This window comes from Amborella trichopoda, chromosome 13 (genome assembly GCF_054954075.1).
Source record: "Amborella trichopoda isolate Santa Cruz 75 chromosome 13, AtrichopodaSantaCruz75HAP2 v2.0, whole genome shotgun sequence".
Taxonomy (NCBI): domain Eukaryota; kingdom Viridiplantae; phylum Streptophyta; class Magnoliopsida; order Amborellales; family Amborellaceae; genus Amborella; species Amborella trichopoda.
In genome coordinates this window covers 3238474-3299756 of record NC_142348.1, presented here as the reverse complement: position 1 = coordinate 3299756, position 61283 = coordinate 3238474, and the positions used below count along the sequence as shown (strand labels likewise).

The 61283-nt window shown below is 35.4% G+C and overlaps 2 protein-coding genes across 2 annotated transcripts; both read right to left on the bottom strand.

Moving 5' to 3' along the window:
* Window positions 1-5355: 5355 nt before the first annotated feature.
* Window positions 5356-26466, bottom strand: ATG3 (autophagy 3 (APG3)). The gene is made up of 10 exons (XM_006837238.4): window positions 26077-26466; window positions 24571-24641; window positions 24056-24178; window positions 23244-23401; window positions 22863-22948; window positions 18952-19003; window positions 18093-18158; window positions 14049-14176; window positions 12245-12347; window positions 5356-5609 (listed from the first exon to the last, which is right to left on the bottom strand). The coding sequence occupies exons 1-9, from the start codon at window positions 26235-26237 to the stop codon at window positions 12251-12253; spliced, it is 942 nt and encodes a 313-aa protein (XP_006837301.2). The 5' UTR covers window positions 26238-26466; the 3' UTR covers window positions 5356-5609; window positions 12245-12250.
* Window positions 26467-31764: 5298 nt separating this feature from the next.
* On the bottom strand, window positions 31765-50582 carry EIF3A (eukaryotic translation initiation factor 3A). The gene is made up of 13 exons (XM_006837239.4): window positions 50272-50582; window positions 44548-45029; window positions 43889-44104; window positions 43155-43523; window positions 42998-43027; window positions 36771-36998; window positions 36446-36607; window positions 35759-35980; window positions 35357-35563; window positions 34350-34556; window positions 34024-34104; window positions 33022-33223; window positions 31765-32519 (listed from the first exon to the last, which is right to left on the bottom strand). Exons 1-13 carry the CDS (start codon window positions 50315-50317, stop codon window positions 32101-32103), a joined length of 2871 nt encoding a protein of 956 aa, XP_006837302.1. The 5' UTR covers window positions 50318-50582; the 3' UTR covers window positions 31765-32100.
* Window positions 50583-61283: the final 10701 nt, after the last annotated feature.

Below are 61283 nucleotides of genomic sequence, written 5' to 3'. Positions count from 1 at the left end.
AGAAATCCAATAAAAAATTAGGGAACTACATTATTAACTTTCATTTTTTTCATCAATATGCAGATATTGAGATGTTATTTCCAAGTACGAACTTATGTTAACCATTAAATTTACATCACACAAAAAAAAAATCATATAATTATCATGGATGAAGTATATAATCATACATTGACTACAGTAAAGAATTAGATTCAATCGATGAAAAAACGGCCACCAAAATCTCAAACTGGCGGAAAACCCTAATCTGCTGAAAAACAAATCATTACAACCTAACTATAATCCAAAATTATTACCACCAAACTAATTATAATATTATATATTGAAATTGAATTTTTGGTTTACATTTTATAATTATTTTATTATATAAATAATAACAAATCCAAAATATCTTAAATATAATCTAATTTAAAATATATTATTGACAACTCTAAGATAAAAATAGTACATTACATAATTTACAATCCAAATAAATTAATAAATAAAATAGAAGATTTGGTTATCAATATAAAAATTATTAGAATGCGTACCAAATTTTGAAATAACACTTTAATTTTTCAAAAATCTATTTTTTCAGGTTCTAGAATAAATTTAGTGAAAGAGATTGCTAGTAGAGAGAGAGATTTCAAATGGCCTCCTTGTATGAACCCTATCTTTAAATTAATATTCCTAAATTTATGTTAAAAGATACCATGTTATAAAAATAAAAAATATAATTAGACCATTTACTCCTAGGTAAAAAAAAATCTAACAATAGATATTCATAAATGAGAGAGAGAAAAAGAGCTAACATGCTCCAAGCCTATATTGTATTACCTTTACATATCTAATTTAAACTTATAATAATCGTAGTTTAAATGCATGCTTGAAAAGCATGATACTTGTTGTATTATTTTTTTCTCTTTTTTTTTGACAAGAAATACTTATTTTATTACCTTTGATTTTTTTTTTGACAAGAAAAATATGGTACTTGTTGTATTGTTTTTTTTTTTTAAAAAAAGAAATACTTGTTGTATTACTTTTTTTTTTTTGAAGAGAAAAATAAAAAAATAACTAGAAATATTTGTTGTATTAAGAAATGCATTTTTTTTTTTTTACAATAAATACTTGTTGTATTACCTTTTATTTGTTTTTGACAAGAAAAATATGATACTTGTTATATTAGCTTTTATTTTATTTTTGACAAGAGACAAGAAAAATAGGAAAATAACAAGAAATACTTGTTTATACATGATACTTGTTGTATTATCATGTTTTTTTTTTATAAGTAATACTTGTTGTATTACCTTTATTTTTTTTTTGACAATAAAAATATGATACTTGTTGTATTACCTTTTTCTTTTTTTTTGACAAGAAATACTTATATATATATATATTTTTTAACTAGAAAAATAGGAAAATAACAAGAAATACTCGTTGTATTACTTCTTGTTTTTTTATACCAGAAAAATATGATACTTGTTATATTATCTTTTATTTTATTTTTGACAACGTAGAATTAAACTAGAACCGAGTGATTCAACGTAGGCGAGTCGGTTACGACTCGCCGTTTTTTAAAACACTGATATAAATATATTAAATAGATGGTGCACTACAAAAAGATCAAATTTAATGAAAAAACCTTACGTCTTTATATATATATATATATATATATATATATAGAGAAAGAGGGTTTTCTTAGGCTACACCACTTGGTGGTGTAGACCGTTAAAGTGTTAAACATTTTTAGACACTAAAATGCCATTGAATCGTAAAACAAAAATTTTCAAGTAAAAGGCATTTTTTGTCATTTAGAAAGTTAGAATGGATATTTTTATAAGAAAATAATGGCATTTTATTAGTATTTAAAAACAATTAATACATCTTGTAGGTGATGCCACACACCATATCGGTGATATCATTGCCCACTATTGTTAATAAATACTTTTGTTTCTATTAAAAATTTCTAGTTTACCCTTGACTAATTTCTTAAAATTTTCCTAAACAAAAAGTTAGTGTACTATAGGATAAAGGTATCAAAATGTTTAAAAATGTTAAGCACTTTAAGGGTCTACACCACAAGTGGTATACCCTAATAAAACCCACACACACACACACACATATATATATATATATATATATATATATATATATATATGGAAATGCTACTTATATACTAGTTGATAGAACAGTGTGAGCCAAATAGGTTAGATTGAATCTAGGCTGATTCACGGACACGAATGTATTTGTATTTTAATTTTAATTTTTTTTCTACAAATCCAAATGAAATTTGGAGCGTCAACTCTTCTCATCGATGCTCATCTAATTAAAATAGTAAAAAAAATATTCACAATATTTAAATTAATCAAAATACCCCTAAATTTTTTCGTGGGTATTTTGATCCATTTAAATTTTGTAAATAATGTTTTTAATATTTTAATATATTCACCTATTTTTTAATAAGACGCTTCAAATTTCAAAATCATTTAGATTTATAAAATTAAAATTAAAATATAAAATATAGTCGTGATCATTGAACCATCCCGGACTGTACCATTAACTAGTGGACTTATGCCTACCTTTCTCACACGTGTATGGATTTTAGGCCCGACTGTTCCACTAACTAATGGACTTATGCCTACCTTTCTCACACGTGTGGATTTTAGGGCCAGCCCAAATTCCATGTTCACGGAGAGTGGTGACAACTTTGTTCATTTTTTGAGCATATGATTTTTAAAATATTTTTTATGGCCCATACTCCAATGCATCTCTCTACAATTTCTGGCAAATTTGATTAATAAAAATATTAAACAGAAACAACAACGACACATGCTGGACGTTCATCATGATAGGATTGAATATGAGCCATCCGATATAGGCCAAAAACTCAGCACTCATAAACACTAAACATAATTATGTTAAAAAAAATTAGATTCCTAGATCAAAATAGACAAATGTCTTTTTGTTTTGACAAAAGAATTACTCAAGAGGCCCACTTTCAGTAAAAAGAGAAAACCCATAACTTGGTTGACTGCTAATTCAAGCTAGAGATTGTTATAATAAGTTTCATAAATGCAGTTCATGATCTAAAACGAAACTAGAACTGTACCTCTAAGCTAGTGCCTTCATATATATATATATATATATATATCGGTGTGGTTTCTATAAGGTTGCAACCTTAAACAATCCAATTAAAGTGCACCTCCAAATTTTATCATAACATGTAATTTTGGTATAAAAAATTCTTAGGATTATCTCAAAATCTATTTTCTTATCTAATTATAAAATTTTAAACTCCAAAAATGGTTAAAATCAAGTAGATCTATAAATATATGAAAATCTTGAAAATAGATAGTCTAGATAATGCGTTGCAAGATGCACTATTTCTCGGACTCAAAATTATTATTTTTTCATATTCATTCTTCTCGTTGTCGAGATGCATTAAAACAACCTTTTCCGATGGATTTTTGAGGTGCATTTATAATTCTACATTTTAAAGTTGCAACCTTATATAAACTTTTTCATATATATATTTATATGAAAATACTATGCAATAGGTGAAAATGAACAGTGATTTTGTCTATACTCATCACCGTCTAAAGTTCATCGCACGATCACAATTGTTCGGTAGTGTTTCATTTTTCATTTTTTTTTTTACAAATCGTAATGATCTGAAATTTGAAGCGCGTATTCATCAAAAATAAGATAATCTAATAAAAATATAAAAAAATAATTCACAAAATATAAATTGACCAAAATACCTCTAAAAATTTTGTGAAATATTTTTTTTAGGTGTGTATCACTAAGATGTACATACGCTCCAAATTTCAGATCATTCCGATTTATAAAAAAAAAATTAAAAATTAAAACACTATCAAACAATCGTGATCGTACGATGAACTTTGAACGGTGAAAAATCATTATTCATTTTCACCTATAAACATTGGGAAGTCTTTTCTTTTATATATATATATATATATATATATATATATAAACACCTACAAAAATAGTGAATTTATTTGATTTACTTTCATCATACACATCTTCTTAACCAAAGGTAGAGGACAGTAAAGGTGAGCACCCGAAACGCATGGCAATAATGAGGAAGTAAGGATCATCGGGAAACTGGGACTCCCAATTATTCTTAAAGAGTGGTGGTGTGTTAGCTGCTTTTGGACGCTTTAAAGTATCCACGTTACACTTTTCATTTGTTTAAACATTACCAATCAAGGATATGAAATCCTGAACAAAGATGGTTACTTTGATAATTTAACTCTACAAACATTACCAATCGATCTAAAATCTTGAACAAATATAGGTATTTTAATAATTTAACTCTACAAAAATAACTTGAATTGAATAACATAGATAAGCCTTTGTCAAAACTTGGAACGTATTTTTACTAAAATCTGTTGTTCCAAGTTCTATACTTGCAACCAATGTTTTAAAAAAACATATTGGTGACCTAGATCGACTACTTCAAAAATCATGTAGGATCGATGGATTGGTGATCCGGATCGGCAAGAGCCAACACTAAAAAATTTCAAAAAATCACTGGAAGTGCCTAAAAATCTATTGTTTAGGTTTTAAAAAAAAACCAATGTTATTGCACTATATAATATTGCTATTATTTTACTAATTCTAAATAAATGCTGATAATCTGTCCCATATCTGAGTGCAAAAAAGCAATAAATTTTATTCTTTTACTAAAAGCAATTTTTTAAAAAAATATATCAAGGTAGAGGACCACAAAGGTGAAAGTCCCAAAGGGGGAAAGTCCTAAATGCAGGGCGATAATGAGGAAGTAGGGATCATAGGGAAACTGCGTCTTAGTAATTCCTGCAGTGTCTCAAAACTCAACATCTGGTGGTGTATAAGCTGCTTGTGGATGCTTAAAAGTGTCCACGTTACACTTGTTTGTTTAAAATTAGCAAAGAAGGATTTGAACTCCTGCACAAGCAATGGTTATTTTGATAATTTAACTCCACAAAAAATATCTAGAATTGAATGACATAAATAAGCTCGTTCCCAAACTTGGAACATTTTTTCATTAGAATATCTTGTTCAACGTTCCATACCCGAAACATATATTTCTTCATTAAAATCTCATGTTTCAGGTACGTAACATATGACCCAGGATATTTTGATAACTTGGTCCGGTGTACCATAGGCTCAAAATACCTCTATTTGTTCAAATAGCAAATAAGGTCATTTTGGCAGTTTTTTTTCAACAAAATAGCTGACGAGGTACTTCAATAATTTTGTGAAGTCACCACTTCGTTCATAAATTGATCGGATTTTACCGCCTCAAGGGGGTTTGATATTTCCCTCTCTTTGTATTTGACAATTAACAGGTTGCCATTGATCAGAGACAAAGGATAAATAGCAAGAGCGACCACTGATCCACTCTTTTGTATTTTCCACAAATATATTAACAGGATGGTGATGATGATGATGTTAATAGGATGCTGCACATTGCAAAGTAAAACCACATGAGAGAGAGAGAATCAGAATTATGTACAGACTTCTATGAACAGGGGTTGAGAATCAAGGGCAAGGAATTGTATTGCATGGGAGTGCAGGTGGACACATTATTTCTTCTTCTGACTAGAGATGCAAGCCGAGGCTTGAACCTGCAAAAACAATTAACAGAACATAATCACAGAACAGAAATCTACTTTTTTTAGTATAAAAATGCCATGACAGATCTAGTTTCTGTAGCTGACCAGCATAGATCCAGGTTTAGTAGCCGACCTTCACATAGCAATCGCATTTTTTAAGAAAGAATCAAAGACACAGAATGATCAAAGTCACAGAAAACTATCATTGCAGGTATCATTTACCCATGTTCTTGAGTATTTTCTTATTTGGAATGTCAAATATAGAGCATTTAATTTCATATTATCAATGAATTAACTGATGCAGGCCAAGATAGGGAATTCAACAACAGTTGAGATACATGCAAGCCATCAGAGAGAGTTGGAACACATCCAAACCAATATCCTAAATCCTTTTCTTGTTTCTCAAATGAAAATCTTTTAGTTCCTAACCCCAAAACACTCATCCCATTTTAGAAGGAAATTATATATATATATATATATATATATATATATATATATATATATATATATATATATAAAGAGAGAGAGAGAGAGCAATGATTTCATGCAACCGTTGTATAGTAATATGATGCAACAACTTTAAAATACCATCTTATGGCCATTTGTTTGATCCAAATTTTAAAATATACACTATTTTCTTTCTAATGAACAATCACAAAAAAGAAAAAATTGAAAACACAACCTAAAAAGTATTTTTTTAGCCCAATTAACATAGGCCGTTCATTTTGGTGAGATGCTTAGATCTAGGCCTTAAAAGGATTTTTTCATTTTCAATTTTTTTGGATGGTTTTATTAACATTAGATGAACAATGTAAAAAAAGAATAAAAAAATGATTTTGAATTTATAAAGGCTAAGATCTTGAAATTCAAAAAATGAATGGTCTAGATTCGTTTTTGGAAGGGACTCATTTTGACCATATCTAGGGTTCAAATTGAACTTTTTTTTGGGGCGGGATTGATTATTGAGATAAAGAGAGTGTGTGTGCATAATTTGAGGTCATACAAATACCACAAACATGGTTTTCTAGAAGTGTCGTTGCATTATATACAACCGATGCATTGGATCATTGCTCATATATATATATATATATATATATATATATATATGGGTTTGGCTAGAGTTAAAAACCCCTGAAAATACAAAGGTTCAAGTTAAAAAGGGGTTGTGATGGGTGTATTTATCAAAACAATCATTATTTTTTATTAAAAATTTATTAAATAGGTAACTTTATCATCAAGCAAGGGAAAATTTGAAATTTTCACAAAAGTACAATGGCATTTTGGAAGTTAGTATCCTCGAACTATATTTGTAAAGTGCCCTTGTCCTTTAGTTAAAATTTCAATTTTACCCCTTATGGAGATGACAAAAGTACCATTTGTCTTGTAGTAATATTTACAAAATTGACCCACAAAAGTAACTTTTTTGAAAAAATAGACAACAAAATTAATAAATCCACCCTTCACAACTCTCTCTATCTTGAGCCTTTGTAATTTGAAGGGTTGTGAAGTTTAGAATATATATATATATAGGCAATCGTGGATCCTGTCGGTCCATGGGCTAATAGCTACAATGTCAGCCAACGGTCAAGATTGAATCTGGGCCCGATCCAATGGTCACGACCTCATTTCATATTTGAATTTCCATTTTTTTTTCTCTAAATCTAAATCTCTTGAAATTTTGAGTGTCTGTTTTTTAAAAATAGGATAATCTAATAAAAATATACAAAAAATAATATGCAAAAAATAAATTGATCAAAATACCCGCAAAACGTTTTAGGGGTATTTTAATCAATTTATATTTTACGAATTATTTTTTTAATATTTTTATTAGATACGCCTTGATGAGAAGAAAGAATGCCTAAAATTTCAAGTAATTTGGATTTGTAGAAAAAAAATGAAAATTCAAATACGAAATGCGATCGTAACCGTCAGATCGGCCCAGATTCAATCTAGGCCGTTGGCTGACATTGTAGCTGTTAGCCCTGGGCTAACAGGATCCAGTCCGATATATATATATATATATATATATATATGGTTTTATAGTAACATAATGAGACAAGCTTAAAAATCATACTAGGGCCATTTGTTTGATCCTAATTTTTAGACATACCCCTTTCCATTCTAATGAACAATTAAAAAATTTTAAATGCACCCCGGAAAGTATTTTTTTTAACCCAATTAACATAGGTTATCTTTTTGGTGAGACGTTTAGATCTAGGCCAAGTTTTTTTTCCTTTCCAAATTTTGTAGATGGAGTTACTATCATTAAATGAATAATGTTAAAAAAAATAATAATTGATTTTGAGTTCATAAAGGTCTAGATCTTAAAGTTCAGCAAATGAAAGGTCTGGATTCATTGCTTGAGAGGGACTCATATTGACCACATCTAAGGTACAAACTATATTTTTCTAGGCTTGAATATTGGGATGAAAAGAGCGGATAAGCAAAATTTTGTTGTTTTATTATATTTACAATAACACAGTAGCATGAAATCACTCCCTCCAGCCAAATCCTCGCATTTAACATTATGAGCATTGCTTTGTAAGTTTCATTTTACTTAGTTACCTCTTAAGAACATATACTACACTATAACCAACTGCCCCGTTTAGGAGAGGAAACCTTGAACAAACAAAAGCATTTGGGTAATTTAGTACACCTAAGTGGCCACAGCAACTGACAAGAAAATCCCTTCTTGTCCAGGGCTAGCAACATGCAACTCATTATTTTCATTGAAAAACCTCAATCCATTTTACTAACTTTGAGCAATTGGGGTATTTTGTCATTTTATCAGGCCCCCCAAGTGGGCTGAATTACCAAAATGCCCTGCTCATTCAGGATTCCCAACACTGAACTTGGGCAATTTGATTATTTTTTACCATAATTTTTAAGAAGCACTTGAGTGAATGAAACTTAAAAAGCAAGACTCCCAATATTAAATGGGATAATTTGACACAATTTTTTATTTTGTAGGCTAAGTTCCTTTAATACACACACCCCTAGCCTCCTAAAACAACCTCCCCTTCTAATCAAATTACCAAATTCAAGAATATATAATTAAAAATAAAAATAAAAAAGAAAAAGGTCTCAAAGCTCCACAGCATCTAGAATCCAATCTCTCTCTCTCTCTCTCTCTCTCTCTCTCACATTGGCCTGTTGTGTATTTACAAACCCCTGCCGAGTTCCTCTATTATTTCTTATCGGCCTACTACATATTTACAAATAATCCCCACCCCCTTTCGTCCAATCATTTGAAATTCTGTGACAGTTCAGCTCAACGCAGTTTCTGATTAATATAAAGGATTTGTTTTCATATGGTTTATGAAAAGCGGATACAAAATTTAGAATGCTTCCTAAGACTTTTTCTCAAATGCTTTGAGATGGGAACAGGTTCCAGGGTTACCATGGCTAAAACTAAGATGAAGGAGGTTGCACTTCAGCCCCAGGTCCTCTCTTCTCTAGATGACTGAATGTGTTGCACAGTGGAAGACTTGCCCCTCCACTTACTTGGGTTTGGCACTTTGTACTGGGAAACAGCCAATGGAGCCACATTGTTGACAAATTTGATCGCAGACTGGCCGGCTTGAAGAGCAGATATCTCTCCCCTGCAAGTCGCTTCACTCTAATTAAGGCTACCCTCACAAATAATCCTATTTTTCAGATGTCCCTCTTCCTCATGGGTGGTGGACCACCTAAAACAACTCATGAGGAACTTGCTCTGGGATGGGGGGGGGGGGGAGGGGGGACACCTAGAACAACTCATGAGGAATTTGCTCGTGAGCCAGGGGCTTAGGCATCCACAATGTGAGATCCAATAACCTAAGCCTACTCGGCAAATGGTGGTGGACCACCTAGAACAACTCATGAGGAATTTGCTAAGCCTACTTGGCAAATGGTGGCGGTGCTTTACTACGCAGGAAAACCACCTCTGACAGGAGGTAGTTCGCCATAAATACTGTTGTGGTGACGATACTTGGCTCCCAGTTGGCAGGGTTGGTCCCAACATTTCGGGGGTATGGAAGTCTTGACTTCACACTCTCCCTCACTTATGCAATATACGCTTCCATCCTCGTTCTGGCCACAAGGTCCTTTTCTGGTCCCACCTATGGTTAGGCCAAGCGCCCCTTAAGGACAGGTTCCCCCATCTCTTTCTAGTCAAACAGTACGTTGGAACCCGAGGCCACTGTAACTGAAAGCTTCCAAACCTTGAGGCACAGAAGAGTCCGGCTTCCTAGATTCCTAAGACCCCTTTTGAACCTAGAGATCCCCGAATTTCTGGCCCTATCCTCCATCCTCCAGTCAACTTGTCTCACTCTCGAGGGGACCGACAAGATTATTTGGCCCCCTGCCACTTCGGGTACCTTCTCTATTTCCTCCTTTTAAGGGCTCCCCAAGGGCCTCCCTCCCCAACCACCCCCACCCCTCTAGTGTGGCCAGAGCCTGGTTTTCCCTCATAGCCCTCCAAGATCCAAATGTTCAACTGGGGCACCTTTTCCAAACGAGCCCTGACACTTGACCAGCTCCAAAGAAGGGGTCTAGAGTTTCCTAATAGATGCACTATGTGTATGGAAGAGGGTGAGACCAACGCCCACCTCTTCATCCACTGCAGCCTGGCAAGCTCTGTGTGGACATTACTTCAACTTCTCGTCTGGATTTAGCTGACCCCGCACTCTATATCCCAAATTATACAGGCTTTCCTCTCCCCACCTTGGTCTAGATATGGCATTTGCCTGTGGTGCGCCTCAGTTGCAATCGTTCTCTGGGTCATTTGGCTGGAGCGCAATAGCCGGATCTTCAAAGGGGAGAATACAACCTTAACAGCCCTACTCGAGAAAGCCAAATTATTGGTTACCTTCTGGGTTAAGAACAATAAACTATTCCAGCACTGCCTCTCTTGGACTTCCACCTTAATTGGAAGAACCTGCTGTACCTTCCGCTCTTCCCTATGGAAACCACCTGATCAAGCTCAACTTCGACGGTTGCTCCCTCGGCAACCCTGGCTCTGCTGGAATAGGGGGCATCTTCAGAGACTCCTGTGGCACCACCCTCCTCTCCTTTTCCCAATTCATTGGCCAAACCAACTCTACAGTGGCCGAAGTTTTAGCCCTTCTCATGGAACTCCACAATCTCAACCCATCTTGGAGTGCAACTCTGATAATAGAGGGTTACTCCAAAAATGTCATTGTCATGGACATCTAAATCGTCCCCCTGCTCTTGGAGATTGGAGAGCAACTTTGATGAAAATTGCCACCTTTGCAGGGATAGGCACTTGGTCTGGCAGCATACCTGGAGGGAAGCCAACACCACAGCCGACGCCCTCTCAGAAGACTTTTGAGCACCTTTTTGAGCTGTAGACCTCACCTTTTCTCCTACCTATGCTTGTAGAGCATTTTTTTTGGACCTCATAAGGGGTTTTTGTATACAAACAGCGAGTCTGTGGATGCCTCAATTTTTGTACATCCATTTCAGCAATGCAACAGTAAACAATTTTGAAAAGAAAAACTTTAAATGCACAAAAACAATGTTATATATGGACAATTAGGTAATTTCCCTAATGAGAAAATCTTCAATGATATGAAAGAGAACTCCAGATCGCTTTTTTTTTAGAAATCTAGTTGACCGCCAAGGCAACAAAATTCCAACAAATATGTTTATGCGAATTAAAGAAGGTATTCCAAAAAAATTTAGAAACAATCAATTGCCATGTGTCATGCTAGTTGCCATGATATGCTCGCTACTCACTAGTAATAAGACATGGCCTAATATCACTCTAATCCAAAGAACAAAGAGTAAAGAAATCCTACAATACCTGCCAAAGTTCCATAGTATATGATCAAAGAAAGGATAGCTAAAGAATAAAGATTAGCTCAAACAATCAATCAACGGTAGGAACCCTAAGGCTTCTCAATTTTCTCTAACAACCTTCTTTCCAACGACAGGTAGGGCATCTCAATCTCCTCTAACAACTTTGTCTCCTAGGAAAACATAATGGGGCTAGGCAGGTCTGGGTATTAGAATACCAGTTACTCTCAAAATATCTGAACCCTCAACACACCTGGCCAGCCAACCCACCCAAGAAAAAACACTTGACTAAGCATTGGGCCAAGACGCCAAGTATGAACTTGGACCATATGTATTACCTGAGCTAAGGAGACCCTCTATCAAGAGACATGGCCCATAATGTTGCCTCTCACCCAGTTCTGTAACAGTATTATAGAAGTCATCAAATATACAGTTTTGAACATCAAGGTGAACGTCGCATTAATAAGTTTTTTGTTTCTTTCCCTTTTCTTTTGGGTGTTTCAGTAAGGGTGGGGGTGGGGGTGGGGGTGAGGCGGTTAAGTCGGCTCGGCTTGCATGATGAAGGTCTTTAACACATCCCAACAAATGGATGTACATTGTTAGAACTCATGGACATGCAGATAAGGTCATTCCTGATCATGGTCATTCATAATAATAACAGTACAGAGATTCACTGGAACTCCAAAATCCAATTCAGAATGAACATAGGATTTCTCCAATAACAAAAATCTATCCCAAAGAGTACAACATAAATAGATATCAATATAGTTATACAAAATGACAAATAGATAAAGCTTTTGCCAAAAGTTAGTGCATAAAAGAGAAGTTGAGCAGTCATCCAAACATACCTTGGATTAGTGGTTAGATGTCCCAAGATCAAAGTCCATAGTATAGTCATATTCAATTGTTGGAATTACAGAAGCCATAAATTTTAAGAACAAAAAAAGGTACCTGCTTAAAAGGAACTATTCATCAGTAATTAATCAATATCACCAGATTATAGAACAGATATTGGATGAACTAAGAAACAGTTTAAAATAAACTCCAATAGAAAATCTTCTAATTCGTTGCCCATTTCTTAGCATCAATCCTTAAGGTGAAAATGACAAGAAAATAGCTAAGACAAACAGAGAAAAACAATTGAAAAGAGAAAGAGAGGGAGAAGGAGAGAGAGTGAGGGAAATAACTGACAAGACTCAATAAGTGAATGAATATACAACCAAAAGAAATTAACCAAATATATTAAAAAAAAATCACTGCAGACAATGCCAAGTTTGGTTCTTGCAAGATTCCAAGATATGTGGAGGCCCAACATCTTCAAGTATTGCACAGTTAAAGAGAAACAAAAGAAATGACAAGACTCAATAAGTGAATGAATATACAACCAAAAAAAATGAACCAAATATATTTAGGAAAAAAAAAACTCACTGCAGACCATGCCAAGTTTGGTTCTTGCATGATTCCAAGTTATGTGAAGGCCAAATATCTTCAAGTATTGTACAGTTAAAGAGAAACAAAAGAAATTACATTAACAGTCCATGCAATTGTGTCTTTCATAGCTTGTAGACTCATTTTCTGCAAAGAAGTGGTCGGGCTATCCTCCCTGCTCACTACCACTTATAATAACTCTCTATTTTGCACTTTTTCTCTCACAAAACATGTTGGAACATTCTAACATGTCATTAAGCCTCTTTCGATAGAGGTTTCAATGAAGGGGCATTTTATCTAGCTTCTTCCCATCTCACAAACTTTTATCCATGTTTCATGGAATCATAGATTTCCATATTTCTAGTTATCAAGTACAAAATTTCAAAACATGTGTTTTTTATGTCATACAGTAATATCTTATATAAGTAAATTAGTTTCCTAATTACAAAATCATGCCCTTCACAATTTGCAAAACTTGTTAAATTGCCATGGTAACCAGATGAAATGCAATTATGCTACTAGAGGTTTTGCTAGAATGTGACTGAAGACTTTGCTCATCCTAGATTGCTTACAGTTCATGTGTTTGGGGCTGAAATAAACCTTCGGATAGAAAATTCAATATCAAAGAAATCAAACTCTAAAACATTCAGAGATACATCTTATTGCATCAGGCATCACAGATTTATCACCATTATAGCTAGCTAATAGCAACATCCATCTAATGTGAATCTCAAGGCCCGGCAGTTATGCTTAGTTATTACTACTAGATAGACATTTTGCAAGTTTTTACTTTTTTCATATTTGGTAAATCAGATTGTAATGTTTTTTGTGCATTAAAATGTCCTACAGCAGGAAGAAAACAGGTATATAAAGAAGAATATAGAACATCTAGGAATCGGGCTTGGGCTTGACAGGTTAACAGTTGATCTATTAGCACTGCTAAATCTCAAGTTCGATTCCTACAGCTGAATTATTCAAAAAAAAAAAGAACATAGAACAGCCACATAACACCTCCCCATGACAAGAGTGTTTCAATAAGTCATTCATCTTTGTATTAGATGATTCCGAAATTTGATTCCCAATTGTTTCTTAGAATTTTCCATAACACACATGATGTGCATAGCATATTGTTTGCATTTCCATGGCATGAGTAGGGTTGAAGAACCAATTCAGCAACCAAAGAAAACGTATTTTAGTGCAAACTAGCAAGGAGAAAGTGATTACTTGTCTACTTCAGGCTCAACTCCACGTGACATTAGAACATCAATGATTTTTTTCATCACAGCTGCATGCTGGCATGGATGTACAGTAACATGGTCCCCAGACATATGAGGATGATTTCCAGGTGTTACCTGAATGAGGAAAAGAAAACACAAAGTAAAAAATAGACCTTGGGAGTGTGCAAGAAATAAATAATCCACAATCCAACATTAGATTTTCGTTCTTTTTTTACCTTAAGTGTTTAACGGTGGGAATGGAGCCCAAGACGTTATGTTGAGGCACCTGCCCCCCCAAACCACCAATGCCCCGACCCCATTCTCTAGCATAATTTTTTTTTATTATGTCATCATATAAAGTATAGAATCCTTATTAAAAAAACGAACTACATTCACAAATTTAGATCAACAAAACAATACACTAGAACCAAAAATTACTTGCAAATATGAACCCATTTTGTAAGTTCTTATCATTGCTTTGAAAAAGGGCCAACCAAGTGCCTAGTTTCCCAAGGGGCCCTAGGCCATTTCCCATAGGCCTGGAGGGGGTCTTTGGCGCTAGTTTGTAGCCTCCCACCCGGCAGGCTATGTGGGCACCCAGGAATTGGGCTCGTATAGCGGGGAGAAGAAAAGAGAAAGCATGTGAGGCATTTTGGGTCTCTTTGACCCATAAAATACAGGAAAAGGGGTTCATTGGGGGTATTCTAAAGTCTAAACCTCAAAATTAGCGAAAACATTGTTTTTACAAAAAAAATTCGAATCAAGAAAACTTGTAGAGTTTGAAGAATCAAACCTCACCCTATCTTATTGGGGTCATTTCCAGGGTGCTAGTGAGGGTATTAGAAGACTTTTAGGATGAGGTCAAGCTGATCGACAACCAAAAAATCAAAGAATAAAGATAGTGGAAAAATGTTAGTTTATAATCTATATTTAAAATTTCTATCTTAGATTTGAAATGTCTTCTTTGGGGTCGAATAGGAGTGGAGGTCCAAGATGAAAATATTGTATTAAACCCAGATAAAAATGATAAAAACAAAGTAACGTGCAACTTTGGTAGTCATGTTTCAAATGCTAGGATAAATAGGTTCAAGAAACATCTTACCAATATAAGGGGCAATGCTGCCCAAGTATAAAAGTTCCCAAGCTTGTGAAGAAAGAGATATTTTAGTACATACGAGCCCAAAAAATAAAAAAAGTAACAACGGAGGATGATGATGGAGGGCATGAGGAGGTGGGCCAGGTCACAATCTCTCAAAGTTCTAAGAGAGGTTTTGGGTAAGAGGCCTCGTATGAAAGGGCCCATTGACGCTTTTTTTACACCTAGCTCCAAGTCCACAATTGAGAAAGTGAAAGGCCAAACGGATACAAGAAGGAAGACCTAGGCATGGTAATTCAATACATTGCTCAGTGGTTTTATCAGGCGGGCATTTCTTTAATATTGTTCGCTTAAGTAGCTTCTAGACAACATTGGAAGCAATTGGCCAACTTGGGCAGGGGTTGAAAGGCCCAACCTCAAATGAGCTTTCAGAGCCACTATTGAAGAAAGCGACCTTTTAGTTCTTTTCTTGTTTACAAGTATAGTTTTTCTAGTATAAAAGATATAGACTTTTATACTTAATACAGTTTTTCTTTAGTCTCTCCAAGTCGAATTTTAAAAATCTTGATGTGTCACGTAGTACTCATGCATTTTTTCGTATAGATGCATGCAACGAGAAGGACTAGGCTTGAGCAAAGGAAGCTCACTGATTTAATATTCATTAAAGGGCATCAGAGGCTTAAGGAGAACTTCAATCAACATGAGAAGAGGGATCCTATCACTTCCAATAACGTGGAGAATGCTACGTAGCGATTGGTTGGAGACTCTGGGACTGAAGAGGTCTTCCCTAGGGAGGGTTTTGACTAGGGATATGGTTGAGGAGGCTCCACGCCCAGCTTCTGATCCTAGAAGGACCACTTGAGCAACAATTGTAGTTGGTAATGCACACAAGATGAGAGGGATAGCAGAGGAGGAAGTAGATTCAAAAGAAACTAAGGAAGATGACCAATATGTTGACGAGGGAGGGTGATGATTCTAATGATGATAGCCTTGATTCAGATGGAGGTGAAAATGACAATGAAGATTATGATAATGAATGAAGATGATTCAAATGGCAGTGCAAGTGATGAAGTATCTGACGATGATTAAATTGTTGATTTGAAGAGTCAAAGATCTCCTCTTTCTTTTCTTTAGTATTTCACAATGTTCGAAAAGTCGGCCGCCTAGGCAGACTTTTTCAAAAAACAACTAGGCGTGGGTAAGGTGGGCAGTATTAGGTGGAAAACTCTACGTATCCGCCTAGGTGGTGTAAAAGGCGGGCGCCTAGGTGTCACCTTGAAAATGTAATAATTAATTTGTGATTATTAATTATTAATTCGTATTTATTAATTTATTGGTAATTATTGATTATTAATTTATCAAAAATACTTTTTGCATGTAATAGTAGTTATTAATTGATTAGTAAACTAAAAGATAGTATTGATTTGTAATTATTAATTTCTCGTAAATGCTTTTCGCATGTGATAATAATTAATTGAATGGTAAACCAAAAAGATAGTATTAATTGGTAGTTATTATATATAATATATACAATAAAATAGGGGGAGGTGTGGGGATCCAACTTTAAGAAAAAGACAATGAAACCACCTTTGGGTCTAAGTGCCTGCCTAGGCAGCCCAGAGCCCTCACCGCCTAGGCAGCCGCCTACGTCTTCTTGCATTGGTATTTCCTATTATCTTTTATTTTACATCATTTTTTATTGGTCTTATTGGACGCTTGAAGTCTATGTGTATGATGATTGTATGCCACTATCGAGTATGGAGAGTTGGAGATTAATACACTATGGATTTGTTTATGCATTTCACTAAAATTTCAATGATTTGAAGTTTTGATCATGTTTCAACATTCATGCACACATGTTTGCATAAAAAAGGTTTTAGTAGATATGAATACAAAAATTATAAAATTGACACAACCATCTGCATATTGGACAGCATATATATGCGTATTTTTTAAAATTTGTCACCTCAGAGCACCTGAGGTTCTGGGTGCTCTCCTACGCACTGGACACACTATGCCAGGCTGCCTAGTTTCTTGAAACATTGGTTCTTACCTAATTACTTTCTTTCAAATAGTGTCTTGAGGCAGTCTAAGCCTGTTTCTTTTCCTGTTTATCAGTACTGGAGGTGTGGAGAGACCCATTGAAGAAACCAAGTATTTCTTTTAAAGATAGTGAATATCAACATAAATAGCAAACAAAAAGTTCACTTCTTTTTTCACGTAAGTGTAACAGATCTGACCTGTGTGTCTACATTGATTTTGACAACTTTTTCAAAATTTCTGGTCTTTACTAAGATCAGATCATTGTTATGTCCAGACTGGCCACTCCAATCTGGTCTTCATAACAGTGGTAAAAAACGGATGGGGAATTTGGGGGCTTTCAAGATTTTCACTTGTTTTATCCTTTTTTCTTTTTTTTTCTAGTTGAGAGTTGAAACCTTTCAAGATTCAAGGCCTCAAGATTGAAAAGCTTGTACAACATGCTAGGGTAGATAGTCATTGGAAAATGGAGCAAGTGATGGATTTCAAGAATGCAAAAATGAACTCTAAAAGGTTGGAGAGCACTGTTGGGGCAGAGTTGAAAAAGCCAAAATGATAATTTTGAAAGTGTTCAGGATGGACCAGCAAGGTGGGGAAACCCTCAAAGGTCAATAAGGTATCTTCATGCGAAGGTTTTTCTCTTTTATCCCAAGAAAATGGAGCCTTGAAAGAATGTTCAGAAGGTGAAGAATACAAGAGAAACCAGGCAAAGATGGGATCCATACATTCAAGGCTTCAAGAAAAAAAAAAATTGTGGTGTTTATGTATTTAAGATGTGAGCATGGTTCTCCAGATCCATTGCATGATTATTAAAATGAACAGATCCAAGGGGGGCTAATTTTTCAATATGAAACAAATCATCATGCCTAATTTAGAAATGAGATAAGGGGGGGGGGGGGGGGGGAGCGAGCTTACTGTTTTGCGAGCGTGGTCTTGACTAACATCATCCATAACCGACTTCAGATCCAGAACCCTTCTTGACTGTAGTACGAAAACCCACAAGGTCCTTAGCCCCAGATGATTCAAAATAAAAAATAAAAAATAAAAAATAAAAATATAGCAATTGGAAAAGAAAGTGTCAGTAACCATAACGTCTTTAAACAATACCTGAACAATGACTTAAATAAACACATGAATATATAGTTACATGAATACATATATCCTCCGTACACATGCACGCTTGTGTGTAGTTATGGATATACACAAAATACAATTCATCTTCCAAAAGTAAAACATTTAACTGAAGGAGCCATGTACATGTAGCATGCGCATGTATCTGTATGAATAATTATATATATTAAAGGAGATGCACATGGATATATATTGTGTATACATGCATCCATAAAAGCACAGGCATACATAACCATGCCATCGCACCTACCCACACAGCCACACACACACACAAAGAAAGTTTTATCCAAGCAGAATATGGTTACCCATATTCCTACATTTGAAAATAACATGAATCTAATCTATGCCCAAAAGAGATTAAGATATTACATTCATGAAATGATTTTCCTATTTCACGAAGTAGTATGGCATTGCATACGTAAAGTCAACTACGCCAGCTCAGACCTAAGTCGGCATAAGAAGAGTTCACAAAAGCCTTTCCTATTGCAAATCTGAGCAAGAATGATTATATAGAATCCAAAGGACATATTCCTCACTGGCACTAATATACTTACAGAAAGATATAAACACAAGAGAAAATAGAGACAAGTAATCCAAAGGAACTACATGAAAAGGTATGCTATCAAGAAGCAGTTAAATTGACCTCATCATATCCAGTTAGCCACACCCGAGGAGTTTGATAATATTTGTCATACCTGGAAAAAAACAATAATGGAATTAGAACCATTTGAGACTGCAATAAAATATGTAATAAAAATCCCAGATGATGTAATGAGAATATTATGAACAGGGATTCTGAACAATCAAGAAAGCTCAGTTGCTAGGCAGAAAAATTCTTGACAACATCTTCCAGAGCATCTCAGCCAAATTATGCAAATCCAACATGGACAGAATCAATTTGCACTGATCCAGTTTGAATCAACATGTCAACAACAATCAAGCCGATGTGATGGTACACTACTTTTGAATTACCAACCAAATCGTATGAGCAAGATTCACTACATCAATTCATAATCCAAATCTGAACGTAAATCTCTCATATTTTCCATCCCTAATATTGATAAGAGGCTAACAATTGTATATACTGATGCATATTTTCTATCTAAATATAGTAAACATAGCTCAACCATCCATTGTCGATAATGGAAGGTTTTTTAAGCTTTCCGCTGCCATACACTCAGCAGAGGAGTGGTTCACATCAATTGATTGTCAAGAACATTAGGTGATGTCGGTTCACTATTTGTAAACTGCAATATATCATGATATATTTTTCAAAACTTCAAAGCAACTAAGAATTATCTAAATATTGACAGTTGTTGCTCATTTAAATTCAAATGAAGGTTTGAAAAATTGTTGATCTGGATCGGAATTGCCTAATCCGCATCGGAATCATCCTGAGCAACCCGGATCCTGCAATATATTGAGATTCGGCCGTGTCCCCCCAGAACTGGCCTGGGTGAGCCGGACTGTACTGGTTCTTTGCCAAAGAACCGGATAGTTCCTAATGAACCGGATTTTTTTGACATTTTTTCAATTAAAAAATGTTGTGCCGCCCACCAACTTCACTTACTTTTACAGCTATCATCACGCTTACCTCATGAGCAATAGGCTTTCACACCTATCATCACGCTTACCTCATGAGCAATAGGCTTTTACACATATCATCACACTTACCTCATGAGCAATAGTCTTTTACACTTATCATCATTCTTACCTCATGAGCAATAGGCTTTTATTAGTGACGTGGGGTTCATACTTTTTATGGTGCCATTTTCTCCCACAATCCTCCAACGTGTGACATTGTTTGCTAGCCTTCCAACCTCTACCTCAAAGTTAGACATTTAACACTTTCCATTACATCTCTACATTTCCATTAACATCACTCTCTCTCTTGCTTCTATGTTTCCATTAACATCTCTCTCTCTCTCTCTCTCTCTCTCTCTTCTACATTACCATTAACATCTCTCTCTCTTACATATACAAGGGCAAGTTCATCTACAAAAATGAAATCATCTATTAAATAAAATTTATTTTTCTTTCTTGGATTAATAATATCTAGTTCTTTTTTTATAATTTATAATAAATAAAAGTAAACATATTTTAGTTTTAATTACATATAATTACAAAAATAAATTTCATATAATTAATTTACAAAAATAGTATAATTATATTGAAATTATTATTGTTTATTTATCTTAATATAATTATGTTAAACTTATGTTAGTATAATTATGTGAATATGATTACATTACAATTATGATAATATTATTATGTTGAATAAATATAATTATGCAAAAATTGTTAACTTATTTACTATAATTATGTTAAAATTGTTATTGCTATATTGAAATTTTTATTGTTATAAATACATTAAAACATCACATAATTTAATGTATAAAATTGCCACGTTATTAATAAATTGTTATTGTTATATAGATTATGTTATTATCATATTTAATATAGACTCTAATTTTAAATTAATATATATATATATATATATATATATTACACATATATTAACAAATAACTTATTGTTAACTTGTTATTGTTATAATAACTTATTTTATAGAGCAATAAAAATTCAATATATTTTTAAATGGTATTAAGTTGTTATTGTTCTATAGAATATATCACAAATTGTTCAGACAATTTTGAGGTGTACATGGAACAACTCAATGAATTGTCAAGACATTGTTCATCAAAAAAATTGTCAAGACATTTCAATGAGTAGCATCAACACAATGAAGAGGAAGAACGACGACATGTTTCATCTTGGTACCATGTTGTATTTTAATTGTTGCATGTTCTATTTTAGACCATGTATTTATATCTATGTTGATGTAATGGTCAACAAACCTCCAGACTTGGAAACGTCTCAATATTCACAAAGGTTTACAAAATAATGGAAGTACATAATGCACCACCCCTATTTTTCTTTTTTTTTAAAACCCAAAAAACACTATTTTTATGTATTTTAAGTGATTTTTTGAAAAAGTTTTGAAACCAAAACCAGCCGATTCTCCTATCCGGATTGCTAATCCAACGATCTGACTTGTTTTTTGGGGTCACCAATCGGGGTCACCGATCCGTTATTTTAACCTTGATGATTCAAATAAATGATTCATTTCAAAATACAGTATGAAACCGCTTACCAAAGGTCATGAATACAAAAACTATATATGAAATTAAAAATGCACCTTGTTTGGAAAAAAAAAAAATGATTGAAATGTAATTCCAAGTTGACAACACAAACAGACATCCTTACTAGCATAACTCACAGAGTTTTATGAAAATAAACAGTTCACAATTTCTTATCAGAACATTAATAGTTCAAGATTGAAACTAATGTCTAAGTAAAATACTACATCACTTTCTCAAAAAAAAAATTACAGCATTAATATATATAAAAATTCAATATAATTTTAACATGAAAGTTAAAATAATAGCCCTGTATCGCATTATTTGATAAGGGTTCAAGTCAATCAGATCAAAAGAAGAGGTTTTAGGAATAAATAAATTCAGCTTAGGAGTACTGGCCAAGTGATATCTAGGATATCTAGTGAAAGTCTGCAAATGAATTTTTGTAGCACTCAGAGTTATATGGACTCAAGGTTCAAAAACTCAGCCACTGGGCTGCCTAGGCTGCCAGGGAAGCCTGGGAGGGCCTATTATGCAGCCATGGGCCTAGGTGGTGCCTCGACAGTCCCTGAATCCATCTAATTAAATTAATTTTGGCATGTTGCCATCTTCTCTATGGGTGAATTAAGAATATCACAGGTCGTCAAACTACTCCCCTGAAGAAATAAAGAGGTACCCAATTTTGAGATATTCGAGTTTGAAATAAATTATAGATGATAAAAATATTCAAAGATTTCTATTGTTAATTATTAAAATATTACAGCAGTGCAGATATCCTCAAATTTGCCAAAAACCAATATATAATTCAATAATTATCTATTGACACAATAGGCATTGAGGGGTCTAATGTCAATACTTGGGTAAACCAAAATTTGGTGAGGTTGTGGCGATAGGAAAGGGAGGTTATTTCAAATTTTGAAATGATTGAGAATATCCTACAGCAGTCTCAATTTGAGAGAGCTGTAAAAGAGGCTTATGTAGCACTTTATATGTAGACAGCCGGTTGTTTCTTTTTGGATTGAATAATTTTGGGGGGTTTTGCCCAGAGATCCTTCTTTGCAGTTGGTAGTCCCTGCTCTCCCCAATCCCCACCACTACATGTCCCCTCAAACATCCCTTACTCCTAATGGGTTGTCAAGGAAATTACACACCCGCATCGGCCAGGACCCCTGAGTCTCTGACCATCTAGGCAGCCAAATCCACGTTTTTGCACAGCATATAGACTAATTATTTGATGGTTCCAAAATAAATTAAAAGAATACCTCAAGATTGCAGGGAAGTTATAAATGATAGTCAATTTTTTGAGTCATCCATAAATCACCAAACTCTATTAATCGATATCAATTTTGAAAACTATATAGAGATGCAAGAAGACATTAAACATGCACAAGATAAATGAGAGGAAATGGACCATACGTGATGCTAACATCATATGTCCGAGTTCGTAAAATGGCATCCTCATCAGGTTCGCAAGCAACCATATATGTAGTAGGCAATGTCGCCTGCAAATGAAACAAGCCAAGAAGGAAAACAATAAGAATTTAATATGCAGCAAAATAGGGTCAGCATCTGTTTTTGTGTATATTTAGACAGGATAGCATATCTCTAGTGGAAGTGGAAGCAGAAGCAAAAACCAGGAGAACCTAAGATAAAAAGAGAACATGAAAACAAATATATCTTTTTTTAGAAACTGCATATCACCTTACAGAGGTGAGATACTGCAAATCAGGTTACAAAGGCTAGAAACTGCAAATCAAGTTACAGAGGATCAATGGCAACAAGAAAAAAGCATCTTACAGGATCTGTAACACCTTCAAAGTCTTCATACTCTGCCATGTCTGGAATATCTTCTTCCTCCTCACCACCAAAATGTGAAGAGATTGATTGAATTGTCTTCCTGTTGCTGATTTCCAAGGCATCCAGGGACGGCAAAATTTCCTCATCGGCCTTTGCCTCTAGAATATGGAAAAAATAATTAAGATTACAAAATATGTCAAATCATTTCCCTTCGCTAGTCAAAAGCCTTGATGACAGAATATATACAAAACACCCATACAGACTTTTATTCACCCCCCAAGGCATTGCAATTGAGAACTCCAAATCTCTATCATGTTAGTAAGGTGCTCACATGTGAGCAATGGTCAAAAGCTCGTCTCAGGCTCAGGACTCTGCCACTCCCCCAATTGAGTAACTTGGACAAGTTCCAGTGGACTCTGCCAAGTCATGTACGAGCCCATGAAGGGCTCAAAATTGCGAAATAAATTACAAAAAAAATTCTTTAAAAAAAGTAAAAATTTGAAAGAAGTTATAAACAGCACCAAAAGTCTACAAAAAATGGAAAATATACATGGAAGATGGAATATGGAAAAACATTGGTTTTAGCTTGAAACAATCAAGAAAATCCAAAAAATGGGAAAACTGGAAAAATAGAGCATATAATAAGAGAAACTCATGAATAATCATAAAAAATAAAAATTAAATAAGACCATATTTACACATCATTTATTATCTATTGGTAGGTTGCCGAGGCCGAGGAACTCAGCCAAGCCAAGTCAAGTCGGCCGAGTTTTCGATCAATGCATGTGAGAAACCAAGGTAAGAGAAATAACCTTTTTCCTTGGGCTTCCCATGTGTTGCTAGCCAACCATCATCATCATCATTATCAAGAAGAACTTCTCCTCCTGCCGCCTCATATTCTTCTTCAATTGCACTAGCCCTTCTCAAACAAGGCACTGAAAGTAAACTCAACCATGAATACTATTGAATTGTGCAAACAATTGATGAATAAATGGACGGCCCTAAGCAAGCAAACACATGTGGCCATGCACATGCGCATGTCAAAGTCTAAGCCCATGGACATGGGCTCATGAATATGCATACTCACAAGTTAAAGAGTACAACATGCATATGCTCTGTGTGTGTGTGTGTGCACGTGACCTATTTTACATAAAACACATTTTTTACACAGTTGATTAGGTATATAAATGTCTTATTCAAACTGACAACTCAAATAAACATATTCAAGGTGCAAAAAGCATCCTTACATTCAAAATTACAGATTCTCATAAAGATCAAGTAATAGAAATTGAGATCTGGTCTAAATATCTAATGATTGGATTCTTACCGTTTCTAGTGATTAGAAACTGCTTGTTGGCTGGTAGAAAGGGTTTTCTCTTACTAGAATCACCAGCTTCCCTATACAATGTATCCATAACAAGATAATACTTTAAAAATAGAAAGAAAAATAAAGATACTAATCACACTATAAATTTTCTATGATAAATATAACTTTGAAATATACTACTCCATGAGTAAAACAAAGGCTCACTTCAAATTTAAACACATCAAAAACCACCGATGGGAAGAGATACTTTTGGAATTGGACATCTACGCAAAATTATGCATACTACACTTAACATGTTACATTAATATTAATGAGTGACATGATGTGCTCAAAAATGCAGTTGGTAATCAAACAAGGTCATCCAATATTTTCCTAAGCCCACAACTATCATGGGTGGGGTGGGTGTTTGCTAAATTGAAGAAAGAGGAATTGAAGTGGCTGAAAAAGATTATGAATAGAATTACTACCCCAATTACAAGAAGATGTAAGGATGCATGTGCATTGACCCACAGACACACACATATGAAGCTCTAAGGCAAAGGCTTAGGGAGTACAAGAAGGTGATATAGAGAAAGATGTGAAAGTGGCGTCTGGTAAGATATTGTACTTGCAAAAGAAATCGGTTGTTCAGATTCCCTATCATTCAACAGAATCATTAACATTCATCAAAAGTTATGAGCTTTTGAGGTCAAGAAACAAATTCAGTTAAATCACAAACCATGGCAGATAATTACCACCATACAAATTCTCTCATTTTTTTCCAGCAAAACAATCATATATTTTATCAAATCCACATTAAAACTATGTCTATAATACACAACATTAATATTCCTTTTGGTTTTTGCCCAGCTCTCATTTTGAATTTTAACGGAACTAAATTCCAACAAGTCTTACTTTACACGTACAAACCAAAGAAGCAATGGATCCATCAATATTCATCAAAATATATAAGCTTTGAGTTCAAGAAGGAAGGTTCAGACAAACCACTCTACATTGAATCTACATAACAACCATGTCTATGATATATCATTGGTATCTATTTTTGGTTTCTGCATAGATATAAATTTGAGTATTGGTGGGACTAAATAATAAACAGTCTCACTTTACACACCAAAGAAGCAATGGAACCATCAAGAATCACCAAAAGGTATGAGCATTGAGGTCAAAAAAAGAGAGTCAGCTAAAACACAAATTAGAGAGAGATAATTGCAACCATTAAATTATCTGTTTTTTTTCTTCAAAATAGTCTCACATGATATCAAAATCTGCGTACAAAATATGCCTAATATATAGCACTCAAGTATGTAAAAACAAGTACCCAAATATAAAAAATTCAGGAAAGAAAAAAAACCAGCTACAGTATAAAAAGGTTGTCATTGATGATAAAAAAACATTGATTTTATCCGTTTAGGACAATAATTATGTCATAGAGAAGGAAAACAAAGATGTTTCAACTAAAATATCTTCCAAAAAGAAAGAAAATTAGGATTTTGAGATAATAATTACCAGGACCAGGTGGGGCACTTTGCGACGAGATTATCGCCTGCTAAAACAAATTCATCAACTGAAAGAACACCCTTTTCTTTGAAAGCAGACACTGTTCTAGGAGGAGTGAACCTCTCCATCGCTCCTTTGTAAACCTCGTGAAGCTTCTGAGATAGAACCATAATTTAAGAACCAGAAACCCGATAATTAATAATTCAGAGACCCAACCACCAAAAACCCTAGAATTTCAGAGACCACCGACAACCCTAAAAATCCAGAGACCAAACAAAAAGCCCTAGCAATTCCGAGACACACCAAGACCTCGGGAGTTTAACGAAGAAGAAAGGAGGGAGAGGAGAGAGAGAAAGAGAAAACTTGGTTTTATCAAGAGAAGAATCAAGGAAAAAGTTCGGGAAAGGAGAAGCTTACGCTAATATCCGTTAAATCAATGTTATTAAATATTTTTTTAAAAAAAATATTTGCAATTTTTTATTTTTTAATGGACACGGATTGTATGAGTCCACATAGGAATGAGTTGAGTCTTAAAAATCTATGTTTGAGATGGATTTTCGGATCCAATTTTTAAGGGTGATCAAATATGGAGAGGATTTTCGGAACCAATTTTTAAGGATGATCTAATATGGAGATGATGAATAAAATAAATAAATAAATTTTAAAAAGTAAAAATAATGATTTTGTAAAGAAAATATTTGGAATGTTAGTTTCAATTCTTTTTAGATGGACCACATATTCGCATTCAAGAATAATGCTTTATATTTTGGGACGGGATATTGTAGAAATGTTAAAATTAAAATAAAATAAAAAATAAAAATATTTAATAAATAAAAATAAAATCTATTTACAAATAAAATACATTCAAATACAAATAATAAATTTTATTGTACTTAATAAATATAATTATTAATTATAATAGGTCCGGTTTTCTAATGCCGGACAGTTCTAAGAAGTTGACTTGTCCACACAAGCCCTTACTACTAGTGAAAACCGGGTACGAAATCATTAAAGTGGTAATTAAAATTAAAAATTAATTTTTAAATTTTTATACTTTTAAAAAATAATATTTTAAAAAATATTAAAATTACTCTTGTCCAATAGTATTTCATTAACTTGACCCACCCTGAATTTACTCCTGTTATTTGGTTGAGGCTTCTTAGAAAAGTCAAGTCATTGCGTCATTACAATTCCCCTATTTGTTCAAAGGTTTGAATCTTGAATCGGGGTGATTTGAGCCTTTCGACAGATTCTTTTATGTTTAGAAATTAAAAAGTGCATTCTTTAATAATAATTATAATATTTTGACCCTTTACTGATATTGTTAGCGTTTTGACCCCTTAAATCATAGTTATTTTTATGTACTATCACTTGGATTGTATGCAATACACGTGAGAATGAAATATAAAAAGGGCGCGGTTTGCATAGAGCCAAGGCTCTAAACAATCAAATTAGAGCTCATCTTCAAATAGTGTGGAGAAATATGGTTTTAATATTAGAAATTTTTGTGATAGTCTTAAAATATATTTTTATCTTTAATTATAAAATTTAAAGCTTAAAAAATAGTGCAAACCGAACATATATATGAGAACTTGAAAATCTTGAAAATTGGCTGTCCAAAAATACATTACAATATACACTATTTAAAAAACGTGAAATCCATTTTTTTCTTGTATCCATGCATCTTGATGTTGAGATGATCAATTTGAAGATATTTGAGCAACAAAATAACATTTTCTAGTGAAATTTTTGAGGATTTTTTTTTGGAATGAATCAATCGAACAAATAGATTAGGTTTCCTTTGAATAGTATAAAAAGTACTAAATCTAAGTCCCTTCATAAAGAACAAGTGAGAAACAGGATGGAGTCGTGGTAGTAGCACCCCCATACCTTACTCACCATGTTGTAATTTTCATTTTCACTGATATCACCCTACAAATACCTTCAAAAAAATAAACCCCTAAATTATGTAAAAAATAGGTAGGGCCAGATCTACTGAATTACCCCAAAAAAAAAAAACAAGTCTTTTGTTTTGTTTTTCGAAAAGTACATCCATTTGAGAGGGTTTTAAAGGTAACAAGTATGGCTCCAAAAGTCTTGTCACCCATGAGTACTAGAGCAGATGAAACTAGCTTCTAGAGGGTGCAAGGCAAAAATTGCCCTTAGCATGGAATCTTTGGCCCATCTAAAGAGAACTTGAGACTTCCGATGAGACTTCCTACAAAGTCCCAACTTTGTGACTGACTAGAGCCGGCAACGGGTCAAGCTGAACAAGGCCAAAGTTGGCCAAGCTCAACTGAAACCCCTATAGGGTTAGCCTCGCCTGGAGCCAAAGGGGCCCTAAACCAAGTAATAGATTGACCAAAAAGTAAAAAGATAAAAGAAAACATGAGAGCAATAGATTCTAAAAAACAAAAACGATTAGAACTCGCCCAGGCCTAACCCAGCCCGACCCTCAAGCTGTGATGGCCCACAGAAGTCCGGGCCTTGTGCCATTTTTTGTGGCCCAAGCCCCTAAGTTGCTGGTATGGGAAAGGGAAAGATATGATCAAACTTTCCTTGGGCCATGAAACATTCTAAACGTCATATCAACCCCTTCTAGCAGAACTTCTACTTGTGAGTTATTTTTTTAACTGAAATTTTATCCACCTAAGAATCACGAAACGATCATTTAAAAACAAACAAATGTTAAGCTCCCCAATACTTGGATCTTGCCCTAAAGAATTTGGATCGTCTGTGTTCAACCTTGAGACACTAATATCAAGCATATGGAGTGCCTGATTTGATTTTTTTGCTTTTCTTGAAGTTGGTTGTTGGGTTCAAAGGTTTCTTACCGATATTTCAGGATCCTATAAATACTCTTAGATTGGAGTCTAAATAAACCCTTAACTTGGGTTTTAAGCAAAGTTGTAAATAGGAAATATGCTCCTAAAGGAACTGTAAATCTATCAAAAGATAAAAAGGCATATATATATATATATATATATATATATATATATATATATATATATCGAAAATTGTAGTTCTAATGTTGAAAAAACCTTCAAATTGATCATCTCAGCATTGACTACTATGGCTATGAAAAAATAAAAAAAAAATTTCAAGCTCTAAAAAATTGTATATACACATTGTCTAAAGGATGCGGTTTCTATAAGGTTGCAACCTTAAACAATCTAATTAAGGTGCACCTCAAAACTTTATCATAACATGTATTTTTTGTGTTAAAAATCAGTAACATTGTCCGAAAATCTATTTTCATATCTAATTATAAAAGTTTAAACTCTAAAAATGATTAAAACCAAGTAGATCTATAAACATATGAAAATCTTGAAAATAAATGGTCTAGATAATGTTTTGCAAGATGCACTATTTTTTGGACTCAAAAGATACAGGATAATGCTTAGCCACATGCAGATGGTTCAGTGGCCAGAGGGAGATCTGTTGAGAGAAGTGAAAAGAGAAATGAAAAACAGGGCTAGTCTAGATCCAAATCCAGATCAAGAAAAAGTAATATTTATTGTAATTACTGCAAGAAAAAATGGCATGTTAAAAATAATTGTTAAAAACTCAAAGGGAAAGAAAGACGAGCTTCTGACGCAGCCAATATAGTTGATGGAAGCTTGGTAAGTAGAACATTCGACAAATTGTGAAAACTCTAATAACTCATGGGTTCTTAATTCAGGATGCTCCATCATATGTGCCCTCATCGGGATTGGTTCACCACATACAAGAGCATTGATGGTGGATCAATTTTGATGGGGAATGATGCAACTTGCAAGAGCATTGGTGTTGAGACAATTGCTATCAAGATGTATAATGGAGTTGTTAGAACCTTTGCTGATGTTAGACACGTTCCAGATTTGAAGAAAAATCTTATTTCTCTGGGTACATTAGACTCCAATGGCTGTAAATTTATTAGAGAAGGTGGAATTCTGAAGATTCTTAAAGGTGTTTTGGTTGTGATAAAAGGCAAGAAGATCAGACAGAATTTATATGTGCTGCTTGATAATACTATCACAGATAGAGCAACAATTTATGTATCTGATGATGGTGATTTTGACTTAACTTAGTTGTGGCATATGCAATTGGACTACATGGGTGAGAAAAGGTTTGGAGGAACTTAGCAAACGCAAATTGATCAATGGTGTAAAGAAGTATAAGTTGGACTTCTGTGAGCACTGTGTTTATGGTAAGCAGTGTAGGGTGCAGTTTTACATGCCAGAACATACCACAAAAGATATTCTTAAATATATTCATTCAGATGTTTTGGGCTCTACATTGGTTGTCTCAAAAGATAGATATCTATACTTTGTTTCCTTCATAGATGATTTCTCTAAGAAGGTGTGGATTTACACGTTGAAGAAAAAGACAGATGTATATAACACATTCATGCAGTGGAAAGCAATGGTCGAAAGACAAACTGGAAAGAAGGTCAAGTGCTTGAGGTCTGATAATGGTGGAGAGTACACTTCAGCGGAGTTTGTGAATTTTTAAAGAGCGAAAGAATTGTTAGTCACTTCACCACTCCGAAGACGCCGCAACAGAATGGAGTTGTTGAGCGCATGAACATGACACTTCTAGAGAAGGCCCGCAGTATGTTGAGTGATGCTGGTTTGTCAAAAGGCTTTTGGGCTGAGGCAATCAATATAGCATGGTACCTCGTCAACAGGTCAAAAAAGTGTATTTTCCTTGGTTATGCGAATGAGGTTAAAGGATATAGAATGTAGTGCCTAGATCCTAAGTTGCCTAAGTTCATTGTCAGTTGTGAAGTTAAGTTTGATGAATCTGTCATGTTAAAGCACATTCAAAGTAGTGCAGAAAAAAAAATTGCGGCTGTAATGATGCAGTTGAAGTGGAGTTGACAATTCTAGAAAATACTCCAAATTATATATCAAAAATTCCCTGTGATAAAATGGAAGAAGACGTTAACCATGAAAAGGTCATTGAATCTACTCCACTTGAAGAAGAGCCTCAATTTGGAAAGGAAAAGAGAATAAAAAACCCAATTGTGTGATACCGTTTTGAGGACATGATGCTTATGAATTGACTACCACAAGCCAAGAGTCATCCACTTTAAAAAAGCTATACAAGATAGTAACAGCATGAGATGGTGTGAAGTCATGAATAAAGAAATAGTATCTCTTTAAAAAAATCCTACTTAAGATCTCGTGAAGTTGTCTAAAGACAAGAGAGTCATTGATTGTAAATGGGTTTATAAAAAAAAAGATGGGTCACCTAAAACTAGTAGTGATCGATTTAAAGCATGTTTGGTTGCAAAAAAAAATACACAGAAAGAAAGTGTTGATTATAATGAAATTTTCTCTCCAGTTATGAAACATACTTTTATTCGGATTTTACTAACCATGGTTGTATTGTTTGATTTGGAGTTAGAACAGCTTGATATCAATACTGCATTCCTTCATTCAGATCACTTTATGAATTTTAATTTTTTTTCTAGAAATCAAATCATCATGAAATTTTAAACGTGTGCACTAAAAGTTTAGACTCCAAAATTATTCAAATCAATTAGATCTATAACACATGAAAATAATGTTACCACCGGTAGTAGTAGTAATAGTAGTAGTAATGATCATCGATAAATGCATCTCCAAATAAGTTCAAAATTATCTACTATTTTCTTGCAACATTGAGAGCATCCAATGCACCCCAACTTCCTTAGCCTCGGACAAAATCCACTCACCACAAGGAACAGCTCAGCATCAATTTTACTCAATATTTCCATCTTTAGTTCCTTACATTACAAAACTCCTATCTATTTCCTCTATTACCTCAAACGAGTCTTATACTCTCACATCTCAAAAGTCAAAAGAGGTGAAAAAAATTACCGAGTAAAATCAAGCAATAAATCCAAGGACATCCATCCCACCATCCAATCACGAAACCGAGACTGAGACCGCCCACCAAGTGGATGCATCACCACCACCCATTTGGTCCCCCCAATGAATCATGACCATACAAGTGGCCACAGCTCATTACGCCACCCAGCAAGGCAGCCACCAATCCACACCCTTCTCAATAATTGGATCGAGGAGGGCGGTACCTATCAGTGGGCCGAGAACTGCTAAATGAGGAACCAGGCGGCCTCCTATCATCGTTTCTGGACCCCCACCTGTCGGGCTCAGGGGCTGCCGTTGAAGGGGTGGTTGCCACTGGCTCACGGCGGAACCGAGGGAGGACATACCTGCCTGCACTGGGCTCAGCGGGCTTTGCGGGGGGCTCAGTAGGCCCACGAGCGGGTGGGGGGTCCTCAGGGGCACTAGCAGCAAATGGTGGCACAGTGGAGGATGAGGGTCTGCTGGTGCTTCGGGTAAGGGCTTCTCTCTGTTGCCGGTCCCTCTCCTCAATCTCAAGCTCACGCTGCCGCTGCTTGGCAGCGATCTCATCAAGCTTGGCCTTACGCGCTGCTTCTTCTTTCTTTCTCCTCTCTTCCTCTGTAGGTGGAACAAAATAAATGATAAGCAAAGGCAACTCCCGCTCTCCCTCTTTCTCTCATGATAATATGACAAATTGCCTCTTGACGGTGATGTATGTTATATATGTGAACTGTATGCGTAGAAATAGGTAGAATCCATACATAAAAACATAGAAAATAAAATAGAAATAATGCCAAAATTGCTGAAATATGTGAAATATGGATCAAACTCCTATTCTGTAGCCACTTCATAGCTCCCTATTTAGTAGGAGCCATAAATGTCTTAATCATATTTGTTGTGATGTTCATGAATCGTTCAGAATATTACAATGATTTCCATCTTTGGACCGTTGGATCCAGAATTAAGGTCCAGTAAAGCAGTTTTTGGAATTCACTTGGGAGTTTTGGCATTCACCCTCAGCAAGAAGAGTTTCAACGCTCCTCACTATCTCTCTCTCTCACACGTACACACAAACAAGCAGACAGCAAAACAATGATAACCAAGAAAGAAGAACATATACCTTCATGTTTACGAGCTTCCTCCTCTTCTTTCAACTTGATAAGCCTTTTCTCCTCCTCTTGCAGATAATACGCAATCTTCCTCTTCCTCTCTATCTCCTGCTTTCGCATTGCTCGCAGCCTTGCAGTATGCTCCTCTCTCTCCTGCTGCAATCTCTCAAATTCATCCTTGCGCCGGCTCACAACCATATTACCAAAAGAAGTCTGTAGCACCATGTACTTGTCAGAAAAAAATACCACCGAGAAAAATTAACCAAATTTTATTTAAAGTAAAATATCAACCAAAATTCTTTTGAAAGTTAAAATGTAAACTATAGTTACCCTCAAACATTATCTGTGACAAAAGAATTACCTACAAACATATGACAGAGGCATTTGCCAACATATTCTCTACATGTCTACTAGAGTGGATTCGACATGGCCAGAAGCATGAATTAGTTGTGCTTATCTGTGTTTTTCATGTCACGAAGAATTGGAGGAAAGTAAGACTCATAAAAAGAAGAGTTCTGAAGATTTCTATCCATTCTACTTGGGGCGTTCTTCATTTCTCTCGTACTTCTTTTGCAAATGGACTAAATTCCTACTTAAATATACATAATTGTCGAAAAGCATGTGATGGCCAGGTAGTGGTACCCGATTTCCGAACAGTGATTCAAATAAGGATTCAAAATATAAAGGAAAAAGAACGAGGTACTCTAATGTTTATATCAAGACGAGAGCTACTAAAAAGAATATTACAGTGTGCACCCAGATATCTCATTCCATGCTAAACTGTGGGTTCCCAACAATCACATGTTAATTGTTGCACCATATGATAACAAAAACATGAAAAATGAACCTTTCTATAAACATCTCAGTCCAAGCAATCAACTAGTGCATTTCAGCAGCCAATAACAACTGTGAATTAAGTATTGTTTGATTGAAAATATTATTACAAACAGAACACATATCCATGTGAATGTAATATAAAACATTTTTTATAATTAATGCCCAATAATACAAACCTTGTCATCCAGCATGCGCAAGAGTTTGGCTTTGTGCTGGAGGTCTCCATCATGTTGCTGCCTACTCTGCTCAGTCGCTTGCTGCAAAAAGGAAAATGTCCACACATGTATAGTAAAAAGAATATTTTTTCACAAATTATAGACATAAATAATAAATAAATATTTCCAAACCAAATACAAATAACATAGTTCCATTTTTTAACTAAGTGAAGCATCCAAGGAGAACAAATTCGCAATGCATGACTAATGAATCAACAAATTAGCAATGCATGACTATAGAATGTTATGACCAATCAAACTGAACACAAGGAGTGTCTGAAGCAAACCTTTTGCTCGTCCTCAAAGAGAATCTTGTCATCCACCAAACGTTGTTGATATGCAGCCAAAACTAGTGGGACCTCTTCTTCCCTCTTTGCCCTTTCCATATGGTCCATAGTTTTAGCCATTTTCTGCAGCTTCCTTTCCATTTCCTGCCGCTCTTTGAGCTGTTCGCTTAAAGCCAACTCAAGAAGGGATTGCTTTGTAACTTTCTCCTGAATGAATAAAATATTATTATATCAAAATGTGAACAGAAAACAACAAAACAGTCAAAATAAATTATTAGACCTTTGAAGCAACTTTATAAACCAAACAGCCAAGTAGTTGTCAAACAGGTTCCACAACATTGAACCCCTTGAAAGCAAGCTTCAGGGAGAGAGAGAGAGAGAGAGGTTCACAACATTGAACCCCTTGAAAGCAATTTTCGGCAAGTAGATGTGTTTGAGTATGTGTGTGTGTGTGTGTGTGTGTGTGTGTGTGAGAGAGAGAGAGAGAGAGAAAGAGAGAGAGAGAGAGATTTAACGTTTTAGGTTGAAAATTTACAATACAAACTGAATTGATCCCTGAGAAAATCATTGGTCTAGACTTTAAACTGAGCCCACATCTCTGTCTTAGTTAAAGACGACTTAACTAGGAACCTAGAAGATGAGGTACCGTGGTGCATGTTGTTTGTTGTTCGTGGATGACATAGTTTTGATCGATAAGACTCGAAACGGTGTCAACACAAAGTTAGAACTTTGGAGGGTTGCTCTAGAATCTTAAGGTTTTACTCGTTCCTTTTTCCAACTACGGTTAGTTAACATAGTTACTTATCCCTAATCCACCTACGGTTGGTTAACAGGGATTTGCAAGGTCATAGGGGATAACAGCCAAGGGTTTAAATTTAAAGAAACAGTTTGCCTATGTGATGGATGACTCTCAAATGAGTACACAATCAAGTATGAAGGGATAAAAATCAGTAGAAAACAAGCGGAACAGTAGATTCCTACACAGTGAGCAATAAGAGGCTATTTACCCCTTCAATAACTGGCTTCTTTCCTTTCTTTCCTTTACGTCTCTCTGCTTCTTGAAGCAAAACCTGAGCTTCTTCCAGTTCTTTCTCCTCTATTTCTCTTCGAATCCTTTGCTCCTCCCTCCTGGAATATTCAGAAGCAAGTCTCTTTTGTTCTGCCTCCTCTGATATCTTCTGCAATTTTAATCTCTTTGATTCCTCCTCACGTTCCTAAAAAGAGGAGAAAATATGAGAACCACAGTATCTTTAAGCCCTCAGATGAATTCAATCAACCCAAATCACTTACAAACAAAAAAATAAAAAAGGGGATCAAACTCCTTTCGTTTCACAGAAAACCAAACTCCTTTCTTAACAAAACAAATAATGAAAAAAAAGGGGAAAAAAGAGAAAACAATAGGCTCCTACCATTTCCAACATTTGCCGCTCTTGTTCTTCCTTACGTTTCTCGATTATAACTTTACGGGCAAGAAGCTTCTTGTGCTCCTTGTCTACAGCTTCTTGCAATGCAGGCAGCATCCCATTCAGTTTGGACACATTCTGGACTGGTGGATTGATAAGGCTTCTTGCTTTGTTGAGACGCTTTGCAAGGACGGTTAAGTGATTTCGCAGCCTATCAGATTCAAGATCCTGTAAATAACACAGATGTCTTTGGACATAAGCCGAGAATTTCAAAGAGAGAGAATAACATGAACGTGATCATTGCACAGGTACATAAATTTGAGCACTTATCAGTCCTTGTATGCAAAGGTTTTATTGTTTCTTTTGATTGGATCACTCACAAATCTCCTAAAGAAGAACAATCATGGCAATGGTCGGAAGTGTGTCAAAGAGCTTTTGACGACAGGACCTAAAGCAGGCAGTGGTGGATAAACCAAGCGTCAAATTTTAAGAAAGTCTCAAGAGGGATGCAGACATGAAACTTTGGATTTCAGTCTGATTTCCACTTCTCGACTAATTGGTCATAAAGAAAAGGGAATTTGATAGATTTTAGAATTTTGACCAATCCAAATATCAGAAAGACACTGTTTCTTCAGATAAAAAACAACACAAGAAGTTTACTCATCTATAAAAGTTATCAGGTAGTTCTCTTACCATGCTACCAAAGAGAACTATACCCTTCAAATGGTCGACTTTCATTGCTATAAAGTTATATTTGACAGCATCAACAGAAACCTTTTCCACCACAGAAAAATCAAAAAATGGTATCATCTTTGACAGGACCTCAATCTTCATTGTCTGGAACACCTGTGATGCCTGGCAAAGCACACAGCAGCTTAGAAATAAACAAAGGACAAAGGATTCCTAAACCAAGATTCCAAAGATATATGACGCGTATAGACAAGGTGCACATATACAACTTTAAAACAACCATATAAAGGAGAAAAAAAAGAAGTGAGGACATGTTAGACTAGCAAACCTGCTGCAGCACTCTCAGCGTAGTGAGCTTTTCCAATGCAGGAACATATTGCGCTAGCTGCACCTCTGGAATGGGTGAAGCTGAAGACAGCTTGTCACCAAGCTTGGCAAGCTTGCCCAACAAAGGCTGAACTTTTGCTGCAAGATCTAATGGGTGAAACTCATTCTCCAGTAGATGATACAGATCTTTTACTTCCTGAGGAACATAAGTCATCACACCTTTGGATGCCTGAAATAAAAAATAAAAACAACCACATTAATCCCGTTATTGATATAAATAACTGGTTCAAAACACAAGGAACCATGACTTCTCTGTTATATATCATAGTTGGATACTTTGAAGTAACTTTCTAGAACGAGAAAATAAAAGAATTAAAAGAAAAAGAAAGAAATTTTAAAAAATGCAAAAGGAAATCAGATCCAATCCTAACTCCAGTTGGGTTCAAAAATTGCACAATGAAACTTATATTTAAGTTTTCTCAACGAGTCACTGTAGGAGCCGTCTAAGCAAAAACGAAACAACAGTTTCACACAAATACTAGAGAGTAAGTATAGGTAGACTTACTCGTAGGAGGCTAACTCGATCCTTAATATCACAGTGGGTAACCAAACTTTTGACAGGCCCTATCAAGTTAAGAGCATTATTATTAGCTATTTTAAAAAACTCTTTATCAAACACCAGGGACCCAGCCCCACAATGCATGATCTCAACTTCGAAACCCTTTCCCCCAAGGAAGCTTCCTAGCTCAGGAGGCCATTCTGTAGCTAAATTAGAAAGGCAGTAGGTGATCTAGGCCAGGACAAAGCTCCAGGTTCTGACTTTTTTCCAGTAGCCATTTCCAAACATCACAGGGACATCTTCGAAATAGACATGTTGGCCTTCTTCAATGAGTTCCTTCACCGAGGAAGGCTCCACTGGGCTTTGAATTCCACCTTTGTGGTCTTCATACCTAAAGTAGAAGGGGCAGAACATCTCAAGGATTTCCATCGTATATGTCTCCTCAATAGCTCTTACAAGAGCTTGACTAAAGTTCTTTCCTCTCCACTCAAAGAACTACTCAATAGAGACATTTCCCATCTCAGTCAACCTTTGTCTCCAATAGACAAATACTAGATGGAGCCCTAGTCGCTCCTGAAGCTATCGACTCTCATCACCTTTCGGGTAACCCAAACGTGATAATAAAATTTGATTAGAAGGTTTATGATCATGTCGAATACTCTCTCCTACATAAGGTCCTAGGTAAAGTGTTTATCATACAAAAATGGAGATCCGGGATCCAAAGATGCATCTGAGCCCCTCCATCTTAAACAATGGTTCTCCAGATGGTTTTCTTCCAAGCCTCCAGAGGACCGTATCAAGGAGAACCCCTCTCTGCCTTCCTTTACACCTTTATAGCAAAAGTTTCCCCCCAATCTCTATCCGGTCTCTCCGACAGGCGAGCTCTCTCGGGTTTCCATACTTCTAAGAATGGCCTTGAGGTTTCTCACCTCCTCTATGCTGATGACACCTTAATTTCAGTGACCCCTTCCATGACCTCTACCTTGAACAGCACGATTCCCTCTGGTTGTTCCTTAGATGCTTTGACATCTCCACAGGTATCAAAGTCAATATGGTAAAAACTAAACTTATGGGGATTAACATAGAAATGTCGCATGTGCACCGCTTAGCAGCCAGATTGGGATGTTGGCCAAGTGGGATAGAGACCCTCCCTTCGACAAACCTAGGACATCCCCTATGTATAGGCAAAACAAGGAAGGCTCTTTGGGATCACATAGAGGAACCTTTTCACCATAGACTTGCCCCCTGGAAATGGCGTTTCCTCTTGCTTGGAGGGCGCATCATGCTCATCAAAATAAGACGTCCCTTTTCCATATGCCGATTTCGGAGTCAGGTAGGTTTCTAACCTTATGCGTAACTTCTTAAGGGGAAGAAAAGTAGAAAGTCATGAGTTCCATTTTGTAGATTGGGATACAGCGCATAAACCTACATCTACGGAAAATCTAGGCATCAAGTGCCTCAAACAAGTTGATTTAGCACTCCTAGGAGATGGTGGTGCCCAGGATAACTTCTTTTGGAAAGATGATATCAAATGGAAGTACGATCCTGAGGATTCAAGGTGGTTCTTGAGGTATCCCTTACAAGCCTCGAGAGCTTGGAAGGGTATTGCATGTAGCTAATAGGGTTTTAGGTTAAGTTCTAGAAGGGATAATGGGGTTCAATTCTAGTTAAGACCGATGGCTAGGTAATTTTGGCTATTAGGTGGCCTTCCCTATTTAACATTGCTCAAGATCCAAATATCTTGATTTCCAAGGTGTTGAGAGGAGTGGGGTGTAGCATTCTTGGACTCCTACCTTTATGAGAAATTTTAGAAATGAAGAGACTTGTGATTTAGTAAGTCACCTTCAAAAACTTCGTAATGTTTATTTCCTACTGGCCACGAAAGGATCATCTAGCTCCTTCAACCTCAGGACATTTCCCAATCTCATCCTTTTTCTCATTCTCTCTCCAAAATGTTTCCCACATAGTTACCAGGGGCAGGACATAAAAAAGCTTTAGGATTGGGAGTAGAAGCGCAGAAGGAGGAAGCCACAAAGTTCCGCAGTTGAGGAAATGAGTTTCGTACATTGGGAAAATGTAGGGATTGAGATCCTCGACTTTTAGGGATCCAATTCCATATTTGCGAAGAAGTGAATCCCTTACGCGATGGGATCGCATACTGTCGTGTTAGGATCAAGGTTCCCGAAGTTCAATTATCCACTGTATTGTCTGGGAGTGAGATCCATTTAATAGTATTAACAACTTTTTCCAAATTCACAAACCCAAGCATAAATATTATTCCATCACCCACAAGGCAACCCCATGTATGAAGCGCTTTAGGTGGACAAGACCCATTAAACTAGCCCCAATTAAGTTTAGCGTATTTTTGTTGTGTCCCATTGCAACTTCTTCCTTCTCTCTCCTTGCCCTCTCTTGTTGCATTTCTTTGAAACTAGACAAGTCATATTTCACAAGGTGTGTAAAGTTGTGAAATGTAGAATATATAAGAAATAATGGCATTTAGAAAGTTTGTACGCCATAAAAAAATGGAGATTCACACTCCATTATATATGTAAGCAAAAAATGTAACATTCAAACTCGCACCCAAAGCATAGGATACTCGATTCCATGTTGATGGAATAGTAGTTCCGCTTACTCATGAAACAATGATTTTGGTATAGGGAACCAAGTCCCATTAACCTAAGATCGAGATCTTTGATTTCCTAGATTGAGATTTGTAATATCAAGGAATCGCTTGGAATCAAGATCTCATGTTTCGGATCCGAAATGAGATCTAAGAGCGGAAGCAACCCTCCTCAAAAGATCCTAATAATATGATTTCTCAATAACTATATCGTTGCCAAAGCGTGGACGCCACACACGTTCCGCATAAGGGTAAGGTTCAAGCTTTTCTTTGGATAGCTCTTTCCAGCAAACACTGTCAAATCAATTGCAACCCAGAGGTCTACACTTAGCAAATAAGTATGTGATATGCTATTTGGAGGAAGAACAATTTGGATAATCTATTTACCACTACAAAACCACAAACTCTTGTTGGTCCAACCTGCTCCAGGAGTTTGGCTAGAGCCCTCAGTCAATTACTCAACTCTTCTAGGACTGCCTATGTCCCCCTAACCTAAAGCAAGCCTTTTCCTTTGGAGAGCTTCAGTGATGGCCACTTCATGATCAAATTGGAAAGACCACAACAGGAGGATCTTCCAAGGTTCTAGTCCCCCAATCTTAGGCCTCTCCAAGACCTCCCCAATAGTTTGCTTTGTCACCAGCTAGCAAGACCTACTAAAATTTAAACCTCGACAATGTGTAATAACACCATCCCATCCCTCATGTCCCCCCATCAGGCACGAAGGGTCTGTAAAGCTAAATGCCAATGGTTGTTACTTGCATAACCCTAGCCCAACAAGAATGGGGGCCCCCCTAGAGACCATGAGGGTGCTACTTTACTATCCTTCTCCCAACATCAAAGAATTTCAGAGTCCGCTAGTGCTTAATCTAAAGCTATCCTAGAATGACTACATTTGGCACTAGTAATAGGGACATCATCGTGGAAGGAGACAATAGCAATACGACCACCTGGGCGTCACGCAAGGTAGAGAGCCTTTAGCGTCTACACCAAGTATTTAACAATTGTCACTCTTTGTGCAAGGAACTCAAAGCGGTCTTATGCCACATTCATAGAAGTGCATACTAGGCTACAGGCACATTGGCCAAGCTAGGGGCTGCCAACATAGCCAGCACAACTATTCAACATGTATGATAACTAAACCAATTTACTCATTGTTAACACCCCAAGCTTCCTTTCTTCTAACCTAATGAATAAATCATCTCTTTCTAAACCTCTTTACTAAGTATTCTCCTCCTCCCAAACAATAAACCTAGCCCCAACCTCCTTGCTCCTTTATTGTCTCTCGAACCACTTAAGCCAAATTTACACTACCAGGTCTCTCATTCTCCAGGGCACTTTTGTATTTCAACTTTAATCTACCGCCATGTCTCAAAGGCACTTTTGCATTTCCACTTTTCCAACGCACAAACACACTAACCCAAAGGGCCTTATCACTTATCAATACAATCATCCGCTTTAAAAGTTGTCCACCCTCATTCTTTTTCTTAGGAATACAACTTCTCTTTGGTGTGCCCCTCCTTCCTGCTCTTCCTCCTTGTGTTTAACCCCTACCCCCAAACCCAAAAAAAAAAAACAGTCTCATATATCCCTAAAAAATGTTACCCATGTAGGAGGGGGGAAGAAAAGGAAAAAGGAAGAAAGGAAAAAACATGTAAAGTAGAGACGGAAAAAAGATGAAAAAAAAAGAAGGAAATAAGTAAAAAAGTAAGGAACAAAATATTTGCCAAGAGCCTTAGATAAGACACTCTCCCCTCACTTTATGTATTATATTGTACAGACATTCTCTAAGGACTTCTTTTGTACTCTAGACCCTCCAACCCTCCTACTTTTTTACCTCTAACCCTCTATCTCACTATTCACTGCTTCCCTCCTTGCCCCCCTCTCTGTCCTTATCTCCTTTTTGTACAAGGATCACAAACCCTGTGACGCAGCGTTTGCTCCCTTCCTCACGTTTCAACTCGCACTAGGAAGGGTCTTTAGACACACCTTTTTGTACAAAGCTCGATCTGTGGGTGCCATCCCCCTCTATGTGTTTATGTCCTCTTTGTACAGGGATCACACTCCGTGCGATGCCGTGTTTCTTCTTTTATAAATGTTCGACTCTCATTGGTGAAGGGTCACCAAACACCCTCCTTTTTCTACAGAGCGCCCAACCTGTGGGTAGCCATTTTTTAACACTTTTGTAACCCTTATTCCCCTTATTCAGTATTAATACACAGACTAAATTCCCTAATAAAAAATAAGTAGAGTTGCTAATGGCGATAAAGATGCTTATACTTGCATCTATGTGATATTTCCTAAGCCAATTTTACCATTTTAATATATGGTTACATATTTAATTACCAAGAGACAAAACAGCTTTTAATAAATTCTACTTCTTGTGTAATTATAATTGTGATATCTTCAATGAGCCCAACCAAGACACCCAATGCATGCAAAGCTTGAAATGTTTGGCAAGGAGACATGCCATTACTTGAAGCATGCACATGTACACTTTTAACAGTGATTTCCATTGAAAGTAGTTATTTTTCCACGAAGCATCGAAAGAAAGGTTCAAACTTGAAGTTTAAAATTAGATTCAGCAGGAAGCTCATACCCAAAATTTTCAATTTCGGACTGTGCAAGGAGAAAACCACAATACTTTGAATGATGGTAGAGTTACATCCCATTACTAAAATTTCGAAAAATGAAATTCATAATGGAAAGCTATAGCAATTTTGGATTTTGCAAGGTAAAGCCATAGGATGAACAAATCACCCAGGATCTCACACAATGCCCAAAATCATTTCCAATACTTAAGTGTTCCTCAGTTCAGATCTTTGATGCCAATAGAATTAAACATTCACAAAAAAAAGATTCAAGCAACAGCGAAATACATAGCTCAAATGAAGTTAAAGCTTTTCGTTTTCCTTTTGTAACCAGTTCTTTCAAAAGTATTTTCCTTTACCATAATCAGAAAAATCAGTTTACTTTGACAAATATAGACATTATTTAATTGTCTACACAAAACAAGGTGAAAGAAGTAAAACACTGGGTAAAAGCATACCAATTCCGCAAGAAGAGCTGAGCGGGAAAGCTGCAAAAAGAATCCACTGAGTTAGACCCAGAGTATACTTAATAAATGGGTAAAACCTATACCTTATAAATGGGGGAAGGGGTTAGAAACAAGCAAAGAATATCCAGAGGAAACCAAAAGCAGTTACCACTTCTCTACTATCTCGTTTAGGGTCAAGATTAAACCCTAGAAGGCTAGCTATCCTTAAACTGCGATCTTTCTCATTTTCTAGTTCAAAATGTGCTGCACCATGCTTGTGATCGTAAGGGGTCACTGACAGCGCGGCAAGCAAAACTGAGGATGCCATTAATTGCAAATCCTTTTGAGCTAAGTTTTTATTATAGCTCTTTTGGAGTGCATAAAGCTTGTACCATGCATATGCATGGTATAGATGACTTTCTGACACCCAAAAAATTTCTGTCAGCTTAGCATAGTAAACAGCCATCAAAGAAGGCTTCGGGGTTTTCTTAACCATGCACATCAATCCATGAATATCTTCAACTGAACGAAATGCTTCCTGTCAATGGAAAAGGGCGAGCACTAAGAAATTATAACAACCAGCATCAAGATAGAAATTTCATTTCTGGAAAAGCGTTTTTCTAAGCACAACTCTGCCAAATTAGCTTATAAAACATTTTCGAATAAATAGGGGATAAGAGGCCAAATTTTAGAATTCGCGAACTTCTGCAAGGAACATTGACAATGTGAACTTTCCATTTGAAATATGTTGTCAAATTTGGAATATGTAGATGGCATCATTAAAATATTTCAAACTTGCAAGGGATTGCAAAACAAACTTTTATAGGCCAAGCTGGCTGCAGTTTTGAAAAACGTCTTGCATACTGCAATGATTAACACAAAAGTAAATGAAAAATAACAAACCTGCCAAAGTTCAAGCTCGGTTGCAATCTTGAGTTGATCAAATCTGGTGTCAAGATATAGCTGTAAGCTTTCAGGGGCAGATAAATCTGGCCTGTCCCTTTGATCTCTGTACTTGTTAAGATTAGCCAAATGATTACGTATAATCTCACACAGCCTGCGGAATTCTGTTGTCCGTTTGTACTGCTTGCAGAACTGAAAGGCCCGGTGTGCTGTCATCTGTACACAAAATCAAGATCACTAAATTAGAAAATCCATCAGCCAGAGGTAAATTATGAGTTATAAGTCAATAGTGCATAAACTCCCAAGCTCTCAACACCATGGAAAACCAACCACTTCGAATCCAAAACAAGAACAGGTATCCAAAAAATCAACCACGGTGGGCCTTTAGAAACTCATGAATATGTTGGTCATAAAATAAGCCGAGAAGTACTAAAGATACAGCAGAGAAAGAATCCAATCATATCAAGGAATTATGTTGATAAGACTTAACAAATGGTCACTGACAAGTATCTTTTGAATTACTGACTTCAGATGAGTTAGTTGATTACTATCCTCCCAAATACATTTAACCAGTATCAACATGGTTAAATGAAAAGTTCAGTAGCCATAATTAGAAAAAAAAATATACAAAAAAAAAAAAAGAAGCAAAGTAATCTCACAGCGTATAGTGTCTCCAATTTTGAGTTATTCCGGAGAATTTCAAGCACTGTCCTGTAGGTTTCCCATAAGAATTTGAACCATGGTGTTACAAGCTCCCGGTCTGACCTATCTTTCCCTTTCTCACCACTGACATAGCTTACCATCAAATCTTCTGGCCTTTTCTCTGCCTCCAAGTCGTCAACATCCAGAGCATCTTCCAGGGCTTGAGCCTGGCTTTGCGCTTGTTCAGCTCTTTCAGTTGAGAGATGCAAGAAGTGCTTTATCACCTCTTCCAAAGAGCTAACATTCACTTGCTGACACACTATACGATACTGAATCAAACCATCCTTGGCAAATCTCCCCCTTCTCATATCAACACAGAGTTCTACATACTTGAACATAATCCTCTCAAGGGTCTTTTGCCATGCTCTGTACCTCTTTGAAGTGATCAGATCATGAAGCGCTTGCAATGCAGCTTGCTTCTGTCCCACATTCATTAACTCTGCATCCAACAAAGACATTGCATCACTTTTTAGGCATATATAATTCCCATTTCCCAAACAAGCAAAAACGCGATTTTTTCTTTTTTAAAGTACAAAAATATGCAATGTGATAGGTGGAAGCCCATCAGAATGGCAATTACAGTTGCTAGAATTATTTTCAAAGCAAAATATTTACAAATAAGTAAAAAAACACTATAGCACAAGCAACTAATAAATACAACATCTTCAACAGTGAAGGAAAACACAAAATATTGATTAAATGATCACATTGAGGTATATTCAGTAAGTCAGCATTCAAAAGCACATGCCTCTAATGCCTGAAACTGTGAACCAATGTCCTAAAACTCGCTGACTTGTGCTCGGACTCACCCAAGTCACTAATAAGAACAGGCAGGGTCCAAATGATAAATCCAACCCGAGTGCTTGAATCATATAAAAAAAAAATTTATGTAACTTGGCTGAGCCGGGCGATCCAACTCTGCCAAGTGAGCAAATCATTCGATCTTGAGACCCTAATGAGTCTGAACCCAAGTTTGGGCTTTTAAACGCTGTTCTGAACCAAGTACAAGAAATGTAGTACTACTAACACAGGTGACTGCCTCACTGCTTAATGGATAACAATTCAATACACCAATGTCAAAGAGTAGACATTTTTCCCGTAAAAAAAAGTCCAATTTTATATAAAAATAAAATGTGACAATTTCAATTTTGTAAGTATTTCTCCAAATCTCTGTATGAACCACATCCATTTTTTTGAGAACTCAAGCACAAACACCAGTAACAAAAAAATGAGTTTCATGTCCAACCACTGCATCTTCCATATTTTTCTTTATCAGATACATCAAGCCACTATGGCACCAACATTGAGAAAGGGTGATAAAGACATAGAGGGAGCCAGAGAGAGGTCACATGATAGTTGTTGAGGTAGGGGATGAGGTTTTGAGAAGGGAGCGGGGAGAAGGTTAAAAGTCAAGCACATGGTAAATTGGTAATTCTCCTAAGTTCACTAGTCAAAGTCAGTAAATCTCCTTGAAAGAGCAATGTTCACAAGGTATTATAAAGAAGAAGGAATTGTTTTCAGCCAGCATGGGATGGCATTTCTTATGAAATTTCAATTAACATCCATGTCAAAAGATCAAAGTTAGACCTAGTTCTATAATTGTAATTGATATGTCATTCAGAGATCAAAGTTACATCCTGTTCAAACAAGTGCATCCAGACAGAGGATAGCCCAACCCTCCCCTCCCCTCCCCTCCCCTCCCCCCACCAACACACATAAAAAAAAGGAAACAAAAGAGCAAATGACGATAGAAATATGAAGGAAAGGAAGGGACGTAAAGCTAGAGGGTGGTAAAGGGAAGCGGCATGCCACGGGGAGCCATTAACACAAGGCAATGAAAAAGTGATTAGGACCTAGTGAGCTAGCATTGAACCCATCCAGATTCTTTTGAACATGTTGTTGGACAACTTCAAATCTTAGATAGCTATGGACCGGTATTGTTCAGATTCACTTGAGGTACTGCGGTTCTGAGAATTGTGGGCATGGCAAGTGGGGTGGTGACATTGGAGTGGGTGCAGATTTTGTAAAAAACATCATTTATTCAAGGAGAAGTCAGGGAGACAAATTATCAGAGCCTACAAAGATAGAACATCATAGAATTGGACCCCAAGGAAGATCCATACATTGATGGAAGATAAGAGATAGAACAGCCAAACAGGTAAACGAAATTCAAAGTTAGCATGGGCAGGGAAACATAAGTTGCAGGCAGAAGTCAGAGATTAGGTGTCAGGTAATTAGAAAGAGAGGATCCATGAGATGACTAGTTGCATTCAAGTTGTAAAGTTATTGACCCCTTCAAGGTGAATGTTTGCATTCAAGGGGAACATCCAACCATTGAAGAAGCTACCGTGAGGTTCTTCGATGGGCCATAAGGAAGTACCATTAGTAAGACCACAAACAAGGAGAAATTTGAGTTTTGGCCTGAAGAGTTGGTGATGTGATTGGAACATATGGTGCCACTCTACTATCAGGTTAGAATTAAGCGTTGGTGATGTGATTGGAACGTATGGTGCCACTCTACTATCAAGTTAGAAATTCATCATCCATACAAAGTTGGGTCTCCTATGTCAAGCCCCAATCAATTGGCTCATGACACATGGAACAACAGCTTTCAAAACCACAAAGTCTTAGCCATTAGTATAATATAGTGACATACTTCACTATAGACAGCCTATGGTTCTCCAGACAATCTAAGATTCCTTTTTGACAGTCGCTTGTTGGGGAAACAGGACTTGTCTGAATGGATGGCTTAAAAGGGCTCACCTATGGATGGTTATCAAAACACTCATAGTGCCTCCAAGATTCTACAACTCTATTGATGGTTCCTGAATAGAAATGCTCAAATTGGAGCTCTTCGACTATTAGTCTATTATTGAACTCTTTAGCATTTTTTCTAATGACATAGGATTGTGAAAGGCAGTTCACTCAATGTCATTTTATGTGCATCTGGGATTATCTGATGTAGTGTGCATGATTTCATGAAGGTGAGGGCAATTATCTCCTACTACCAAAAGCACAAAAATGACAACTAAAAGGTAGATGACCCCGTGTTCTTTTTGAGTTTAACTTTTTTAGCTTACATCTCTTATGCTCTACATTGTTAATTGTCAAAAGACGGTGTCAATGTAACTATAAACATATAACAACAAACAACCAACAGTCCATAAAATATAACTTACAAAGTATAACCACATTAGTTATTTTGATAAAGTATAAATTGTCAAATGTAATTTGTTCAATTATCATCATCACCATCAGAGCCTTTTCCCTACTATTTGGGATCAGCTACATGAATCCCAATCCACCATTCTGCTCTATCAAGGGTCATACCCTCAATAAGGTCATAAGTCACCATATCTTTTCTCACTACTTCCAACCATGTTCTTTTGGGTCTACCCCTTGCCCTTTTTGAGGCTTCCAATTCAACAAACTCGCACCTCCTAATAAGTGTTGTACTGGGCTTGCATTGCATATGGTCAACCCATCTAAGTCTATTTTCTCTCATTTTATCACTTATTGGAGCCACACCTAGGTTCTCATGAATGTAATTATTTCGAATTCTATCCATTCTTGTCTTGCCACTAATCCATCTCAACATCCTCATTTCAGCTACACTCATCTTATGGGTATGTTGTTTCTGGAAAGCCCAATATCCTGCCCTATAAAGTAAAGCTAGTCTCACAATTGCCCTATAGAACTTCCCCTTCAACTTCGTTGGTACGCGGCGATCACATAAACTCCAGTTGCATATCTCCACCTCATCCACCCAACTCTAATTCTATGTGGGACATCTTTCTCAATAAATATATTTCTTGGATAATCGACCCAAGATATCGAAGTGTACTCTTTTTTGGTATTTCTTGGCCGTCAATTTAAACTATTTCCTCATCTCTACTCTTATTATTACTAAACTTGCATTCCATATATTCTATCTTAGTCCGGCTAATTTTAAAACCTTTAGATCCTAAAGCATCCCTCCAAAGTTCTTTGTGTTGACGCCACTTCGTGTCTCATCAATCAAAAGTGTGTCATCCACGAACAACAAAAACCACGATATTTCATCTTGTAGGTGCCTAGTTAAGTCATCCATAACTAAGGCCAAAAAGTATGGGCTCAATGTTGACTTTTAATATAGACATGTTGTCACTGAAAACTCACTCGTCTCTCCACTAGCTGTTCACACACTAGTTAGCGCTCCCTGTTACATATCTTTTACCAAGTCAATATAGTATTTGAAAACTATTTTCTTTTCCAATACCCACCAAATTAAATCTCAAGGTATTCTATCATAAGCTTTCTCTGAATCAACAAAGACCATACAGATGTCTTTTCCCATCGCCCTAAACTTCTCAATTAGTTGTCTAAGTAGGAAACTAGCCTCAATTATTGACCTCCCTAGCAGAAAACCGAATTAGTTGCTTGATACACTCATTTCAGGCCTTAGTTGTTGCTCAATCACTGCCTCCCACAGCTTCATAATATGGCTCACAAGTTTGATCTCTCGATAGTTCGCATAATTTTGTGTCTCCTTGTTTCTTGTAAATTGTTATCACAGTAGTGTTCCTCCATTTTTTTTGGCATTTTCTTTGTTCTCAACACATTGTTGAACAGTTTGGTCAGCCAGGGAATGTTGATCTCTCCTATGCACTTCCAAACCTCTATCGTGATACCATCCGATCGTAAAGATTATCTTCATCCTCTTCAAATCTTCTTTAAGTTCTGATATCCTAATCCTACAAATATATCCATAACCTCCACCCTCATTTATGCCATTGTATCTATACGATGTATAACCATAAGTTGTTGATTTAAGCGTACAATCAAAATGGAGGAACCATCTTTACAATTGATAAATACAGTTTTCCTAAATAATACTGTTCACAAGCTAAGAGATAAGAAAGCAAACTAACTGCCCCGATTCCCAATGAAATAGTTTCTCCAAATAAAGGAATCAATAATACGATGTATTCATGCTTAGTTTTCTAAAGGAATTTTATCAAAAAAAAAAATTTCTAAAGGAATCCAAATACAGGAAGTTTCTTAGTTATATTAAATTCAAAATAATATTTTAAAAAAAAATGAAAAAGCACCCCAATTCTCATTGAAATTAAACAGAACACAAAAAATCTGAAATCATACACTGAAGAAAAATATATATCAGCCCAAGGGATGCATCCCCTGTTGAATATGAAGTATACCCAGACTTAATACAAAAATATACCTCTCTCACAACATCTGAGACATTGTTATCGGACAAACTTCAAAAAAGTAAATAATACATATTAAAGTGCAATTGAATAAAACCCAGTAAAATCAAAACTGTGAAAATCCGGGAATGCAAGTTTGTTGAATAAAATTGAAGGTACTGGGGAATTCAATAAATAAGAGAAATCAAATAAGTATCTAGCATTCACCAACCAAAAAAATCCAGCTAAATAGCTTCAATAAAATTAGGAAATAAATTACAAAAAAAAATAGAAAAACCTAAACTCCAAACTCTGGCACTGTAAATCCATCACCAACAAATGCCAATCAGAGATTGGTCAACAAGAACTAAGAACCATGTATTTTAAACGCATATAATCCAATATTACAAATTAGGGTTTCAGATCTGTGCCGATTCCAAATCAGTGAGTTTTATTAACTTCTCAGAACCTTGAGATATGAAATGAAACTCTGACCTTCAGCTCGCTTGAGAGCGTTCTCTGGCTTTGCAAAGGTTGCCATGGTGGCGGAAAGCTCTCTTACTCTCTCTCCTCTTTCTCTCTCCTCTTTCTCTCACTTCTCTCCCAATCTCACTCTCCAGCTTTAATCTCTCCTCGGTCTCTTGGAACGCACCAGCTAAGAGAAGAGCTAGGTTTTTGAGAGAGAAATATATAGCCCAAATTGTTCCATAATTGCCCTCGATTTTTATTGAAATTACGTAAACAACGTAGTGGTAGATACTATACTATCTCAAGGAGATTGGTAATATTGCCCTTACATTTGGAACAAATTACGATAATCTTCTCAACATTTGATATGACTTGGCTGGTAAACTCTGCCTATCTCATATCGATGCTTTTTTTTTATGGTCGTCTTTTTATTGGTATTATTATTCTCAAGACAGTTGTTTTTTCAGTCCATGATAGATATGCGTTCCATCTTCATGATTTATATTTGGGTGCAGTTTGTATAGAGCTTAGGCTCTAAACAATCAAATTAGAGTTTACCTTCAAATAGTATCGAAAAATGTGGTTTCAATACTAGAAATCTTTGTGATAGCCTTAAAATATATTTTTATCTTTATTTATAAAGTTTAAAGTTTCAAAAATAATGTAGATCGACATATTTATGAAAGCTTAAAAATCTTGAAAATTGACGGTCTAAAAACATATTACAAAATACATTATTTTCAAAACTTGAAATCCATTTTTTTCTCATGTCCATGCATCTTGATGTCAAGATGATCAATTTGAGGATATTTGGGCATCAAAACAACATCTTCTAGTAAAAGTCTTGAGGTAGGATCAAATTTGATTGTTGAGAGCCTCGACTCTATATAAACTTTTCCCTTTATATTTTAGATGAATTTTGGACCTAATTTTTTTTTTGGTATATATAATCTCTAAGCTGTATATCATGAATGTGTAAACAAATAAAATTAAAAAAGTAGAAATTAAAAAAAAAAATTATATATATATATATATATAATAACATTTTCACCCATAGGCTCGGCACCGTCTGATTTTTTTAAACAGCGTGGGTTAAAGACCATCACAGACATAACATGTCCATGGCGGTCTGTCACGGATATAGCATGTACGTGATGGGACTTTTTCATGCAAATTTGACACAAAAAATATAAGGGGACCACCACAGACATATGACAAAACCATCACAGACATATCATGCCTGTGAGGGGGGCGAAACACTCTAGTACTTCGCCTATAGGTGTTTTTAAGACTTTTCTATATATATATCTTTGATATATACGGCAGTGATTTCATGCAACGGTTGTATGGTAATATGATTCAACAACTTTCAAAAATTATGTTAAAACCATTTGTTTGATCTAAATTTTAAAATATACATTCTTTCCATTCTAATGATCAATTATAAAAAAAAGAAAAATTTGAAAATGTAACCTATAAAGTATGTTTTTAGCTTAATAAGCATAGGGCGTCCATTTTGATGAAATGCTTAAATCTATGCCTTAGAATTATCTTTTTTCTTTCCAATTTTTCTATAAGTTTTTATTAGCATTAGAATAACAACATTAAAAAAGAAAAAAATGATTTTGAATTCATAAAAGCCTACATCTTGAAATTCATCCAATGGACGGTCTAAATTAATTGTTGGGGGAATGATATCATATCATGGTATTATTGTAATATAATGAAACCACACTTCTAGAAAAAATCCTTCTAAGGCCTAGTTCTAAGCGTCTCACTAAAATGGACGGCTTATATTTATTGGGCTAAAAAATTATTTTTTAACATGTGTTTTTAATATATATTTTTTCAGATTCTTCATTGGGTTCAAACAAATGAGCCTAACATGGTTTTAAAATTCAATTCATTATATTATTGTAGAACCGCTGCTTGAATCACTCCCCTATATATATAAAAAGATGGTGTACAATACGATAATTTACCTTTGCTACAAGAAGGTCACAATTACTTGTAACCATTCGATGTGAAATTTGATAGCTTGGATGCGTTGCAAAGTTCGAGAATTTTTTTTTGAACTTTGAGTTTTGTCAATGCAATAAATTTAGACACCCAATTTCACATCCAATTGTCAAGATTAATTGTGACTACCTTGTACCAACGATACAAGTTCTCATTGTGTACTTTTCCATATATAAAAAAAGATGTTTATTTTTTGTAAAAGGATGTCACAATCACGCGTTAGTGATTTCTTACAATAGTTGTATAGTAACATAATGCAACCACACTTCTAAAAATTCATGTTTGTAGCATTTGTATCACCCAAAATTTGCACATACCCTCTCTTCATCCAAACAGTCAATTTTCATGAATTTCAAGATCTAGGCCTCTACTAACTCAAAACCATTTCTTTTTTATTTTTCAACATGGTTCATCAAATGATAACATAAGACCACTTACTTTTAGTACTAGAGAGTTGCAATCATTTTTTGCCATTGGACGTGAAATCCAATAGATAAAAGTGTGTCATAGCATTCGAGAACTTTGAACTTTGTGCTCAAATAATAATGCATCATTAACCACTCGATTTCAAATTTAACAGTCATGATGATTTATGATCTCTTTATATCGTAAATGTTGTTGCATATGTTTCCTTTATATATATATATATATATATATATAAGTATGGAAACAGTTAATATAAGGTTGCAACCTTAAAATGTAGAACTATAGATACACCTCAAAATTCCATTGGACATTTGAATGTTGAAAAACCCTCATTTCGATATCGAGAGGTATGATTATGAAAGAAAAAATGATATTGAGTCCCAAAAATAGTGTCTTACCAAACATTATCTAGACCATCCATTTTTAGAATTTTCATATGTTTATAGATAGATCTACTTGATTTTAACCATTTTTGGAGTTTAAAATTTTATAATTAAATATGAAAAATAGATTTTAAGATAATCCTAAAAATATTTTACATCAAAACTATATGTTATGATCAAATTTGAAGGTGCGCCTTAATTGGATTGTTGAAGATTGCAACTTTATGGAAACCTTATGATTGTAAGTATTTGTGACCACTTTGCACTAAAAGTAAATGATCTCATTGTATGCAATCCATATATATATATATATATATATATATATATAGGGAAAATATAGGATTAGCTCAGTAACTCATATGAACATATGAGCCGAAAGTTTCAGATTGAATCTGGGCCGATCTGACAATTACGGATGTCTAGTGGTATTTGAATTTTAGTTTTTTTTTTTACAAATTACTTGAAATTTTAGGTGTGTGTTCATCAAAAATAGGTGAATCTTTAAAAAATATCAAAAAAATATTTTACATAAAATAAATTGAACAAAATACCCCCAAAATATTTCAGGCAGCATTTTGGCCATTTTTTTAACGAAATTTTTTTTATATATTTTTATTAGGTGCGCCTTGATGAGAAAAACACGCACCTAAAATTTTAAGTGATTCGGATACGTAGAAAAATTAATAAAATTCAAGTACTATCAGTCATCCGTGATCGTTAGATCGACCCAAATTCAATATGGGCCGTTGGGCTCATATGTTCATATGAGCTAGTGGGTTAATCCCATCTTTTCCCATATATATATAGGAAAAAGTTTATATAACCTTATAATGTAGAGCTACAGATACACTTAAAAAATCCATCGGAAAAGGTAGTGTTAATGTTGAAAAACCCTTTGATTGATCATCTCGACTTCCAGATATATGACCATGTAAAATAAAAAGATTTTAAGTCTAAAAAATAGTGCATTTTACAACATATTATCTACACCTTCAATTTTCAAAATTTTCATATGTTTATAAACCTACATGATTTTAACTATTTTTTAAATTTAAAAATTTATAATTAGGTATAAAAATAGATTTTGAGATAATCTTAAGGACATTTTACATCAAAATTATATAGCATGATCAAATTTGAAAGCGCACCTTACCTCTACAACTACAGATGCATCCGTATGCCAACTACACCTATATATATATATATATATATATATATATATATATATATATATATATATATATATATATATTATGGAAAAGATGAATAATAGACAAGATTAAAGGGGTAGATATATTAACAATAATCTAGTTTATACTAATAACATGCCAAGTTCTTATACCGACAATAAACTTTAGACTGTATAAGGAAAGAAATAGAAAAGAAACACTTGCATACAACACTTGTAAAAACTAGCAAAAAGCTTTCCCTCTTCTGGACAATAGCTGGGTAGATGATCCCAGTGACAGTCACACATATAGTTCATACAGAACTCAAATACTTGAACCCTTACAACTCAAACTTATAAGACACTCTCTTAATCCTCTCAGACTCAAACTCTAGACTACTCTCCCTCTCTTCCTCGATCCCTTTGCTCTTTTCAAAGTGTATGGCAGACTTCAAATTGTTATTTCACGTCCGTAAAGCAAGTCTTCATGCACTGAGGTGACTAAAGATGTAACAATCCTAAAATTTCAAAAAAAAAAAAGAAAAAAAGGAGAAAATATGTTTATAAATAGGTGATGTTCTGTTTGAGTATGATGGTCCTTGGGGACCATCACTGTTTTCAAAAACTTTTGCTTTGAATTAACATTTGCTTGCCTTTACTTTTTCCTTTCCCCGCTTTTGCCTCCTGCTGCTTGCAGCTGGCAGCGTCCTTTAGCAGACGTGGTTTTCGTACGATAAACGTTTGCTTTTAATGCGACACCTCAGGTACGAGGTAGAGCGTAAGAAAATAATATAATAATACGTTATAAGAATTTAAATAGGGGATGTGAGCACTCCCACCCTAAAACAAAACTTTGAGATCTCTCTCTGGTAGAAACACAGTGAACTTCTCTCTCGAACCGAAAATTTTTATCGGAAGCTCCCTCTCAAATAATTGTGGGTAAGTGACATCGTCTTCCTGAAAAATAGTCTATTTTTAATAAATAGTGATATTTCCGTCTAGGATCTTTATTTTATCAGTTTTATGTGTAAGTGACCTTATTGTCTCGAAAAATAATCCATTCTTTTTTAAAAACAAAATGAAATAATTATTTCTGCTTATTATCATGAATTTTAGGCGCGATAAATTTTATGCGCACGTGACCTCATTATCTTGAAAAATAATCTTTTTAATAAAAATTGTGATATTTTATCTATGTTAGAAATTTTGAATGCTGTAAATTAGAAAAATAAATTTATTTATTTTTCTTGTCTATTGTTAGAAATAAATGTGATATTTCTGCTTTTAGTAAAATTGTGATATTTCTTTCCACTGTTTTGAATATTTAGACATTGTAAAATTCATGTGCAAATGACTGCCTTATTATTTAAAAATTGACATTTTTTCAATTGATTATAGTATTATTGTGAAATGTTTATTTGTGAATTGATATTCCATAAATTGTGATAATTCTGTATTCTTGAATTTTTATAAGAGTTTTTCTATACATATTAAATTGGCAATTATGCTGGAATGCCTTTACAAACTGCTACCTTTCTAAATTTGAGCCCAAAATATTTGATTGGTTATTTTTTAAATGTAATAGAGAGTGACTGTTATTAATGGTTTAAGTGAAATTCATATTAATGATTTCAGTGATATGTTGAGTACATGATATTGCTGCTTTCGAATGTTTAAAGAGATTTAGAAATAATTTAAGTATGCAAGTGGACTCATCCGGTTCGCCGGTGAGATATAAGTGGACCTATCTGGGACGCCGGTAGGGTTTAAGTGGACTCATCCGGTAGGCCGGTGAGGTATAAGTGGACCTGCAGGGATTAAGTGGACCTATCTGGGACGCCGATAGGGATTAAGTGGACCCATCAGGACGCTGATGGGGTATATATGTGACCTACTTGGGACGCCAGTAGGGTATTTTGTGAAATCCTTTGAATTATGTACTGTCGTTAAAAGTGTTATAAGCATTTCAATTACTTGGATTATACTTAATTATGCAATTATTGAAAGTGAAATTGTTGATGCATTTCTATTAATAGATCTCATTTTGAAAAATATTGATATCTTTCAATCATGATTATTTTTAGGATTATGATGATCACTTACTGAGTAGCCAAACTCATCAAACTATGGTAAACATTTTTTCAGGATAACTACGGATTCATTTTGAGTGCTAGTCAAGATCAACCTTGGAAGATACTGTTGTTGTGCTAGCTTTCTTTACTTACTATGTAAGACCTCGCCACTGTAAATTTGTCCTATCAATAGATGTATATATGTTTTGTCTGTCACATCTCAGGAATAACAGTACTGTAAATTCTTGGGGTGTGACAAAAGATGTCGGTGGCAAATGCTCCATGTGAAGATGTCGGTGAAAAGGTATAAACAGTGCCTTTGAGATAACCGAAAGGTGTGAATAATAAAAAGGTATGAATAGTAAAAGGAGGTTACTATTTTGTCGGTAAACTATGCTGAGGACTCGTGTGTTATGTAGACTGCAGTCGATCCGTCCTCTATTATGCATTATCCTATTGTGAGATTCCATTGTCCATGTCCTCATTTTCCTGTTCATAAGTTTCTTCATTTTGGGTTGATGTTGACATGTCTTCTTCATCTTCATCGAATATCTGGATCAACTTTTTCTTGAGTTCTTCTTTTGTTGCTCCAGGATATTGCTGAGTTCTTCTTTTTTTTTGGTAATCAGCCATATTCATATATGTATTGGGAGGTGGAGATGGTACCTTTTTCATTTTTATCTTATCATGATTTAGAGAGTCATTCTCATAAACATCCCACCATTTTACATATATTTGTTTTCCTAATTTCGGGAGGTATTCCCAGTTATTTGTATAATCATTAGATAAATGATATAACTATTTCATGATCCAAAGGATCTGGTATAAGGCCATAAAGTACATATGTAGATCTATTTTTGGACTGTTATTATTATGGTCCATGAATTTTTTTTGAGAAGCTTGCATATTGGGTGGTAGTATATCCGTTCTGGAGCCCATAATTGAAACCAATTTTTGAACCAGTTCGGGAATTCCCCTATTACTGGTATTTTAATTTGTAGAAACCATGTATGAGAATTCATATGTCACACCCTAAGAATTTACAGTACTGTTATTCCTGAGATGTGACAGACAAAACATATATACATCTATTGATAGGACAAATTTACAGTGGCGAGGTCTTACATAGTAAGTAAAGAAAGCTAGCACAACAACAGTATCTTCCAAGGTTGATCTTGACTAGCACTCAAAATGAATCCGTAGTTATCCTGAAAAAATGTTTACCATAGTTTGATGAGTTTGGCTACTCAGTAAGTGATCATCATAATCCAAAAAATAATCATGATTGAAAGATATCAATATTTTCCAAAATGAGATCTATTAACAGAAATGCATCAACAGTTTCACTTTCAATAAATGCATAATTAAGTATAATCCGAGTAATTGAAATACTTATAACACTTTTAACGGCAGTACATAATTCAAAGGATTTCACAAAATACCCTACTGGCGTCCCAAGTAGGTCACATATATACCCCATCAGCGTCCTGATGGGTCCACTTAATCCCTATCGGCGTCCCAGATAGGTCCACTTAATCCCTCCAGGTCCACTTATACCTCACCGGCGTACCGGATGAGTCCACTTAATCCCTACCGGCGTCCCAGATAGGTCCACTTATACCTCACCGGCGAACCGGATGAGTCCACTTGCATACTTAAATTATTTCTAAATCTCTTTAAACATTCGAAAGCAGCAATATCATGTACTCAACATATCACTAAAATCATTAATATGAATTTCACTTAAACCATTAATAACAGTCACTCTCTATAACATTTCAAAAATAACCAGTCAAATATTTTGGGCTCAAATTTAGAAAGGTAGCAGTTTGTAAACGCATTATAACATAATTGCCAATTTAATATGTATAGAAAAACTCTTATAAAAATTCAAGAATACGGAATTATCACAATTTACGGGATATCAATCCACAAATAAACATTTCACAACAATACTATAATCAATTGCAAAAATGTCAATTTTTTTAAAATAATAAGGCAGTCATTTGCACCTGAATTTTACAATGTCTAAATATTCAAAACAGTAGAAAGAAATATCACAATTTTACTAAAAGCAGAAATATCACATTTATTTCTAACAATAGACAAGAAAAATAAATAAATTTATTCTTCTAATTTACAGCATTCAAAATTTCTAACATAGATAAAATATCACAATTTTTATTAAAAAGATTATTTTTCAAGATAATGAGGTCACGTGCGCATAAAATTTATCGCGCCTAAAATTCATGATAATAAGCAGAAATAATTATTTCATTTTATTTTTAAAAAGAATGGATTATTTTTCGAGACAATGAGGTCACTTACACATAAAACTGATAAAATAAAGATCCTAGACGGAAATATTACTATTTATTAAAAATAGACTATTTTTCAGGAAGACGATGTCACTTACCCACAATTATTTGAGAGGGAGCTTCCGATAAAAAATTTCGGTTCGAGAGAAAAGTTCACTGTGTTTCGACCAGAGAGAGATCTCAAAATTTTGTTTTAGGGTGGGAGTGCTCACATCCCCTATTTAAATTCTTATAACGTATTATTATATTATTTTCTTACGCTCTACCTCATACCTGAGGTGTCGCGTTAAAAGCAGACTTTTATCGTACGAAAACCACGTCCGCTAAAGGACATTGCCAGCTGCAAGCAGCAGGAGGCAAAAGCAGGCAAGCAAAACAGGCAAGCAAAAGTTAAACGAAGTAAAAGTTTTTTAAAATAGTGATGGTCCCCAAGGACCATCATACTCAAACAGAACATCACCTATTTATTAGCATATTTTCTCCTTTTTTTTTTTTTTTTTTTTTTTTGAAATTTTAGAATTGTTACATTCTTCCCTCCTTAAAGAAATTTAGTCCTCTAAATTTGTGTACCTGATTACTGAAAAAGATAGGGGTATTTTTCTCTGATTTCGTCTTCTCGTTCCCAAGTCGACTCTTCTCTTGAATGGTACTGCCATAATACACGGACTAAAGGAATCTCCTTGTTACGCAACACTTGCACCCTTCTATCCAGTATCAAAATTGGCTGCTCAATGAAGGATAGGTCCTTCCTGATCGGTAAAGGTTCATATTTTAAGATATGGGATGGATCGGGCTGATATTTTCGTAGTGAAGATACATGAAAGACATTATGGACATTTGCCAATTCGGGTGGTAAGGCAAGTCTATAAGCGACACCTCCAATTCTTTCCAGGATTTCAAATGGTCCGATGTAACGTGGGCTCAACTTTCCTTTCTTACCGAATCTCATAATACCCTTTATTGGTGAGATTTTAGGAAAACTCGATCACCTTCTTCAAATTCAAGATCTCTCCTTCGGTTATCGGCATAACTCTTTTGCCGACACTGAGCTGTCTTGAGCCTTTCACGAATTAATGTTATTTTATCTGTGGTTACCTGGACAATTTCGGGCCCCAAAAGCTTTCTTTCACCATCCTCGTCCCAACATATGGGTGACCTACATTTTCTTCCATACAGGGCTTCATATGGTGCCATCTGAATACTGGCTTGGAAGCTATTATTATAAGCAAACTCAATCAGGGATAAATGGTCATCCCAGCTTCCTGTAAGGTCAATAACACAGGCCCTCAGCATATCTTCCAAGGTTTGGATGGTCTTCTCCGATTGTCCATCAGTTTGGGGGTGAAAGGCAGTACTAAAGGTGAGTCTCGTCCCCATGGCTGACTGTAGTCTAGCCCAAAATTTAGAAGTAAACCGAGTATCCATGTCCGATACAATACTGACAGGAACTCCATGCAACCGCACTATTTCCTTAATGTACAACTGAGCCAGTCGATCCAAAGTGTACGTCGTGCGAATCGGTAGAAAGTGGGCAGCTTTGGTTAACCGGTACACAATGACCCAAATGCTATCATGTCCTGAATTTGTTCTAGGCAAGCCAGAGACAAAAATCCATAGAGATGTGCTCCCATTTCCATTTTGGCACCGGTAAAGGCTGCAACAACCCAAGGGGCCTTTGATGTTCAGCTTTTACTTGCTGGCATGTTAGGCATTTAGACACAAATAGTGCTATCTCTTTTTTCATATTATTCCACCAAAAGGTTTTCTTCAGGTCCTGATACATTTTAATACTTCCGGGATGTATTGTATAACAAGAATGATGTGCTTCTTCTAAGATAGCTTTCTTTACACTCTCATCATTCGGGACACAAACCCGACTTTTGAATCTTAACAAATCCTCACTACATATAGAGAATTCATCTCTCTTTCCTTGCTTCACCTCTTCTATAATTGTTATAAGCTGAGGGTCTTTCTTTTGTGCCAATCGAATCTGTTGGATTAGTTGGGGTTCCGCCTTAATATTGGCAATCATACTTACCACACCATTAATGGACGGAGTTGGATGCCAATCCACTATTTCCTCTAACAATCGCATTTCTTGGATCATTAGATGAGCTAAGACTCCCGTAGATTTTCTACTTAGAGCGTCGGCCACAACGTTAGCTTTTCCTGAATGATAATGGATTGTACAATCATAATCTTTTAAGAAATCCATCCATCTTATCTGCCGCATATTTAAATCCTTCTGAGAGAAAAGGTATTTCAAACTCTTGTGATCCGTGTATATTACGAATTGTTCACCATATAGATAATGCCTCCATATTTTCAAAGCGAATACTATTGCAGTTAGCTCCAAATCATAAATTGGATATTTTTTCTCATATTCTTTCAACTGTCTGGATGCATATGCCACTACTTTCCCATATTGCATTAATACACAGCCCAAACCTTTATGTGAAGCATCACTATAAATCACAAATCCCCCACTCCCCTCAGGAATAGTTAAAATAGGTGCTGAAGTTAATCGAACTTTTAGTTCTTGAAAACTCTCTACACATTCACTTTTCCACTCAAATTTGACATTTTTCTGTGTCAATCGAGTCAATGGGATTGTGATTCGAGAAAATCCTTCTACAAATTTTCTGTAATATCC

Bases quoted from the DNA above. Each gene is read 5' to 3' on its own strand.
- ATG3 (XM_006837238.4), bottom strand. From the start codon at position 26,237: ATGGTTCTATCTCAGAAGCTTCACGAGGTTTACAAAGGAGCGATGGAG. The intron at 22,949-23,243 runs GTAAGATGCTTT...TTTCATTTGCAG, and splicing joins TTGAAGGTGTTACAGATCCT to GCGACATTGCCTACTACATA. The intron at 12,348-14,048 runs GTAATCACTTTC...CCTTTTAAGCAG, and splicing joins GTTGAGCCTGAAGTAGACAA to GTACCTTTTTTTGTTCTTAA.
- EIF3A (XM_006837239.4), bottom strand. From the start codon at position 50,317: ATGGCAACCTTTGCAAAGCCAGAGAACGCTCTCAAGCGAGCTGAAG. The intron at 34,557-35,356 runs GTAAATAGCCTC...TTATTCATTCAG, and splicing joins AGAAGCCAGTTATTGAAGGG to GAGAAAGTTACAAAGCAATC. The intron at 34,105-34,349 runs GTTTGCTTCAGA...TCCTTTTTGCAG, and splicing joins TCTTTGAGGACGAGCAAAAG to CAAGCGACTGAGCAGAGTAG.